Source organism: Numenius arquata, chromosome 9 (genome assembly GCF_964106895.1).
Source record: "Numenius arquata chromosome 9, bNumArq3.hap1.1, whole genome shotgun sequence".
NCBI classification, from domain to species: Eukaryota; Metazoa; Chordata; class Aves; order Charadriiformes; family Scolopacidae; genus Numenius; species Numenius arquata.
In genome coordinates this window covers 39,343,312-39,415,400 of record NC_133584.1, presented here as the reverse complement: position 1 = coordinate 39,415,400, position 72,089 = coordinate 39,343,312, and positions in this window count along the sequence as shown.

The following is a 72,089-nucleotide window of genomic DNA, read 5'->3' as shown; positions in this document are numbered from 1 at the left end:
TGTTCTTAATAAGAACATTTCATTCCTGTTTATATTTCATTGTCTGAACTTGATAATATAATTACTGCTGAGCTTTTCCCAGTTTAATATCTATGATCATTAAGGCAAAAATGAAAATGAGCATTAACGCTTATTCCTTTTTTAAAATGCTCCCTTTCCTGTAAAGCACACTGGTTCTCTTAGTAATTAATTGCCTGCGTGTCTGAACCTCACAGTACTTATTTTCCTATTTTCAGACATTTGAGGGGAGGCATGTTGTTTTCCTTTCCTGATAGTGAACATGGCATTTTTTATTCAACCTTTTTTTTTTTTTCTAAATAATAAAGTAATTTTAATTAAGAATTGCAGTGCAAGCAACCTAATTTTCTGTTGTTTGTTTTTTGCCTAACAACATTTTACCAGAGAAGGGACCTATACTTCATGCACAAAAACATCATTTTGTTCTCACTGTTTCTTTCTTTGTCTCTCTGTAGCTGTCAGTACTCTCACTCTAGAGAGTATTATTTCCATGGGACTTAAAGATCTCTTCCATTTCATACTACAGTTAGGGAATATGAATCACGTCCAAGCAGTTGCTACAGAAAAAGAATTTAAAAAAATAATAATAAAAAGAAAATTATCTTGTGGTTAAAAATTGCTAGAAATTAAGGAAAAACCAGTGTTTCCTTCACAGGTCTGCCCATTTATTCTGATCAAAACAGGTGAATGGGAAAATAGAAAATGATCTCATCTCCTGGGTCACTGAATGCTGTTTAATGCTAAAACAAGTTTACTTCCCAACAGTAAACCCCAAAGAGTAGATATAAGGGGGAGCAAGTGCCAAGCATGTTTGAAAGTCTCAGGTGGTTGTGAACAATTCCTTAGTTGTAGAGATCTGTACCCTTCTGTCCCAGCTGTCCAGAGCTGACATTGGGAATGGATATACAAAAAGTAGCAAACGTGGTTAGAGAAGGGAAAAAGTAAATTTAATACAAATAGAAGTCTTAGAAAAATAAATGTTAACAATCCTGCTTTTAAGTATAGTTTTCATACAGATTTATGACTTGGTAAAAAAAAAAAATCAATGTCAAATGGCACCCAAAGTAAAAGAAAATCTATGTGAGCTTATCCAAGAAAATTGCAGTAGATAGAAAACTGATGAAGTAACATTTAGACATAGGTTGAAAGAAAGGTTTCCAAGATCAAAAAATTGCTATTATCCTTTGAGGATTATATACAAAATATTTGATCTACTTGTCATGCATGGTATTGACATCTATCTTTTGACCCACAGCATAGGGTATGTCTAGCTACTTTCAACATCATGTTATTTAGAATCTTTGTACAATTTTATTTCATTTAAAAATAACAATATAAAATCTATTAATGAAAAAAAATTAGCATAAAATAACTTGCTTTGTGAAAGTTTTATTAAAAAAAAATCCAACAAACTGTCACTTTTACCACATGATCTCCCAAAAGGAAATATAATTAACTTGAAGATAAAAAAAAAAAAAAAAAAAAAAGAGATAACTCTGGGTAGTTCATAGCCTTTGCAAAAGAATCTGCTACCAGCACAGGTATATCTTACTGTATAAAATATACAAAAAGTATAACTGCTAAAATACATGACAAGTCATTTGTTAAACAGCATTTATGAACTGTACATGACCTTTGTCAAGAATTAATCTTTAAAAGGAGCAAACTAACTTACATCTGCGTGGATGACAAACACTGAATAAATATTACTGTGGATGACATTGAATATCAATGTGTACAAATATAACATATTAAGTGGGATGATTTCCCAAGTGAATAGCCTCTTTGTTTCGCTGTGTTTAACAGTGGCTGTCAACTCTTAAGATCCTTCTTTAGGATCTTTCCTTGTTTCACAACAGGAAAATATTCTCTATACACCTAACTGGTACAAACACTACCTTATTAATTTCTGTTGTTAACTCCTTAGTAGCTACAGAGAGACACAGTGTCAACCAAAGATAGGACGACAAGATGAAACATAAGAAGATGAAGATGAAAAGTAAAAATCTATTGTTCCTGTCCATTTCTTTTAGTAGAGAGCAAAAGAGATATTAGTAACATAGAAATTACCCAACAGATATGTGGATCAGGTCAATAAGACAATTCAAAGACAACATTGCTTTATTTCATTGTTACAGAATATATAAACATTTTTTAAAGTTAAAATCAACCAGTTGTTACCATAGATTTCTGACACCAGTATGAATTGTCAAAACTTATCTCTGGTTACAAGCTTTACTACTACCTGTAGGGTAGAACTAAAAGCCAGAGAAGCCAAGGAATAGATCGCCAGTGAAGTTTGACTTGGCTAGAGAAATACAGAACTCATCAGAAAGACCAAGAGGTAGATATGTTTCTTTCCAGAATTCATCTGTGAATTGTTTTTGAAAATGAAGCTATTAAACAGCTTATTAAGAATGTTGCCAGTGACAGCCTTCTTATTGAAGTCAATGAACTTATATGAAATGAAATGGAGTTCAACATTCTTGGCTGAAAACTAGTGGCTGCACACTTAAACAGCTGAAAGACTTTTTCAGTACATATCTACTTCAATACTATTGCATAGATAGCAACTTCACGAGTTATAAATATGACTAGTCAGTGTAACAGTGGGCAGAACAATTCAAACCAACAGAAAATAGAGTACAAACCACTCTATGAAAAATTAATTTTAGGTAGATAATATTATTTCCTGTAAAAGGAGAGCATATCTGAAATTCTTATGATATTATTATACTATAATGAAAATAAGAATATGCACTATTCCATACATATACATTCAATTAATATATATACTAATATATAGACAATATAAAATATTCTGTATAACATAAAAGGACTTTCTGATAATGTAAAAAATGCAAGTACCAGAATTACAGCAACTGAAGGTTTATTTCTTTAGTGAGGGAAGAAGCTCTCTATATTCTTAGTCTACTGCTTCCCTAATTCTGTGAGCTCTTATGAAATAATATGTAGCAAAAATGAAAGTTAAATCACATCTAAAATGGTGAATCTTACTGTATGGTCATGTCCTCTACAAGCACATACAAGTATAATTGGAACTCACTTAATGTTCTAACAATCTCATATTGCATATTTGCATCCTCACTAAAGGCTCTGCTATAAACTTGTCCTCGTTTAAATTTCTAAGAATCTGATATCTTCAGTGGGCCATAAACAATGCTTTGTGGCTCTGTTTTTTGTTGTTGCTTTGGGAGGTGTATGTGCATAGCTTTCATCCTTAAATATTTATGATAATGATGTTGTTATTGAGGACAAAATTCACAATGTCGACTGCAACAACAATTTTACACAGATTTTATGCAAGGCAATATAGTCAGAATTAGATAAAGCAGAAGGCAAGCCAGTCACATATTGACAAATCAAAAGATTACTTTAAAAAGATAAATTGATAAATTTGTCCAAGGAGGAAAGTCCCTAATAGTTTTCCTTTTCTTTTAATCTTATTTTTTCTTCAACAAACAAGTGAAGGGAAATTCAAATTACATATAGCACAGGAAAAAGGTCATGAAGGACTGCATCCCATGGGAGGGATCCCACACTGGAATAGGGGAACAGCATGAGGAAGAAAGAACAGCAGAGGTGAAGTGTTATGAATTTACTGCAACCCCTGCAACCCATTTCCCACTCCCCTGAGCCACTTGGCAGGAGTGAAATTGAGTTTGGGGAGAAGTAAGGAGCAGTGGGAAGATAATTTTAGTTTTGTCTTTGTTTCTTGCTATCCTTCTCTGTTATTAACTGGAAATAAATGAAATTAATCTTCCCCAAACTGAGTGACTTTTGCTCATGACAGTAATTGATGAGTGATCTCCCTGTCCTTATCTTAACTGATAAGATTTTCCACCTTATTTTTCCCCTCCATCTTGTTGAGAATGTAGAGTGAAAGAGTGGCTGTGCAGGGGTCTGTCAGCCAGCCAAGATTAACCCACCACAGCTCCCTTTGATCCCTCCAGTAGCCAACTCTCAAACCTCCTGGTCTCTCTGGTACCCAGCCCAGGTTTATGGCCTCCCCAGTACTTGGCTCCCAAAGTTCTTATTCTACTCACTGGTGAGCCTGACTTGCTCACAGTGATTGCCCATGCTGACCTACACAACTACGCAGTACGCACACTCTACTGAGTATATAAATAAACACTTTACTCAATTTTCAGTAGATTTATGCAGGGACTTCAGTTATCTAAGTGAATTCACACATCGAATTCAATTATATGAGATATTTTTCAGCTGACACAAATAACATTCTTAGTATTATGCATTTAGTGTGTTTTTAATCAATATTTGTCCTTTGCATTTCTACCAGCTAGTTTACCATGACTCCCTTTAGGCAGAATTATAATCCTCTTTTCTCTCTAAATAATAAATTTGCTGATACATTTGGAGAGATGTACAATATGTTACACTCTAATTCCCTGATGGTTAGTGAAAGAATAGAAATGTGGGTTTTTTTCCTCCATATTATCTATCTTTAAGTTTGAGTAAATTATATTATTTTAATATGCTAGTTGTAGTTACATGATTTTAAAAAATGTATTTTCATCAGCAGAGAAACATTGAATAAGAAATAAAATGCATAAATATGGTTGTTAAAATGTGAACTTCCTAACAAAAAGCGTCACAACTTTTCTTTTCCCTAAAGGATTCCACTGTTTTAGAGCTTATCTCTTAAAGTAACTTAAACACTTCTGATTTGGACTTATAAGAAGTCAGATAATGGTGATTGCAAGTCACAGTTACATAACATTCTATCCAGAAATCTTAAAGTATGCAACAATCTTACAAACTACTGTTTTTTAAGAAATCACTAATGTTTGCCTCTTAAAAAGTGTACAATGGGCTTTTATATATTTTATGTAACTTCCATATCAAATGCAATCAGTTTAAAAGTGAAAAGATTAAACTCCTTTATAGCCATTTTCAACTATTCTGAATTATCCACAAGGATTCTTGACGTTAACCCTTAAAAAGGAAAAAAACCTTCATGTTATCCACACTGCAGTAACACGGAAATAGTTGAATCAGAACTGAAAACTTTTATCTGTGATATACAGCACAAATACCTTAAAAATCAATATTATCCATAATTCATATAGTTATCTGAAGCTCAGCTGGTTTGACAATCTCATGTTGGTTTGTGCACATAAAATCATAATCTGGACTGACTGGTTTGCATTGAAATACAATAAATTTGGCAAATTACTCAATGACTAGAATTTGTTTAATAATCTTATGATGTTGTGCTGCCTTGAAGCAAATCCAAACTATTGATCTCATAGTTGAAAATACAAAGAAATAAAACAAAATAAACAGTTTCCTTTTCTCATTAACATAAGCACATACAATGGAAGAAGACCATGAAATTCAACCTTGCATAAAGAACACACAAAAAAGTTGTACATTGCTTAAACACATCTTCAAGTCTTACTTAAGCCTAGGTCTATAACATTTTCTCCAGATTCTCTAAACAGGGGTGATTTCATCTATGAGCAAGGTAATGAGAACAAATTAATGCAAAAATTAGTGAGTGTTCCCTTATTTCAGTCTAGGTCAAATATTTTGAACCATTCTGATTTTCTTAAAGAGTTTTTCCTTTGGGACTAACCATTATAATAATCAGTTAGATTCAGGTTAGTAGTGAAACTGATGATGTCAGAAGCATTGACACTTAACAAATCTGGAAAGAAGAAAAACATGGTAGACAAAATTTTCAGTAGAACATATAGCAAATTTGTAGATGCCTTTAAACATCTTTGGTCAGTCTATGAGTAGCTGTGTTTTCATCTTGGGTAGTACTGGCATGTCTAGAGCTACCAAAAAGGGAGCAGTTTGGCTGTACATGGGCTTTCAAACCTGTACATCAAGCTTAAAAAAGGCCCTCTCCAAAGTGTATGCTGTCAGATGTTAGAGAAGTCTTTTTAATGCCCTTTTCCTTGCATCGCTTACACATTTTTAAATTTTTATTTTATTCTACAGTACAGGTATATGAATGAAAGTCAAGATAAATAATTTATCCCTATCACATTAGCTTTAGTCTCCATAACATTGTTCACATTGATGGTGTCTTTTGTTGCCTCTATATGCCTTTTGAAAGATATTACCCTGATTCGGTATTGGATGGCACTTTGAGTAGCCATTTATACCTGTGCAACGTGAATGCAAACTGAATGTAATTTTATTAGTTTCTGATTAAAGCATTGTTTTCTTCAGGAGTAACTCCCTAGAGAAGGGGTATGACTCTGAATTATCATGACAATTATCTTTATGAGAAGAGTAGAAAAGGTAAATAAGTTTGTAATGGGATTATCATCATGTTCTGCATTTTATACATTTTTCTCAAAGTTTCAGTTTCAAATGGTTTTAGCCATCTGATTTCCATTACAGCCAGTTGGAGTCTTGTGGCTTAAATACCACATGGCACTATGCAATGCAGGGGAAATGATTATGGACAGTATAATTGCATAAGACTAAACTCATATTGCTTTCAGTAGATGTCCCAGCTGTGTTATCTGTGTAGATTTCTGTGTGTTTAAAATCTTATTTCTCCCTGGTATGAAACAAATTTAAACCAGCAAGTTTTGGAAACACTTTTATAACAAGTGTGGACACTTTTTGTGATGCTGGAAGGCTAGTAGTTACAGAAGAAGTCTAGCAAAGCTACAATGAACAGGTACACTAGAACGTCTGGTTTTCTAATTAAGTGATAATAGTACTATTGTGTTATTTTATGAGGTTATAATCCTGTTCCCAAACTATGAGGCTGAAGGATGAACACTTTATTCCAAGAATGGAACTACATTATTGCCTCATAAAACAGTGCAGTAGCACATTACGGGTCTGATGTGACTAGGATTAGTGCTACTGTAGCTTTTTGTACTTTTTAACTGTTTAGACAGTCTAGTGAAAATCTGATTAGAGTTATATGTCATTTATGAATACATAGGGTGAGATGATAATGAGCTTGGAACTGGATAAGCAGGTAAAAGCACAAAAGACTGCATGAAACTGAGCTCTGCCAATTACTGCTTTGCAAATGTATTCACATTGCTTTAAAGGAAAGTAAAAAACATGTAAGTAATAATGCTGTTTTTCTGTTTGCATACAACTGTGGGAATATTGACTTACACTGTGCCTTTAGTCACTCAGTGAAGTCAAATGCATAATGCAGAAAATGCTGCCTTAGGGTTGATCTGCAAGCATCTATATTTTGCATTACTCATGCGAATAGTCATAATGAAGTCAACGCAGCTACTCAGATATGTAAATTTACTCACATATATTAGAAGATTCAGGGTCAGAATCACAATTCCTTGTTGATCTTACTTTCAGCATTTTGATATTAGAAAATAAGAACAAACCCTTCTCATTACCAATATAAAGCAAAAAGAATACATGTGGAAGGCAGTCACTGGCTGCAGATTATCCACTGAAGTGGGGGAGAGTTACCTAGCTAACCAGTCAATGGACAAAGCAGGTCACATCCATTGAATGATGCGATTCACATTGCTTGTCAGCTGTAGGCTGACTTCATTCTTATTCCAAGCTTTTTCTATCTCCTTATTTAGAACATGACAGAAAGCTACTTTTTTTTTTCATCCCATGCGTGCTAGCACCTTCATTGTTACTCTTCTGATCAGATTTATTCAGTTGTCCAGCAGATTGTCTTTGGCAATTAAACATCCCAGAAATTTTCAGTTTCTTCTCTAGCTACTATTCAAAAAGTGGTGAATACTTAACTGGTTGAAGAGAAATGGTAAAAATCTATTCCCAGATACACTGAAATGTAAATAATAAGTCAACAGAGCACAAGGATGAGTAATACAATCCAGTAAAGGAAGCTGGAAATGAAACTAAGGAGACAGATGTTCTCTTTTCTGTTTGGTTGTGGCTTTGTTCAGTTATGACATGGTTCAACTAATTAATCAACCGATCAAATCATCTTACATTTTTGAATGTCTCATTCCTGGGATCCCAAGTATCCCTGAAGTATCCCAAGTATCCCTTTTAGAAGACTGTACACAATGATGAATGAGATGAATTTGGTGGATTTTTTCAACTGTTTAAATGCTTGTACACAGAGACACTATTAAAAAATTAATAAATTTAATCAGTTTTATTTCTTATTTTAGATGCTAGAAATATTAGTAATAATCTTCCTATAGTTTAAGTCAAGAGCACATTGGTTGCCTATTACAATGTTATTTTCCTCTTTTTAAGCAAATTTCCAACACCAATCTTAATGTTAAAACAATTTATTTTTCTTTCAAATTCCAAATTGTTTCTTCCAAAACACAGGAATAGCCAAATAGCACTGAAGGGAAAAATGAGAAAGAGAAAGGAAAATAAATTAAAAAATATAAAATTCAAAACGGCTAGAATGTCTATAAATTAAAATAATCCCTGCCTATTTAATTTATCAAGATTATATTGTATGATTTAAAATTTAAAATAAAAGAAGTTCTTGGAAGATGAGGATACAATCATCACATTATAATCATCACATGAAATGCAGAGCAAGACCTTTTTCCCACTGCTACATAGAAAAATGGAATGGAAGCTTGTCTATTGTACTCATCTGCTGGTAAAAGCATCTTGTTCAGCATCCCATTTTCTCATGGATATGGTTAGCTATATATTATTCAATTATCAGAGTATACACAAACCAATATAATCAGTGAATGTCTCTCCTTTTTGCAGAGTTTACCTCATTACTTCCATTTCCTTCTTCACAGATTTCTTTAGTACAAGAGGAATTATTATGATTTAATGCATCAATCAATTTAGAATTTGAAAATTTGATGCTTGTTGATGTCCAAAGGCACTACATGCTAACATACTTTGCATTGTATAATGCAGCAATATCATTTTGACTTTGGCAAAATGGCCAAAATAAAAACAATTACTTGGGAGAAGTAGCTTTGAAGAATGCATCATTTTCTGCAATAGTTCTAGGGTTAAATGATGTAGATTCAAAATATTATAGTCTTTTACAGGATAGGACTTCAGAAATTCTTTTATTACTGTGAGCATGGATACTAACTGTCAGTTCCTCATTTACCAGAAGAAAAACACGGTAAGTTTCTGGACCTAAATATGTATTTTGTACATTAGGGCATCTGTCCAGTTCTGGAAAGATTTCACTACAAAAAGATTTCAGGATAAAAATTATTGAAGGACAATCTGCATTTTAGGACTTTTTTCAATATTCAGATCATGTGAAGAAAAATTAGATCATGGTTCAACCAAATAATATATCCTCGTGTGTATGTCTGCCACAGAAATGTCTCTCTGAGAACAATGATGGATCTGTGAGTCTTCCAAATTGGTTTATTTATTTTTCTTCCGTATGACCTACACTGGACTGCCTAGCTACTATTTAACATTCTTCAGTCTTTTCCCATGACCAGCTTACTCAAACTCATAGGATATAAAATTTGCTCAGAAGTGGAGCTAAGTACTGCTGCGGAAACCTATTTTTTTTCTTCAGCAAACACAATATGCTGCAATTTTTCATGTGCGTTACTGCTGACACAATAGACACTGTCTCTTTCCACCTTCAACTAGATAAAACAAGCTGACAGTGTCATATTTCACTATTTGTGAAGGCAGTAGTATGCTTTGGCTTTTACATCACTGTGTAACTATTAAATAATTAATCCTATACCATCCCTGTGAGGTTGATAAGTATTATCCTTCTCTTATAGATGAGGCAGTAAACACTAAAGACTAAATTCTATTGACGTCAGCAGAGGGTTATTAAGGATTTTGTACAAGATCACACAGTTAAAGAGTCTCTAGCTCCTAATTCTGTGGGCAGTCCAATGGCCTAAACTATCTTATAATAAACACATTTTAGTGCTTCTCTTACAGAACCACAGATCATCCCCAAATATACTGGTTACAAAAGGGTATTGTTTATCCACTTCATCTGATGTTCTCTAGGAGGCTATAAAGAGATGAACTGCAAAATAGTCTCCTCTCTTACAGTTATATTTTCCAGTTCCTTCCTTTTGCCATTGAGAGAAAAAGCAACACAGCCTCAAGTCCATTTATTATTTAGGAAAAGTGAGAAGCTATTTTAATCTCCTTCTGATTAATCCATTTTAGGATTTATCATTCAATTACTTTTGTGCTATGCAGCATTTGCCTATGGTAAGATGTAATGCATGCAGTTGGGCACAGAGTAAATGCAGGAAGACAATAGAATTCTTAGTATTTTAGCATGTTCTTTGAAAATTGGTACTGCAAGCTGAATAACAGCTGCTAAACATACCATAAAAGCTGGTAAAACAATGGTATGTAGGAACAGGGTGTAAGAACCTGACAGAAAGACAAGATGCCTCAAAGCTCACTTGCTGCAAGACTTCTGCCACCAGCATACCAATAACAAAGAATGTTATGTCCTTAGTTCTCAAAACAACCATACCTTCCAAAAACTTGCCTGCCTTGCAAGGCCCAGCACTGCTTGTGCAGCAGACACAAGGGAGGCTCATGCAGCAACCTTGTCAGACAATGATTGGATGAGCACAGGTAACTTTCACATTGATTGGTCAAACTACGAGTCAACAGGAACTATAAATTACAGTTATACCCCACTGCAATTGGGGACCCCTCACCATCACCGACCCTCACTTCTTACAGTTCAGACACATGATTGATATTTGAGGCATTACCACATGTGAACACAGCCATAGTGACAAAGTGTGTGAACACACTTACCTCATGTCAAATGTAGGGCAAAATAAAGTACTTCAGTCTCAGTAAAATGTTTTAACCAGCTTGGTTTTTTTATGGGCTTTCTCAAGTTAGGAACATACACACATTTAAGTTAATGAAGCTCTATGGACACACATTAAATTTTTAAACCTCAGTAACTCCACTGTACATCTATGTACATTCAGACACTGAATTACAAAGAGGGATAAACTTTATTATTTGGTAAGCTGGGAGACGGCATCCTGAGTACAGGCTTCCAAAAAAGAATATATTACAGAATTTGATTAAAAAAAGTACTACATCCCTCCTCAAGGGAAAAAAAAAAAAAAAAAAGAAAAGAAAAATACGAAATACGAGTATTACTTAATTCATATGAGAAAGAGCTCTATGGCATAGACAGAACATATATTTAAATTCTACAAACTTGCCTATAAGTTTCATTGGTCTAGCTTATAACAGACATCAGTTTCCACTTTAAGAAATATCATACATGTGGTACTCCGGACACAAATAATTTTTGGTTGTTCCTGACCAAATCATGATGATAAATAATAAGAAGGAAATCAACATATAAGAATATTTTAGGGAAGAAGCTAGTATTATGAAGTTAAATTCAAGGCAAAAGTAACTTCGGCTGAAGAGGTGCTAAGTGAATAAGCACTAATAGATAGGAAGGAGGACACACCTTCAGATCTGGTACATTTTACAGAGATAATACAACAAACTTTGGTTGAATTACAGTAACTTGGGATTCAGTCTACAAATACTGAGGCTAAAAGGATGTAGTCTCATTCTGTTTAATGCCAATCCAGTCATTACAGTCAATGGAGCCCAGGGAAAGACAGAGCTTGCCTCAAAGTAGGTGGTCTTATACCTGGTGAACTCAATTGTGGTGCAGGCATCTATCTATTTATTTATCAGATTTTCATTAACTACTACAGTGGACGGACAGTGCCACGGTAAACATCCCAAAGAAGGTATCAGTCTCATGATGAATTCCACCGTGTCATGCTGGGCGGCGATATTTACATCAAGGTTGAAGGCACTAACTGATACTCATCCTGGCCCCATTCTTCCCTAAACTCCTGCCTTGCATTCATAGGATGTCAAGGTATGTTAAGGGATGGCACACACTCAACATACAGGACTCTGGGACTTTCCAGAAAAGACATCTGTCCCAAAGTTTGCCACAGCTGCAAGACGGAAAAGCTTCTGCTTCATCTAGAAAAAAGACAATGATGATAGTAGGATGTTCATCAATGGGACCAAGCTGCCACTGAATTTCTACAGATATACTTAATCTCTTACCTGGGAAAAAAGAATAATCTTGTTCCCTGTTTGTCTCAAGGTTGCTTGCTACTGAAACAGGCAGTGCTGCAAACACAGACAGACATTAAAATAGTAGTCCTGATGCAACCCTGAGCCCAGGAATTCACCACAAGAATGGGAAAAAATATAGAGTTGAAACACTGGTAGCTATAAATAAATTGTTGAATGGTTTAATTAAAATCTGTAGAGTTACTTCATGAGCTGAAAGTCTTCTAAAATGTTAGAGGAAGAAAATAGTCTCAGTAAGGACCAGATCAATGGCTACAAGGAATTTAAAGAGGAGCTTACTTAATAACTTTTTCTAAATAAAAGATTTTTTAAAAAGAAAGAGAAATTATTGGGAAAGTACTAAATTCAATATTTAAATAGAAGGAAATTAAAAATGGGTTTTCATACAACTTAGTAATACTACTTATTTTAAATATCTATTATCCTTTAACTTCTTTTTTTTTTTTCCAATTCCAGTAATTTCTTCTGAAAATGAGTTTTAATTCAGGAAAAGGTACAGATAAGCCATGCCTTTATCATTGCCTGTGCTACATTATTCAGTTTTCTGCTTACTGTTGTGTTTTAACCCCAGCCAGCAACTAAGCACCACGCAGCCACTCACTCACTCCCCCCAGGTGGGATGGGGGAGACAATCAGAAAAGTAAAAGTGAGAAAACTTTTGTGTTGAGATAAAAACAGTTTAATAATTGGGAAAAAATAACAAAACCAACAACAATAATAATAACAACAATAATTTTTAATTAAAAGGAAAATAACAGACAGAGAAATAACACCCAGGCAAGACAAGTGATACAAATGAAAACAATTGCTCACCAAAAACTGACCGATGCCCAGCCAGTCCCCGAACAGCAGCCCCCCTGCCTACCTCACCCCTAGTTTTATTGCTGACCATGATGTCATTTGGCATGGGGTATCCCTTTGGTCAGTTGGGGTCAGCTGTCACAGCTGTGTCCCCCCTCGACTTGTTATTCACCCCCAGCCTACTCTCTGGTAGGGTGAGGTGAGATGCAGAAAAGACCTTGGTACTCTGTAAGCAATAATGAAAACATCCCTGTATTATCAACACTGGTTTTAGCACAAATCCAAAACACAGCCCCATACCAGCTACTATGAAGAAAATTAACTCTATCCCGGACAAAACCAGCACAATAACTTAGGAGCTGGTGTTTGGAACAATAGGAAGAGGAGCAATATTAGGGACAAAAAGAGAAACTTCAGAATGCTTGGTTTGTGTTAAGTTCATGCCTGCTTAGAAAACAGAGGTAGTGTAAATATTACTTCCATCATAAAGTCTGTGAAACTGAGAAATAGAGTATTTCTTTTGGCCAGATAAGGACAACTCCCTCCTAGGTTTCAACTATTTCTATTTTAAAATTTCAAACTGATGAAAACTTGCACAGATATATTAATTTAACTCACAAAAAATACCAGCCAGATGGTTTAATCACAGGAAAAAACCCAATCCTTAGGTTCATTGCACCATCTGCCTAAATTTTTCACTTATTATAATTTTTTTAAGACTATTTAAAAGTAAGTAAAACTATCTGGCATGTTGAAGGGATTCTGCATAATTATTAGTAATCCATTTGTGGGTTTAATTGCTTTTTGATCAAATGCATGGTCTAGAGACTGGCCAGATGGTGTGAATGTAAAAACATTTTAAAGAGGAAGGAAATGGTCATTTGGCCAAACAGGGAACTGAGGTTATCAGAATTGAAAAAAATTAATATACGTGATAAACAGGACATCCTTAAAGTTTGTATGGTGTCCTTCTAAAATAAAGGAGAAAGGTAAGCTGAACAAAAGAAGGAATACCACACATATTATTTATAGCAAATATGACAGTTACCCCTTGAAGTACTAGCATATTTTTACTTAACATTTTAACTGATACATCCCTCATCTCACCAGTAGTTTTTTCCAGACAAGATAACTGTGGAGTTCTGGAGGAAAAGAGCAAAAGGACTCTTGTTGTTGGTGTTGCAAAAGAGTGAGAGTATAAAAGACACATAAATGGAAGAAATTTTATTTACCAATTAGAAATCAATTAAAAGCAGGAAATACGCATAGAAAAAAAATGTTAATTTGATTACAATGTTACACAATGTTATCACTTGTGAACCTGCTTTTCTGTTTTTCTGGTTCCACGTGTGGAGACAAATAATTTTAACATACCAAAATAGCCAATAAGCAAGAAGTCAACAAAATCAGTCAATAAAATATTACTATCAAGAGTCTGAATCCCTGGGAAGTTAATATTTTTAAACGTTTTGATGTGTGAGGAGAAGGAGTGTTTTCAGTCATGGAACATTAATGATAAAAAGATTATTACCCAGCAATTCATAGTTCCAATGTTAACATTCTTTAGCCCCGATCCACACATACAAACTCCTACTTAACAACGAATATACTTATACGTGATAATGAAGTACATTCATTCACAACCTTTTTGAAATGTGGAAATAAATTTACTGAACTCAGTGGTTGCCAGTGAGAGGACGAGGGGCAATGGGCACATGCTGGAACATAGGAGGTTCCACTCAAATATGAGAAGAAACTTTTTTACGGTGAGTGTGACAGAGCCCCAAAACAGGCTGCTCAGGGAGGTTGTGGAGTCCCCTTCTTTGGAGATTTTCGAGACCTGCCTGGATGCAGTCCTGAGTAACATGCTCTAACATGCTCTGGGCAATCCTGCTTTGGCAGGGGAGTTGGACTAGATGATCTTTATGGTCCCTTCCAACTCTAAAAATTCAGTGAAATTCAGTGAACTTGTGCTGGTGGGATAAGGGTCTTAATAGGAGGGATTCAGAGAAGGTAGTATTTTGTTACTGAAAAGGTTGGATGCTCTAGGAAATAGACAGAAATTCTGAATTTGGCTTCTCTAAAGAATAGAGATTACAGTATTTTTATTATAAAAAATATTTCTAGGTTTCTTAATATACATACTTTTTATTTTTACACATATTTATTTATTTATTACTTACATATATATAGCAAATACAAGTTACAATCTATGGAATGCATTCTTTTGTAGTCATAACATACTGTAAATGAGGATGTAAACTTATAAATTAACCACATTTTCACAAGATTTTAATTTTTATTTATTGTTTGTAGTGATATGAATGTGAAATGAATGTAATTAATAGTTGAATGTAACTAAATTTCAGACAAAACTAGATATAGTGCACAGTGACCAATTCTTTCTTTAAAGGTGCACCATAATGAACCATACTTTTTCATTCCCCACTAATTGCAATCGGAGTTCATAATTCCACTATGATTAGCCTTTGATTATCACAGTGCTTTGTGAATAACAAAGTAATGACTTCACTTAATTGGTGATACCAAACCATAGATAAAAGCATCACTTTTTTAAACAAGCAAAATATGTAGAATAAGAAATTAAAAAACAAATCATGCTTACCTTTATATGCCCTTTTACCTTCACTCAGTAAAGTTTGAATATGCTTTCATTTGCATCAAAATTCCATTCTGGAAGATGGTCTAGTTATATTTTGCCCTAATCGCTGTCACAAGCTTTAATTGGAACAGTATTGTATATACGTGGAAGGGTGCACAGGAAGGGCACTGAAGCTCTGCCAGCTTGACCGTGGAGCAATTGTATCCAACTGGCAGAAAGCCATGGCATCTCTAAGCTCTGCACCCACCACAAACGAAGCAGCTTCCCAGAGAGAGCTCTGGTGGGAACATGCAGCCACCTCAGTGTCAGGCTGCAGGCTGCGCCCTGCTCTTACACTGGTACGGGATGGCAGTAGTGAGTACATCTATGGAAGGTGAGCCTAGCTAGAGGAAATTCTCTGCTTAGTGGCAGCTCCAGGAGGAGGTGACCAAGTTGAGGAGTTTCGGGGTGTACAAGAGAGAGATAGACTACTGGAATCGTACCCTATCTTCCCTGACACAGGCCCAACAGGCAGACAGAACGCATGATATGGATTCCCTGTCCTCTCTATGCCTGGTTGAACACATTGAATTGAGGGGTGGAGGGCAATGGTGACAAGTTCCTGCCTGGTGCAGCAAGCATGTCTCCTCCATGGCTACCCCATCTTCCTGGGTGTCGTTGCATAATTAGTATGTGGCTCTGCAAGTGGAACTGAATGAAAACAAGGACAGTGGTTCGTCTAGCTTGGAAGCGTCACTGAATTAACTCAGGTTAGGTGAATTAAGGTTAAGTCAGCCTACACCCTGTATCAGAACTGCTTCCATAAAGAAAAAAAGACAGGTCAATGTCATAGGGGACTACCTTCTGAAGGGAACAGAAGGTCCAATATGCAAACCAGATCCACTTCTTAGGGAAGTCTGCTACCTCCCTGGGGCCCAGGTTAAAGATATGAAGAGAAAGCTTCCTGCACTGGTACGGCCCTCAGATTATTACCTCTGAGCTAGAAGACAGGGACAGGGAGCAGAATGAAGCCCCCACAATCCAAGAGGAAATGATTAGCAACCTGTTATACCACTTAGACACACACAAGTCTATGGGGCTTGATGGGATCCACCCAAGGGTACTGAGGGAGATGGTGGAAGTGCTCACCAAGCCACTCTCCATCATTTATCAGCAGTCCTGGCTAACTGGTGAAGCCCCAGTTGACTGGGGGTTAACAAATGTGACACCTATCTACAAGAAGGGCTGCAAGGAGGATCCAGGAACTACAGGCCTGTCAGTCTGACCTCACTGCCTGGGAAGGTTATGGAACAGATCATCTTGAGTGCCATCACATGCCACATACAGCACAACTAGGTGATCAGGCCCGGTCAGCATGGGTTTATGAAAAGCAGGTCCTGCTTGACAAACCTGTTCTCCTTCTATGATGAGATGACCCGCTTAGTGGATGAGGGAAAGGTAGTGGATGTTGGCTATCTAGACTTTAATAAAGTCTTTGACACTTCCCCACAGCATTCTTCTGGAGAAACTGGCTGCTCATGGCTTGGCTGGGTATGCTCTTCGCTGGCTAAAAAACTGGGTGGATGGCTGGGCCCAAAGAATTGTGGTGGAGTTAGACCCAGTTGGTGGCCAGTCACAAGTGGTGTTCCCCAGGGCTTAGTATTGGGGCCAGTTCTGTTTAATATCTTTATCAATTATCTGGACGACAGGATTGAGTGCACCCTTGGTAAGTTTGCAGGTGACACCAAGTTGGGCAGTTGTTGATCTGCTTGGGGGAAGGAAGGCTCTCCAGAGGGATCTGGACAGGCTGGATCAGTGGTCAGCTGAATAGTATCAGCTCCCAAAAGACCCCGCTTCTCAAAGGTGGATCCCTGATCATAGAAGCCAAAACGTGAAGTATGGCACCAGCCATGCAGCCAGGCGTTAACCTGCTCAATTCATCTCCTCCTTCCTGGGCCCCTTCTTCTGACTGGGAGGATAGGGGAGGACAAGGGAGGACACCACCTTTTCTTCGGGTCCTTTTAACATTGCTCCAAGGGACATATAGTCTCTTTTGATGGTTCTAAGTTGCCTCATCACTGTATCTCTAGACCCTGCATGGGATAGTAAGAGCAGATGCTAATCTGTAAGGTTCACCAGGCTTGGAAGCCTCTCAGAGATGTCACAAATCCAAGCTCCTGGTAGAGAGCAAACTGCTCTAGAGAAATTGTCTGGATGACAAATGGGTGCTTTGGTGTCTCTTGATTTAATGCACTGCCATTGATTAATGTAGAGAAATGTATCTATGTTGCACTTCATGTGGCCTGACAACTACTGAAAATAAAATGACACCTCTGGGAACAGATATTAAATGTCTGCCATGCTTTAGAAGTATTTCTGATTTCCATGTGTAAATATTCTGTATTCCAACAAAGTCATGAAACTCGCCTAATATTTTGATGTACCTTTTCCCAACAAGAAGGTACTGTAGTGCTGTCCACAGTGATGATGAGTTCCTGCCAAGAATCCTGCACACAATCTGGGCACAGACTCTCAAGAGGTTGTTTAACCTGTAACATTTAAAAAGAAGTTGATCAGTGCGTAAAAAGGTTCTCTTAAAAGATGACTAAAGTTTGTTTATCTCCCTTAATAAAATGAAAGGTACAAAGTGACAGGGTTACTTTCTGTAATTACCTTGGTGGAAGAGGGAGGAAAACTGCATAAGAAAATGAACAATATTGTCATAGGAAGAAATTATAGCCATTAATAAACCTGGGCTGATAATTAGAAGTTCATAAATACAAGACTAACAAATCCTAGAATAACATAACAATAGGTATGCTTTTTGTGTACATAGGAGGAGAACTCTAATTGCTTTAAGTAGGATCTAATATTTTAGGATTAGATCTGTTGACTCTTTCCATTCCATGTTAAAATCCTTTCTCCTTCAGTTGTTGTTTTGCACTTAGGCCCTTTATTGTTCCCTTACTCCTCCTCCTTCTCTGTCTACCTTGTGCATCTTTATTTAATCAGACCAACTAGTCTTTGTCTTTCCCCATATGCAGCTGTACTTATCATGTAACCAGTTGGAGGTCTTTTTTTACTCTATTTCTCTGACCTATTATTTCTCACAGACCTATTATAGCCTACTTTATTTTTTTCTTTGTTTCATCTCCTCTACTTTCTTATCCTCATTTTCTCCCTACATACTACAGGCTCATCCTGGAAACAGAGAGTGAAGGTTTGGATTGTGACTGTGTGTGTTAATGCTAGTTCTGCATTTTATGAGACAGAGAAGGTAGTCACTATCCTGATATTTCTCTATTCCTTAACTGATCTCTATGCTATAGTTCAATATTGTTTTCCTCACTTGCTAGGGAGATGAAAAAGAATTAGTTTTGCCAAAGATATTTACTGAAAGAAAAAAAGGGATTAACTGACATTGTGCAATACCATTAACAGATCCTTAATAGGCACCATCCTCAGTGCAAATACATGTCTTCATTCTGAAAAAGTCCATTGGCTAATTATATTTCGCTGCAAGTTATCTAAATTTTACATAGTGTATTGTTATTTAAAAAGGCATATATGTTAGAATCATCACCTTTATCAGCTGACCAAAATATTTTCTTACGATCTGAACTCAACCCCCAAATTCAGTTTATTTTAAATTTCAATTTAAAGTAATCTCTTACCTAAGATACCAGGACATAAATTAAATGAGTAGAGTCAGTTGTTCAGTCAATGAATTTAAATGTTTTTTATGAATGGTGTTTGCAATCAGTTCCCTAGCTGACTATAATTTTACCTCAGAGATCTCCTGAGATTACTTTGTGTGTGTTGGCATGTAAGAAACTTTGTTGAACTGTATTTGATTTCACAAAGGAAACAACAGATTTTTTTTTCTCTTCAAAGAGAAATGAATACAGTTTTCTAGTAGAGTCACAACCAGGTTGCAATATTTCCAGCTACTAACAGGTTAGAGCCAGGCTAGTAAATTCTTGTAAGCTCTAGTTTGGCAGGTGTGCTGTTTCAGTTTCAGGTGCAGCTTTCTTTGCCTGTTTATTTTTCAGTTTCTTCCACTAGCAGATACAGAAAGACAAAATATCAATCTCTAACGTGTTCTGTTTATCAGCCTTAGTCCCTTTATTAAAATAAAATATTCACAGAATTGCATACCCTGATGCAGTCAGTATGATTCTTCCAATTTACCTCTACTATTCTGTTTTGTGACGAAAGTTCTTTTGCTTCAGGATTATGAATTAAAATATCATTAAGGTGGAGGATGAAAGAAAAAGAAAAAAATCAGTGAAGACAATATTCTTGTAAAATCTTCATTCTTAAACAATATATAAATGGCAAAGATCTTGAATTTACTCAGTATTTCAGAGAAGAGTAAAAAGAGGTACATGTTCACAAGAGAAAAAAATACAGAAAACAAGTTGAACATGAGGAATGGATAGTTTGCAGTGCTGGATCTCAAAACATTATCCTTCCTCTGTTTCATACAAATATAGCTGTTGTGACACGCTGAGTTTGCAAGTTAGTAAATTCTATACTGATAAGAGGAAGTGTTTTTATGCAGCATGTTATTATACTGTAGAACTCAATGTCACAGAAAACCATTGAGGTTAAGGATATAGTCAGATTCAGATAGATATTTATAGTAATAAAAATGTTAGACTTTGAAATATTGAATAAAAATTAAAATTTTCACAAAATGAAAATTTTTGGAATAAGATTAAATCTCCTACTTGATGGTATTTTCTAATCACAGTAAATTAGGGAAAAAAAGGATGAGGAGAGAGCTCTCTCATGTCTGCCTGTTGAAGGATTTTTACTACGACTACTAAGATACTAGTCATTGTCAGGCATATTAATGGACTATTGCATTTCTGATCTAAAGCAATAGCACTAGCAATTCCTATGGTTTGAGTTTTATTTGATCATCAGTGGCTTAACTCTTGGAGTGTACATCAGTGTTTATTAGCATCAGTGGAGGATCGGTATTTTCAGTGTTTCTACAAGACCACTGTTGACTGAAGAACAGAAGTTCAAATAGCACATAACTGACTTGTGTAACTTGCATACACACAGCCACAAACATATAGAAATCAGTAATTTCAGATATGGTCCTTGTACACCGTATCTTAGTTTAGTCACAAGAATACTTGGAATAATGTATGTCTCACAAAACTACCTTGAAGTTTGTAAAGGGAACTAAAATATTTTGATGGAAATTCATAGAAGATTGAAACATATAAATATGTATCCAGAGAGAGATGTTAAGTATAAACTCATAAAGTTTTGTATTATCAAATTAATTAAGGTTAATTAAAAATATTTTTTTTCACCCATAAACTGTTGGAATTACATTTCTTACAGACTATACAGGATAGATTTTACTCAGTTCCAATAATTTTAAGCGTGCATGTCTACGCTAGAATAAATGCCCTGAAAGTATCTCAATTATGTACCTGTGTCAGAATTTTCCAATCTAACCTCAGAAAAAAATCACTCTTGATTACAAATTTTTCAAAGCTTATAATTCAAACATCATCTTACAAAATTCTTTAAACTTCATGACATCCTTTTTGTTATTTGCAGAAGCTATTGGTCTACCTGGAGTACGTTCATGTTCTGCAACAATTGAAAGAGTCAGCTGGTAATGTGATGTTGAGTTTCCCACTCGTGTTGTTCTTCACTGCTCCTATGTGAAATGTTTTCCTTTTGTTACTTTTTTGATGTTTAGGTTCAACATTTCAAACGTTATACAATAATATTAATCATTGGATAAGACCACAGAACTGGAGCAATTTAACATCAAATTCTCAGTGTTCTCTAACGGTTAGCACATGACCTTGTGGTCTGTTCATGCATAAGATAATGTAATCTAATCAAGCCTCCAAAAAAAAGCTTTTAGTAATCTCAAGGTATTGACTAAATGAACAAACTGTTGTACCCACTCAATTCCTCCATTTCTTGATGAGAGATGTACTAGGTGACTATGCTTTGGAACTTATTGGGCAATTTTCTTCTTCGATAAAAGGATGAATCCTGTCGTGAATTTTTCTCACAGTGACAAGGGTCTTTTTAACTTTCTGGGAAGAGACATGCTTTTTTGAGAAATGTCAGAAATAGTCATACCTCATGAAAATCCTCATTGCTTAAGATATCACTTTAATAAAACTGATGAGCTTTTTGTGACAATAAATCTATTTTTATCAGTATTTTCTTTAATAGTGGAAAAATCTTTATTTGTTTCCTATATTGTCCTACAATTCAATGTCTTTCATCCCAGCTCTGTATTTGAAAGACTCATAAAAATACTAGATATATACTTATACTACAAGGAAAACTCAGAGCCACCTGGACCATCAAAATAACACAACCTTGTTTTTCTGCAACTTTCAGAAATTGATTTTTAATTTCCTAAGTGACATATCAACCTTCTCTCAGTTGCCTGAATAACAACACACCAATAGTATGTTAGTTCAGAAAATCCAAAATGGTATCTCCTTTAAAAAAATCTGAGAAGCATCTGTGTTTAAGTAAGCAACTAGTCTAAGGAGCATCCATTTTTACAGAGCTCCATAAGATGTTTGTATACTGCAATAAAGTATTATTTTTTCTGATATGCATTACAAAATACATTACTGCCTGATTTTGTCAAAATGGATTGAGAATCAACTCATAATTTAGCTAGAGAAGCCCATAAAGGAATTATAATTAAAAAATAAATACATTGTGAGACATTTTACAAGAATGAAACCCAGTCTAACAAGATTCTAAATACATTATTGTGGAATTTGGGCAAACAGCTTTTATTTTCTTTTATTTGAACACAAATGTCCAATAACATGGAATCCTTGCAATGGATGTAAAATGTAGGATTAGAGTTGTCATCATTCCTCTAGTGACCCAGATATGTCATGTTCCAAGCACCTAAACACAGGGCTGAGCTGTGGAGCTTCCAAGAAACAATTTTCTTCAAAGCTTCAGAATGAAAATGGTAGTAAGCAGTTTTTAGAAGTCTGTCATGACAAAACTAGATACACTGGAAAGAATATATTAAAAAAGTGGAAACCGAAAAAATAAAATCTATAAGAAAGAAAACTTGGAAATAACTTCTCTTTTCTTTTGCTGAAGGAAAGTTGTTGTTCCAAAAAACAAGTTAAACTGTTTTATGCAACTGATAAAATAGAAAAATTATCAAAGCTAATCACTGTTCTTTGAGTAGCACATTGATCATGCTCCTTCTACTGAATTAAAACTTCTGCTCCTGTGTAGAATAGCCTGATAATCACTTTTACCTAACATACTTGCCCCAAGTCTGCTGCTGAGCCATGGAACATACATTGAGAGTATTGGATTTCATCATTTTTTCATAATTATTTGCTTAGGAGGAAGAGTGTATATTTTTAACCAGACCTTATACCATGTATACTGAATACAGAACGTTCAAAAAATGTCCCTAATTTAGCAGAGTTACAAGTTAGGTGGAGAGGATGGAATAGAAGCAGATGCTCAATATAGCACACACATTTCCATTAATTGCATCAGCCTTTACTCACCTATCCAAGTTCTGACCGTGCTCAAAGGATTATATCAATATTATCATCACCCATGTATATATTGACATTATATTTCAATTGCATAGCAATTTCCACAACCACTTAATCCCATAAAATATACCCATGTATTAAATATCTCTACGTAATCTTCCAGAGTGCCTTTCTGCTTGGTATACATGCATATAATTAAGGAGGAAAGCTGAAAAGACTGAACTTCCGGTCTCCCAAAACAAAAGATGAGTAAAAAGAAGTTAAAAAAATTCCTAATGTGGTTTTTTTTTTTTTTTTTAAATAAACTTAACTCCAATGCTTAATGAACCAAGTTCTGTGTTTTCTCTATCTTGTCTCATGATCATGGTATGTCATCTCAAGAAAAGACTGTGTCATATATGTTTCTCTTTCACCTCTGTGTAGACGTGGTGTTGCAATAAGGTAGAATCAATTTTCAGTTTGACAATATTGACTGTAAACTGACTAAGGATGTGCCTCAGCAATGCGATGAGACCAACAGCTGTCACTTTCTAGGAAAAAAAATCAGCTAAAGTCTCCCATATTCTCTATAGTGATGGTATAAGGCATAAGGCATCATTTAAATTATTGACAAGAGACTTAAAATAATGATCATTAAATCATTCCCTCCAGATATCACTAGAATTTCAGATTATCGCAAATCATTATTATTTTGGTCAGTCTCAATATGCGCTTTTTTAGTGAGGCAGCTGCAATTGTTTTTAAAACATTCACAGATTTTATTCAATTATCTGATGGAAAATGCTCTCAACAGAATCTTTGGTACTGCGAATTTCAGCACAACACAGAATAATCAAAATCCTTTCTCTTCATAACTGTATTGCTCAAGACCACATTTTTATTCTCATTGCATTTCAATGCGACTTGCACTGCAAATAACTAATGTTACCCAGAAGAGGTCAATGTCTTTCATACTAAATTATAATAAAGTTTAATAAAATATTAATACCCAAAGCTACATGAGAGAAAAACATTTATAGTTCATTTATTGCTTTCAAAAAATTAAGAATTTCTATATAAATTATGACTCTGTATTGGTCAAGAGTTCACTTTGATTACCAGGTAACAAGACCAGGAAAAAAGAGTTGAAGACTTTCAGCTAAAAGGTTAAACACACACATACACACACTTAGCAGTTTATACTTATAAAGAGACAAGAAAAAAGACACACACACCCCCCACCCCAAATCTTTAATTACTTTAGAGAAAATCTCAAACTCTTCTATGTTTCAGCTAGTATCCTTATCCTTAACATATTTTTATTAGTAGTGTGGTGGGTTGACCGCGGCTGGATGCCAGATACCCACCAAAGCCTCTCTATCACTCCTCCTCCTCAACTGGACAAGGGAAAGGAAATATAATTAAAGCCTCGTGGGTCAAGATAGGGACAAGGAGAGATGAGTTACCAATTACTGTCACAGGAAAAACAGACTTGACTTGGGGAATTTAGTTCAATTTGTTTCCAATGAAATCAGAGTAGGATAACAAGAAATAAAACCAAATCTCAAAACACCTTCCCCCCACCACTCCATTCTTCCTGGGCTTAACTCCCAATTTTCTCTACCTCCTCCCCCTGAGCAGCACAGGAGAGTGGGGAATGAGGGTTGAGGTCAGTTCATCACATGTTTTCTCTGCCACTCCTTCCTCCTCACACCCTTCCCCTACTCCAACATGGGTTCCCACCCACAGGAGGCAGTTCTCCATGAACTTCTCCAACGTGGGTCCTTCCCATGGGCTGTCTACTGTAATTTCAGCATTCAGGAGGCAGTTCTCCATGAACTTCTCCAACGTGGGTCCTTCCCATGGGCTGTCTACTGTAATTTCAGCATTGGAAGTCTTAGAAATTTTTCTTTATTTTGCCTAGACTTTTCTTTTGTATGATTTTCTTTTTGCTTTATTTTTATAATCTTAGGCAAATCACTTTAACATATTGCTTGAGCTTCCCTGTAAAAATCATAAGAATTGTGTTAAAAGTTGCAACCTAATAAAAGTTATGAAGGCTACTTAACACCTGAATTTGTTTAGAAGACAAAAAAGAAGCTGTGTAATTTCCTTTCTATGTATATTTTCATATACACACAAATGTTGGTTCCAATTAGTAAGAAGTATCTACCCTGTGAGGTAAAAACACATTAGGAGCGAGAGGACAAACAAGATTCCTATAAGCTAGTTCTGCCAGGCCTGTGTTAATTCTCCATATGGCTAACTCAGATGTCTGTGCAGTGTTCCTGGAGAACAGCTTTGGAGATCAGAGGTAAATACTTGAATATCCTGAGACAGAGGCAGGCAAGTCTAGCCTCGCTTGCTAGTACAGTATCAATGCCCATGGCAGAGCTGATAGAGATTAAGGAGACAATAGGATCTCTGATGAAAGGGGAGGAGTTATGCAGCCAGACTTCATGAAGCATGGGATATTGCCTTTAAAAATATCTCTGTGGGTGAGATTCAAATTAAAATGACAGCACAAATGGAACATAGCCAAACTTAAATTACAGTAAACTGCAATTTTAGCATAAGCTAATTGCATAACACTGGGGTTGCTTGAATGCAGACACATAGCATTTGTCTAGAAAGGGAAATGCACCCCCCAAATTGGCCAAAAAAATCGATCCATTTGTGTTTCCAAAACACAAGGCTGCCATTTATTTGGGGAGAAGAATAGTTTCTACTCTTTTTATTGAAGCTGTATACATGGATACAAGAATCTTCTGGCCAGGAGAGAGAGAGCAAGAAAGATGCAACAAGAAGAAAAATATGTTCCTGTGCAATAATGCATTATCCATTTTATATGAAAAATTCACCCGGGGGGTGGAGCTAGGGGTGGGGGGGAACCACAAAGATTCCTCAAGGACATAACCCATGTCTTTTCTCTTTCATTTGAATCTCTGTAGAACTCTGAAAGTATGTCCACATGAAGTGATAGAAAAGGGAAGTAAGATAAAATTATCTTGCTCATACAATTATTTCCAAACTAGTTTAATTCAATTTTAACTCAGATCTCTCTGCGTGGTACTCTGATGCACCTTATCGGTGAGAACTGGGGTCTCCTGTCTCTGGGTACCAGGACCTTCCTCCTCCAAGGCTGGGGACCTGGACTCTTATTCCAGTCTTTCTCAGCATTGATCTTTTAACAAGCCCTCTAAAGGGTGACATTCAGTGAAAAGTTTCTCTTTCACAAATTACATTTGCAGACAATATCTATGTCAATCAATGTTTATGAGAGGCCCTTGCTTTGTAAACATGGAAGAAGCTAAGCTTGCAGTCTCATTGGTGCTGCCAATGCTACCTTCCAGTGTAAGTATATTAGTATGCTCACCATTGTTACCGAATTAGGTCAACAGACCAACCTCATTGTATTTATATGACCAACTCGCTGATGTTTCATGATGTTCGTTTTAAGGGTTGGAATTAGATTTAGAATTCAATAAATCCACTTACTGTATTACTTAGTATTATTTCAACTCAGATTTTTCCATGAGCCCATAGCAATTGACCATATCTATATTTATCAATTTTCATTCTCTTTTAGGTTCTGAATAAAAAATAAACTAATATGATGCCAAAGTTAATACAAGAATTCATGGAGCATTTCAGTAAAGTTGGACTTCAGTTCCATTTTTTTTTCTCTGCTGATTATAGAAGTATTTCCCCCTAGTGGGTCTTTTTCCATGAGATGCTACAGCTGCATCATGTCTAACTAGAAATAATTACTGAGACAAGAAGATTGCACTGAAAAACTAGGTCATAAATGAGATGAGTGCAAATATGGTCACACTTGGATTTCTACATATTGATTATATAACTGAGATGATTTTTGGGAAGATTTGCAAAGAAACTGGAAGAAACTACTTCAGGCAGGGGCTAAAAACCTGGCTGTGGGAAGGATGAGAATGTCAGATATCTCCAGTTTAATCTTGCCTCTACCTACCAGAACCTTAACCTGGTGTTGGAAAGGGATATATCTAACCCCAAAATTTTGACTTAATAAATGATGCATGCAAATATCCTTCTAAGTGCATGCGCATGCAGACACACACAGAGCCATGTAGAGAAGATTTTCTGAGAAAGGGAGGTTTGGATGACTTACAAGAGTGCAGAAAGGAAAATTGCAGGGATTATTCTCACAGGGAGGGAAGAACTGGAAATTTTTCCAGAAAGTAAGGGGAGAAGGACAAAATGCTGCATCTCGTGAAGCCTTAACCTCTCATTTTGCTGTCCAGTATACAAGAGCACACGTATTATTTGAACCATATGCTCTGAAACAGATGCTCAGCTGGAGGACAAATAGGTTCCTACAACACAATTGTAGAAGACGGAACAAGGGCAATATTTAATGCCTTCAGGAATTAATTTTTCAAGTCATTTGCAGTATAAATGATTTCCTGGGATGTTGGTCCTTTGATCTTTCCCTATTCACTACAAATTAAGTCTCAACAAATTTCAGTTCTTAGGAGTATGTCTACCCTCTGTCATTCACCCTGGTTTCCTTCCACTTTCGTTCATGAGGAAAAAGTAAAGTGACTCTCCAGAGATACTCTTCAGGGGAGTTTTCACCCAATGTCTCTTACACCAAAAACATCAGACATTTTTCACTTAGGTACACAGATGGAGAGCTGAAAGCATATTTAAAATAAACCAGTTAGCACAGTAACCTAATGTTAGTCAGAAAGCATCTCAGCTTCAATTAGCAGAATTTTATACTGTATGGCACAGTGTGAGACATTTATTATATCACATCCAAAATGCACAAAAAGCCAACCTTTTGTAAATTTTAAACAAATTGCATGAGGTGCATACTGAGAATGTGGTTTGCACAATATTGGATAACAAAGAAAATCTGGCTATTAGTACATAACAACTTCACAGTAAGGATGAAAGTGTATCAGTGTTTAATGAGAAATTGCTATTATAACCTGTGTTTTTACTGATGCTCCTCACAGTTAAGCAACAGAGCATCAACTACATTGCTAAGTGATGTGCGAAGGGCCACAGCCTGATTGCACTGGCCTCAGTTAAAGACTGGGTAATCAATTTCAAATCCCAATGGTTCATGCAGACATCATAAGTCAGGAATTGCTGTGCTCCAGTATTATACTACAACCTTAAAGGCTAAAATCAAATGTAGTTTTGAAAACAGATAGCATACTTTGCAATATAAATAAAATAACACTCTTCTGATTTGACAGAAAAACACACTTGAACTAAACACACCAAGAATCAGACGCATAGTGTACCGGTTGAGCTTAGCATTTTTCTTTTTTATGGTAAATAATTCAGTGGTAAGAAAAAAATCAGAATTTTAGAGCTGCTGATAATTAGAAAATAATTTGGTCTCAATTTTGCAGTAAGACAAATCTTTGTGCTTAATTTTCCTAAGATTTTTTCATATATAAATTTATAATCACAGAAAATTAAACAATGCAGGTCCATCTCTGCTCCATTCTTGGCGTCACATTTATTGAGTATCTGATGCCCAGTAAACACAGTTTATTTAGGCATATGCCAGTAAATTGTGGAACATAATGCATTAATTAATCAGTTAATTTAACTAAGGGATCTGTAGCTGTAAAGAATTTAGTAATTCATATAAATACTTACACACTATAACACTGATGGAAGGCTTCTATAAATTGGAAGAAAAAGGGAAAACTAATATATTTCAGTATATATTTTGAATTAGAATTAACAGATAAAACTTACAGAAGCCATAAAAAACTTGTGCTCTATGCTTCATGCTCTAGGAATGGTGTGAGTTGTTTTCAACTTGGAAATGGGTTAACATCTGTCACTCACCCTTGTTTTATTTAGGGACTGGGCTTAAGCCAGTCCTAAAAATTTATGTCTTTCATAAGACCCATCAGTTTTAACTACCTCTTGCTGTGATTCATGTAATGCTTGTTTTCTGCTATTCTTTTAAAGAATAAAATGATTTTGACATACTGCTTGTTTACTCTGTGTTTTCCCTCAATGTAATTCCTGTATGAATTACAGATAGGTAAAGCCAGGAAAACACAGTGTTGGATTTAGTCCACTGTGTTGAATAAATGGACACATGTTACATTTGAGTAAGCAGAGTGGTTCTGATGTAAATTTCTATACTTGACACTGGGAATAAGACTGTACAGGCAAGAAGAGAATCACATATTCATCCTTCTCACTGAACAGCAGGAAAAAAGCATGTCACAGGAATAATACCAGCAGCTGCTTGAGACTTTTAAATTGTATGTGGAAAAATGAAAACATGCAGAATGCTAATTGCTTCAAAAATCTTGTTTAAAACAGTAAGAATATTGACTTTTTCAATCTAACCACTCCAGCTGAGCTACGATTGTTGTTAATAGGTCAGTTGTGAAAGTTTTAGGAACTAAATTTATAACAGAAAACAAAAAAGAAGAGTTTATAATCAAATATGAGTCTATTTGAAGGCATACTTTAATGTTTAATGCATCTTACATTAAGATTTACAGTGCAATGCCACTTAAAAAATTCCAGCAAAATGAATTTTTGCTGCCTGACCCCCTCCCTACCCTCTTGCTCCGCCCCCTGTGCCCAATTCAAAGTAACTTGACCTTGGATAAGTTTCTAAGATTTAGGAGATGCTGCATCAAATTCTGTTGAGACAAAAGACTAATTCAGTAAGCTATGCCTGTTTTTTTCATGTTTGGAAAAAGTTGGACACAAGACTTGAGAAAAAAACAATAGTTTGTTCATAATTTTCAGATCTGTATGTAGTACTATAACATAAGGAAAGCTTAAAGAAGTTATATCTACATAAGCAGTGTAATTAAATATGCTCTGATAAGTATTTCTGAAATGGCATCCTTGGAATTATAATGCTAATCACTGTAAAAGTTTACTTTAGAGCAATTTTGCAAAAGTACCAAATCCCATATTTACCTAATCTTCTATTTAAACTTTGCAGAAATAACTAGAATCTACTACTTAATTATCATTGTGCTATTCTCCATCTTAGCTGTCCTAATGTAAAGATTTAATATTTTCTTACAAAAATGAAGTTGACCCTTTTTAATAAGCTTCTTTTCAAAGATCAAATATATCTGTAATATTTCTCAGTTTCTCTGATTCTGCTACCTGTGCTTAAGTATGTATGAATATCTGTTTATTTTAAATTGATTTTGACACTGAAAGAGCCCCATCTTTCTTTATCTTAAAACATTTAGAAAGCTTTGCTTATTCATGTTTCTCCCAGTATGTACAGCCTTATTATTTCAATAATACAATGGCTGATCATGCCATTCAGTTTAGATATGTTCTATCATCTAATGTGTAAATCCTTCTCTTTAGTTTGCTTCAAGGCAGAGAAAAAACAATAAAACTGTGCTTCTTTATCAGTTTTCTTTTAACTCAGATGGCACAGAAAAATAGTGATAATCTTAAATTTTTAAAGGACTGTCTACTACTTTATTCTCATTCTACATAGAGGTCTTCAATTATCCATACTTAACATACTTTAATTTATTCCAAACTCTCTTTTGTAACAAACTAAATAATTCATTCAAAAAGGAAAGTGGGGCGTGGAAGAGGGGATAGTGTACATGATAGTGCTGCTGTCCCATCACACACTATCAACTTCACTTGCAAGCTACCAAACCTGTGGATCCTTTGTGGATGCTTTGGAGACAGCTTTCTAGGACATAGGCTTTAACAGACGTGGTAACAACACCATGAGGCCAACTGGATGCTGGGGAAAGCAAAGCAGAGGCTGAAGAGATATGCCATGTATGCCTCTTTTCTGGCATTAGCTGAAGTGTGGATAAGGCAGATAAGTCAGGGTGTTTGTAAAGAGCTGAAGTGCAAAGGGATAGCTCTGGTGTGATGTATCCCATGCTGTGATGTATCCCTGCTGATATGCAGGATGGATATGACTCATTTGCCCCAACAGACTCAAAGTTTTCCCAGAATAGAGATTGTCCTGTCTGGTCCCAGACATGCAGAGTACTTTCGGGCTACCTTCTGAACCATACAGAAATATAAGCTTAACGAACAAACAAACAAAATATCCCAAATCTTGCAGATTTCCTCCTATCCTTTCCCAAGGATGGATTTTTAACCTGCTTGATGTGCAGTAGTTGTGGAAGAGATATTGAGTGCCAGCTAGGAAATTTATTTCACAAAGCTTATTGATTTCTGCAGACAAATCTCTTGAAATATCTCAGTCTCTACAAATCATACTAGCTCTGGGAATTTCTGACTTTAGGTTATAGTCCCATGCAATCTAAAAATCCCAGCCCTATTTAGGGGAGGTTCTGCAGCAAAACACATTAATTCAATTTGGAGTTAACAGAGGTAATCTTAAATCCCTTAACTGAAGTGAAACCATTCCTGATTTATAAGAGTACAAATGAAATAAGAATCAAATTTTAAGTAACGGATAAATAATAAAATAATTTAATCATTATCCAGCAGAGAAGTAAGGAATATATTAAAAGGAAAAAAAGTCCAGTCATGCAAACTACATGGCAAGTGTGTGAAAAATAACCTGCCACTGAGTTTAAATGGCATAGCTGAAAAGACAAGCTTTCTTGTTTGCTTGGAAAGAGCTTATTCTGTCCTCTCAACCTTGCTCCGATCTCTCACTTTCAGAAGTTTTATGGCCTCACTCCTTCTGAAGGTGTATAATGTCACTGTATGGAAATCAGTGACAAGTGGTGCCCCTTAGGGTCCGTACTGGGACCAGTATTGTTTAATATCTTCATCAGTGACATAGACAGTAGGATTGAGTGCACCCTCAGGAATTTTGTGGATGACACCAAGCTGAGTGGTGCAGTTGACACATCTGAGGGATGGGATGCCATCCAGAGGGACCTGGACAAGCTCAAGAAATGGGCCTGTGTGAACCATGAGGTGCAACAAGGCCAAGTACAGGATCTTGCACCTGGTCTGGGGCAACCTCTGCTATCAATACAGGCTGGGGGATGAAGGGATTAAAAACAGCCCTGCCAAGGAGGACCTGGGGGTACTGATGGAGGAAAAACAGGATAAGAGCCAACAATTTGTGCTCACAGCCCAGAAGGCCAACTGTATCCTGGGCTGCATCAAAAGAAGAGTGGACAGCAGGCCAAGGCAGGTGATTCTGCCCCTCTACTCTGGTGAGACCCCACCTGGAGTACTGTGTCCATCTCTGGAGCCTTCAGTACAGGAAAGATATGGACCTGCTGGAGACAGTCCAGAGGAGGGCCACCAAAACAATCAGAGGGATGGAACACCTCTCCTATGAGAACAGGCTGAGAGAGTTGGGGTTGTTCAGCCTGGAGAAGAGAACATTAATATGTTATTTGCGTACTTAAATAGGGCTTATAAGAAAGATTGCAATAAACTTCTTTGCAGGGCCTGTTATGCTAGGACAAAGGGTAATGGTTTTAAACTAAAAGAAGGTAGATTTAGACTAGAGATAAGGAAGAAAAGTTTTACAATGAGAGTGGTGAAACACTGGAACAGGGTGCCCAAAGAGGTGGCAGATGTGCCACCCCTGGAAACTTTCAAGGTCAGGTTGGACAGGACTCTGAGCAACCTGATCTAGTTAAAGGTGTCCCTGCTCATTGTATGGCGGGGGAGGGGGACTAGGTGACCTTTCCAACCCAAACTCTTCTATTCTATGATCTGTTATACATAGGTCCACAAAAATCCAAACCATTATAAAGACATAATTTAAAAAAAAAAATCCATCAGTCTTTAGCTCTTAGACACAGGTCATCCATTTTCATGCTTTGTTATACATATTGCTATAATTTTACATTGAATGAAATCAATTACTGGTGGTAAAGTGAAAAATGATATAGTAACAGTAATGATAATATAGGGCCCTAACCTATAAGAAGCACTCTTAAAAGAGGGTGAAGACTTTTCCTTGTTTTACATATGACACAACTGTGGATTTCAGTTTCTGCGTCTAAACTCATCTGAATGGAACATGAGGGTTTGCAGCACCAAATACACCAGACATATGGATTTTCTGCAGTTTCCCACTATGCACTGACAAGATTTGACTGAGGGCAAAACTGGCAGATGGCAGGGGACACATAAAGATCTCTTTGTGAAATGCAAAGAATTGGGAAAACTGAGAATATTTATTTGCTTTTGCCATATTATTTATAAAATAAAGTTTTAACTTCATCAGAACATCTGTGAATTGGGAATATACAGTTACAAGGGACATCAAATGAGTTCCCCAAATACTGAATAAAATTATGTTTCTCTTTGTGAAATATTCCTCATTGAATATAAGAAGTACTTCAGGAACTCACTTCTGATCCACTAGCACAATACCTTTGAGGCTATATATTGACCTGCAGGAACACTGGAAACAGATTTATTTAAATACATGGGTAATGATTCATCATATAAAGAGGGTTTCAAACTAAATATTAGTGTACAAAACATGCCTCACAAACAAAGAGCTTTTCTTTTGATCAGTAGATGGCAAGCTTGCTACACCCAATTTTCTGAAAGCGTTCTGCCAGCATTTACAATGCAACTGGTACGTTGTATTATTATTTCTGATACATATAAATTCATAATATTTAATTTGTTGAATAAATTATTTGTGTATAAGATGCTCTATATAGATGATATATCTTTTTAAAATAGTCTAAAGAAATAAATTATAATTATTTACATGTGCTTACTTCCCTCAGCTAGTTTTTATCTTAAGTGACTACATGCTTTAAATCTTTAGGGTTTTTATTTTTATTTGCAAAAATACCTCTTTTATTAATGCTAAGGTATTCATCAGTGTTTGTATAGTTTCTGTATTTTAGCATTTGTCTTTCTATCAGAAGCTTTTCCCACAGCTCTTTATAGGGATTGCAACACACAGCTAATAATCAGGATTATCTTTAATACTTATGACTGTAAACCCCAGAATAGCAATAGGAATAGGTTTGGATTATTATATATCTGCAATTATTCCTTGATGTTCTGGGCATTTATCTAATCTAATAGCATACTGATCATATTTTTATAATCAGGGATTATTAGGTAGGTGTAATGTGGCTAAAGGGAGAAAAGTAAGTAAATAAAGTAGATAATATGAATATAAGAGCGTGCAAGGAGAATTAAATTCTTAAAGAAATGAATAAACAGGATTAACGGAGATGACAGACAGACTGAGAAGTCACTATTTTTAATTGTCTGGGGCCAAATTACACATTGAGTTAGCTCTTCCCATACTCTTCAGTAGGTAGTCTTGTTTGCTGTCTTGCATATTCCAGAATGAGTGTGAGGAATCTGTATTGACTGTAAGTGATGGAAATTGTTTTCTAATATTAGCAGGGGGTTGTTGCAAGATTGGCACTGAAGTTCATTTACACAGGTTTAGGAACAGAGACACACATTGCTACTACCTGACCTCGGGACTTCATGTAGCTCTGCAGGAGGAAACTAAACTCTGTTTTTTTGGATTTGAGGGTTTTCTGTTTCTTTTGTGTAGGTGTGTCTGTGCCTGTGTGTGTTTGGTTGTGTTTGTTTGTTTTTTTTTTTTTTTTAAAGGAGAAATGAAAAACAATTGCTTTAAGGTGATAAGACAATGCAGTAAAAATATTACTTTCAATAATAGTATAATCTAAGTCATAAAGACTTCTTTCAGGTGTGTGTTATGTACAAGAATGGAGAATGGAAAACAGTATAAAACTCAAGGGCTAAACACCTCAATTGCCATAGAAGGAAAGTGGGATTTCTGCTGTTGTTCATATTGGATCCTGCAAGTCAATGGAAGTCCTCCTTGTGGATTTGGTCCTAGGGATAACTGAGCCTAAAGGGGAGACAAATCATTCCGAAATTTCGTAAGGTCTGAACATAAAAGAGACTTAAAAATAAAAAAAAAACCTCCAATTTATAGCTTGTTAATATGCCTTTAAGAAGATCATAGTGGGTCTGAAAGTTTTTTGGGGTTTTTCTCCAAGTATGCACTTTTCTAGTGTAACATAAAAAAAACTTCCACGGTATTGCAGCTGCACTATAGCAGTAATCAGTATATCAGGGAAAAACTGTCACTTCTGCTTCAGATGGAAATAGAATAATAGCCTCAGTGACCTTTTGTAAGTCTTTCTTGTTACTTTCTAGTTACTTTTCTTCATCAAAACAGAATTATCTATTCTGGCTTTATTTTACGTAAAACAAATGCAAGCAGAAGTTTAAAGATTTTGGTTTCCTATCAATATATACTCCATAGTACGCAATGTGCAAAAATATTGTTTAACAACAATCTATTTCATATCCTTTTTCTCCTTATGAAATGCAAACACTTAAAAGTGAAATTCCATACCTGATATATAAACAATTTGAAAAAACCACAAATGTTTTCTGTCAAGCCTTCTGACAAACATAAACTAAATTTCATATGAAGGTCATAATGATCATTTTGAAAAATTAAAAAAAAAAACCAAACAACCAAACCAATAAACAACAGATCTTTAGGATTATATAAAATAAGCAAATTTGTTCACATACACACCAAACAGATACAGGTTCTAAGATGAAAATTTTAGATGTTTAATGTTATGTAGTTTTTTCCATGCCCTGGAATATGTAAGGTCCACTGGAGACAAATCGCTGATTAGTTTATATTTGTTTACCTCCAGTAATTTCTGTGTAGTTTCAGACTTCTTCTGACCCATGCTAATAAATGAAAGCTATTCCATATAACACAATTAGGCAAGACTGGGAAATGTTTCATAGGATAAATTTAGAAAAAAATAGTCATTTTCAGATATATTTTTGAATTTTAGTTGCTATAGTAACAACAGATTTCTTCTTTGCTGTACATTTCTTTACGGTATACTCAGAGCTCTACGTGACAAAACAACAATTTTACAGTCTACAATTTAGTCTCAAGAAAAAGATTTTCCCCCTCTGGGAGAACATGATTAGACTGGAGCTTACAGAGCTGCTAAAAGTTTGGGGTCTGTCAGCATTTCTGACTTAATTTCAGGGGTTTATGACCTACTTGTAAAACTTCTTTATGGAAGGAAGCTCAGCACAGTTGTCTGCTTCTGGAAACATTCTTCAGTGGTTTTAATCAAAATTTTTAAAATCCATTTCACAGCTTAATTTATAGGCGAATTAAAAAACAGTAGACTATAGTAGTGACTCTGATATCAGTTGTGCTAGCTCATGACTTCATTTTTTGTGTGTGTGAATGAGATAAAAAGCTGATGGAGTGAACAAGAAGCACAGCATCAATAAAATGAAGGAATTGATGGAACTGAGCTTGTAAAAACTGAATAACTTCCTCTGAGCCTTACAAATCTTTTCGAATCTTCATGTACATATTCTAGCACACCTGCCTATTCAGATAACAATGTCAGCAGTACATACTAGTATATCTAATATATATTGTATTAAGCTGTAAAAGTTTAAGATTTTGTTTTGAAAGCAAATCAGATATTTAATTATTTCACAACTAAGTAGGCTCTTGATTCACATTCAAATTATTAGTGGGTTAGTGCTAAAATACATGAACTGAAGATACATAAAAACACTTAACAATACACACAAAGGTTCACAATTTCCACTGACACCTATGATAATCTGTGATCTCATCTGGTTCAGTGCTTGTGAAATTTTAAACAGATGTCTATTTGCATCATTAAGGGTACAGATGTTTTCCGCATCTGGCCTAACAGCTCAACCACTAGTACTCAATTTTTTGTCTGAAAGTTTTTAGCAGGAATAAATTGTTTAAATCCAGGAAATCAAGCTAGATAAACCATGCTCTGGGAGCTTTCCAAAGCTAACATGACATTTGCAGATGTAAAAGCACAAGCTAAAAGCACAAGCATGGGTGCTGTTGTATGATCAGCGGCACTCTTTTGGGAGTGCAGCTCCCAAATGCCCAGCATTTTGGGCAGAGACGACCAACAGGCTCCTACAAATGGTGGTTTTCCTAAAGTAGTAAAAGTTATCTAAATAGAATGTGAGCATAGCTTAAGTTCTTAAATCAATACTAAGCCCTGGGAAATATACTTATTTATCTTTTCTTTGTAAAGAGAAAGAATATGCTTACCTAAACAGACTTAGTCCGGTGGTTAATTTTTCAATTTAAGAATGATCTCATTAAGAGATTAAGTGTTTCTGAAGAAAACCTTAGGGTCTACAAACAGTCAGCTCATATAACATCGATTTCTTACTACAGACTCTTCTTTACCAACAGTGGGAATTCAAAAGGGAGCAAGACTTCTTCTGTAGCCTGTTTTGCACAATATCTGGGTATTAGGGAAAATCTTTTTCTATACACAGCTAAATCCAAAGCAATTTCTGGCTGACAAGACTATACACAAACTAAACACGTTACCCTACTTCTATAAGCTGAAGTTAGAATATGATCTCAACAACTAAAATCTGGTCTACAGAGAGTCTTCTGTCCTGCATTTTTATCAGAAAACAAAAGCAAGAGTCCGAGTAATACAGCAGCTCAAGTGATTACCACTCTTGAGCAGTCACACCTATTGAGGGTTCATACCCCTCAAGAGTGGCAAATCCTAACAGAAAAAAAGTCCTTACATTAGTCTGAGATGGCAGCACAAGATCAGTGAGGAGCATGTATCTTCACAGCTGCACATTAGATAACTCGGTGAGTCCTTTACCTGGATCATGGCTCCTAGGCACAATAATAGCACAAATAGTAGCTTGTGCTCAGATGTGTTAAGCATATGCATATTAAAAAAAAAAAAAAAAAAAGCCAGCAAATTGAAAATTTTGTACTGGGAGTTATTCTGTGTGATATTCCTTTTTCTCTCACCAAAATGTTCTGTTTTCAGTGAGGTTTTTAGAGTTCACACTTCAGTGAAGTGAAAGGGACGTAGGAGATATGCGTTTCCTGCTTTGCTACTGTTGTTTGAATAGGAGGCTATTCATTAGTGCTTTACTAATGGTTGTGATGGCTGTGTCTTTGCAGCGGAAAAGGTCATCCTATTATAAAAACAGCAGGCACAGCATTTTCTGAACCGCATTGCACACAGCCAAATCTACGATCAGAGGACTCACCAATTTTTTCCACCTGCTGCTTGCTTTTTTTTTTTTCTGAAATCCTGATTTTTTTGCATTACTGTGTTAAAAATTTCAACCAGACATTTACAAACTCTACAACCTTGTTCCTGTTGAGACCCCCTGATCAGATCAGTAGAGGGAACATGCAGGAATTTCACAATAATAAACCTTTGATCTGAGCACTGATGGACACTATTGGCTGCTTATGATGACTTTTAATGGATGCAAGTGCTGCTTGGTTAGGACAGTTTCAAGAACCTTTATGCTGCTTTGATATGCCGAGGAAGAGACAGGGTCAAGTCACAGTAATTTGCCTCTAGCTTGATTAAAGGACTGCAGAGACATAACTTCAGCTGAGGAACCCTCTGAGACCCAAACACTCACAGGAGAGAGGAGGGCACGAAACTACTTCCTCCTCATGTTCATGAATAACACAGGTTGCATTCTTCCTAATCCTACTCCCGCATGAAGGCCATCACAAGCTAGTTCTTTGAAAGTGCTGTAATACATATGGAATAAGAGCAATTAAATGTCATTTAAGTTATGTGGAAACCTTCTTGATTCAATGTTTCTCTTTCTTAGAGGTTTTTTTGTTTTTTTTTTTTTTTTTTCTAGTTTGATAAAGAAATGGAATTTACAATAGAAAGAGAACTGTAGAAAAGAAACACCAGGCTAGTCACAGAAAACCAAAGGCAGGAACGAAAATATTTTTCCTCATTCCCGTAAGACAGCTTGGCTATTGACCACTGCCCTTAAGGCAGTGTTCTAGTCTGGAATGTGATGGTAAAACCAACATCTGGGGCTTCTCTGTCAGTGACTTCAGTCTTTCAGCATCACATTTGCTCAGCTTTCCTTTTTTTTTTTTCTTTTTAATGTTTCTCTTTTTTTTTTCCTCATGAATTCCAGTTACAGGAACTAAATTGCCCTTATGCTTCTAGAGACAATTTAAGGTTTTACCTGGTCACAGATTAACAGCAGTGGAAATTTTTCAGTCCAAAGGGTAGCCTTGATTACAGTAGGGCAGGCTCACCAGAGGTTGGTATCAATAGCTAGGCTGCATAAGTGCATGAGGTCACCATTTAGCCTGGAGGATCTCAAACCCTAGTGTAACAGTCCAATAGCATAAATCAGAAATCATCAAATAATATTACACTGTTAGAAAACTTCAGCAAGCAGCGATTCTGGTCTTATATGCCTGACAGGTGGTAAGAGAAGAAAAGAACCTGACCCCAGGCTATGTTTGCTGAAGTGACAGGAAAAAAAGAAGCATACTTTCATAGGAAAAGAAAAATCATAATAAATTGTAAATCCAACCAATGACATCCAGCATATTTTGAGTAAAACCATTAACCTTTGAAGTGACTCTCAGGGAATGTCTGTTTCACTCACTTCAGGCTAAGAGAATGACCTTCCTTCGCTCATCCAGTACCTTGCAGGCTACAACACAGCCATCCACATTATAATTTTGGTTGTTCAAGGAAAGACTCTTCCGTATCTATTAGAGGGGAACAGATAGTAGTAATGAGGTGTACAGGAAGAGAAATCAAGATTGTGGAATTGTGGACTTGTCCTGGACAGACTTCTTGCAAGTGAAGCTATCTGTAGCATAAAAAGTCCCCAAGTCCAGCAGAGAAGAAGAGCTATGAGGTGGGTAAAGTATTAGTCTAGGAAATTTGTGTTCAGCAGAACCGGGTTTTTGAAGAACTGTGGTAGCATCTTCTAAATGGCAAAAATCTAGTCCAATGCTGAAGGACTTTCTGTCCCTAAAAAAGCCCCTATAACTAATTTAAAACAAACTTGTAGAGAAAGCAAAGCCTCCAGAATTGTGCAGATCCACCATTGTGAACATTTCCTCATGTTATCATTTCCTTTATTAGGAGCACTTTGCTGAGAGCTCTAAATGTGTAGGTTTGACTCAGTTCGCACCCTGAGGAATTTTTAGTACTGAAAAATAGTACTGAAGATCTTGACAAAACTGATCTTATGTTAAATGTATCAAACATGTCTAAACTTGTGTGGTCTAATGGTACGTGCATTGTGCAAGCACTTGGAGGAAAAGGTTCTGCAGTTAGCTCTGATATCAATTCATGACAACGCAGTGACTTTTTCTTTCTGTGCTTCACAATCAAATTTTCATGCTGTTGAGACCACAACATGGTGACAGACCTCTTGTGATCTGATTAATTTTCTTATCAAAGGATCATATGTAATGAGGAAAATGATGAATTCTGGAGTCTGTCACAGTTTGCAGACGGTGAAGACTGACCTATCAGATGATGACCCAGGTAGCTGCAGAAAATGATTCTCCATCACTATGGAGGAAGAAATTATACAGAAATATTTTTTGTCAGTAGCACAAAATTTATATGTACAGGACTCACTCTGAAGGTGTAACTTTATCCCAGATGTTTCATCTTTCACCATTATTCTGTCCTCCTCCCAAGTGATTTGGTTTCCTGCGGTACTTCATTGATCTGTTTAAATAAAAATTCTAGTCTCTACAAGAGCTGGAAAAGAGTTTGCTTTCCTCCAATAGAAACAGACCTTTTGTGGCAGAAAGAAACCCTAGTTTACTTCTTACAAAGGCTACAGAACTTGAATTTAAAAATCCCATTGGCCTCATGCTCCCACCTTTGTGAAGGTCAAACTTTATCTCTAACCTTGGGCTGTATTTGCTTCCCTACATTGTGGCGTTACACAATAGTTTGTTGGTGAGTTCTTGCCTAGCAAGCCAGAGGTTTGATCTAGGTCTTCTGATCTCCCAGTGCTGCCCTGTATGTTGTCCAGTACTTCTTAAGTGGGCAACATATAGGCAGTCCTTTGAATATAGGACTTCTCTTACCACTTGATTGCAAAATGAGATATCTTTTATTTCTTTTTTTTGTTATATCATAAGTTTTCATTCTTGCCTATACTGTAGCCCCTCTAAAACAAAGGATTGTAAAGAAGCCATACATCTTAAACTTTTTAATCTTCAACGTAGAGACTTCTTGTAAATTAGGAGCAGAAGGTATGTAGCACCTCACACTAACCTGGTCACGTTATTCACTGTTCTGTTTTCAAAGCATTTGCCAAATAACTGTCTGCTATTTTAAAGCTCGGTTCCAACTTCCCAAGTAACATTTTCATTAATTAATTGTTTTATTCTTAATGAAAGGGAACATGGTGATGATGTTGTTACTGAATATATTCTGTTTGAGACTGAACATATTTAATGGACCAATTTCTCCACAGAATTTAGACAGAAGCTAGGTCTTCCAATTTTGAACCATCATAGAGCACTGGTACAATCTAGACAATGAGCTGATCAGACCACCTTGCATTTAAGGTTCCTCGTAACTATCATTTACAGTGCAGGGAATTTATGATCTAAAATAAAAATATCAAATTATTTTTGTTTTGGTTTGTTTGTTTGTTTGTTTTGATGTCTCAAAGGTAGAACATATATTCTCCTTGATTACCTAAACAGATATGTTTCCTCCCAGCTAAATGTAAACTGATACAGAATCTAGGCAATCCATCTTATTCTATTCATTTAAAATGTTATGCTCATCTAAAAAGTAAGCATACTGTAATGACTTGAATTAGCAAACTTCTGAAGGCTAAATTCCACATCTTACCACTATTTAGTGCATAGTTATAATAATCTATATTATTCTGTAATGAAATTTGTACACCTGAAATAAACCTTTGAAGAAACTGATATTAATCCTACTAGAATAGGTCTAACTGAGTATAAAACATTTAAAGCGTGCTGAAAGAATTCACCTTAAAGAGTGACATTTCTAAATAGGTAAACAAGCAAATGTCTAAATTGAAAATTTTTGGGTTTTTTTCCAAGTAGAGAAAGGCTGCAGGAAATGAGAAAAAGCAGCAAAGAAAATGCTTATAAATATCAGGAGGAAACAATTCGTCATTCTGTATAACAGTGATTTCTTACTCTTTCTGAAGAGATTATGTATAGCAACAGGATACCTGTTTTAGTCACGCTTACTACTATTTAGCAAAGAATGGCCCTTAACAAAATGAAAATAATATATAAAATATGAGAGCAATTTTCTGTTATTTGTTAGTGGGAGGGAAGAGAGAATAATGTGGTGGTACATAAACCATGTTTCATAGTGCAGTTCAAATATTAAGGAAAAGGTTGTTTACAACAAAGAAAAGTTCACCTGACTATTGCATATATTGAAGAGCTAGTATGTCACTAAATGTGGAACTAGACACTCAGCTAAAACCATGGCATTTAATATGACGTCAGAAGCTAAGGCTCAGATCTTTAGGGAAAAGTTCTCTTATTCCTCTAAACATGAACTGATGTCCTATTTTTGCTGCTCTTTTCATAGCACTTCATCCTAATCCACATTAACCCAGTACATATCTGTGATGTGAGAGTAATGTAGCAGTACTGTAATTAGCTACAGTAATTAAAATTCAGCATTTCATGGAAATGGTTGACCGTGTTTTGCATACTGTACATTTTATTCTCTACTTGTTATTTCAGCCAGCTATTTGACACACACTAAATTTCCCTGCAAAGTATTTTCTCTTTGCAGATTGAAAGATAGAAGGTTTTATAAAAGGCTGTCAGTGTTGAAAGCTCAGTAGACGTAGGGAACTGCTAATTGCATAATATGGTGCTGCAAAGCTAGTTAATTTTCTTAATGAATGCCATAAAGTAGTTTTCAAAAAAGATCAAAACAGGAAATCATGCTGAGTGACCCTTATTTGGAAATCACTTCTGAAGCAAACAGGAAATACATGTACAGACCTTGTATCTGATTCTTCAAATGCTGACGTACACTCCCAGCTTTCTGCAAGTCAGAATTTCCACTGGGAAACAACGGGAAGTTCCACTGATGAGAGGAGTTATGGCTGGGTTATTCCATGTGAAGTGTAGTTACAGCAGAGGGATTCACCCTCCCCACGTTAGTCTTGAGGCGCCTGTGGAAGGATGAATATTTGGACCCCAATACTTCCATTACTTACGGCCCTGGGGGCCTGAAATGCAGTCCTGGGCTCTGCATCGTTTGCGTGAGACCCTGAAGGGGATGGATGGGGACAGTCATGGCCATTACTGTTCTCAGGGACCTGACAGTGTACGTCCCGAGACCTCCACCTCTTTCATTATCTCTCTTCAAATAAAAGACCAAGTCTGCCATTTTCACCAGAACTTTAATTTAAAAAACAAATAACGAGGGAGTTTCAGATGTTGAGTTCCTGTTTAACACAATTAAGTGCCTAAGTTTCCTTGTTCAATGCATAGGGAACTTGACTGCCTAACTCTGTATATAAACCCTGGAGCCAGAAAGGAAACTTTGCAAAAAGTTTGCAAAAGACATTTGCAATTCAAATATAACAATGTTGCTTTTGAACCTGGTCATTTTGGCAAAAGGACATAAATCTTTTAATTATTATAGAAATGCTTCTGCAGTCTGTATACATAATTACTGGCTTCAGGATCTGATATACAGGCATACATTTTTGGGGGGGGTAGGAAAGTGGTTATTAGAAATCTAATCTAATACAAAGGAACCATTTATTCAATGGCATATCTGTTATTTTTATTCTCAGGACAATAATTTCTTTTTTAGTTGTACCATACATGTACCCTTTCATAACAGTTACTCGCAGGATATGTTCATGAAATACAAGATATCTCTATTGTATTGGTATTGAAAATCATCTACAAGTAAGCAGAGCTGAAAATACTTTAACAGAGTGTTATTATGTGTATTATGTCAAAATACTGGGATTTCCTGTTTAAGTTAATATTTAACTTATAAATTAGTGAGTGCAACAAATAAAGTAAAGCAAAATTATAAGTTGAAAGTGCTTTTGATTGCCTCCTGATTACCCCCACATGTGCCTTTCTCCGCCCCAGCATAATTAATGTGTAGGCTTTTACTCCACTTCTCTGTCTTGCTCTTCTTCTATCCTCATTGGGTCCTAAAATTCATCAGAACCATGACTAGAAGCGGAAGGAAGCTGGTGCCTATAGTCAAAGCTCATCAGTGAGTCATAGAACTTCACTGAGCTGTTGAAATGCCTACAAAGGTAAATGAAGCTGTATATCAAATACAAACTTTGCCTTTTTTGTATATTCAAATAATGAAGGAAAAAATCTTAAGCCAAATTGTAAGGTTTCCCTTTTGAGACAACTCAAATGTGATTAGTCATCTAGAAAACAAAAAATGCTGTACAAATTACATTTTGAGGGTAAATCATTGAAATCACTGAACATAAGGATTTGGTTCTTTTCTTATGAAAATCATTGTTAATATTAGAGCAAAAGAATAACTATTTTGTATGGATTATATATAAACTCTAGAAAAATCACACCCACACTGTAAACGTTCCTGAGTCTTTTTGCACTTGGTAGCCTTATATGTTTTCTTTCATAACCTAACAGCACACTGACAGTAACCTTCTAAGAAGGTTCAAAGGTAAGGTTAAATATCATTCAATGTATTTTTTCCAACGTGCCAGAATTAAACAAATATTTTAGCCTAATAACAGTTTAGTGTCATTGTAAAATCTATGATTTATGATAACACATATTTCACACTCCCTTTCTGTCATGAAAAAATGGAACGAATATAACTCTCTAGTTGTCAGTAGATTTGCTGAAAACCCATTTAGAAAAAGCAATTCAAGTGGTCTCACTAGGGTGTTTCATTAAATACCATCTAATTACCCAAGTGTTTTCTTTTCTTTTGAATATTGGTTATTTCATTTTCTAATATAATTAAAGGTGATTCAGAATGTAGTAAAGGATAAGGGCATTTTGTGAGGTAAAATAAAATCTGGCGAAACTCAACTGAATTCAAGATTTATGTCAGGTGTGTATTTGGATTAACAGAATGATTGGATAAAGCAACTGAAGCAAAAATTCTCCCAAAGTATAAATATGCCATAGAGAAGAGGAGGTAGATAGTGCTTCTGCTCCTGAAACCCCACCAATAATAGACAAAGAAACATTGCAGCAGACACGAGGAATCGTCTTCCCCATTAACTTCTCTCTCATTGTCCCTCATTAGTAAGAAGTCTCTACGTTTATTTTACATCACAAAACATAATGTTTAATATGTCTTTTAGATGGTTATTTGTAGTGACTGTAATCCCTAAAAGTAGCCACCCATCTTAGATGCTTACTATGTTAAATACTGTGGATTTTAAGTGCTAACATACCCTCTGTCAATAATGGTTTAAGCCTTGTCTTATAAAGACAAATGCATCGCGTTCCTGAAACTGTTCTTTAGTCTCTTATATACAATCCTTCCATGTCTACATCTGTTCTTGGTTACCTCTTAGGTTACCTCTCAGTAACCTCTTGGTTACTGCCATTTTCAAATAAAAAACCTTGACCATAAGCTCTCTACTTCTTTCAGACACAGCTTTTTTCAGGGCTTTTTTCACCACTGACCTCACCATTTGCTCATACTATTTCAGCATCAGAATTGTGACACATGAGTGTTTCATAGTCTTATGCCATTAGCACTGCAGATATGCTTTTTCATATCCTTCAGTACTTAAGTATGGCAACCTGAGTTATTCCTTAAGTTTTTGGAACTCCTGTTTATGAGTGTTAGCTGTTAATATAACTAAGTGTAAATAATAAGAAAAGGTATGGGCATGAAATACTCCAGCTAATGGATAATATGGAAATTGCAAAGCCATGTGTGCTGGAATGGGTAGCACTGTTTTTTTGCAAGTGAGCGGTGTGCAGCAGCTGCGGTATTAGCAAACTGGGAGGAGGGTTATATAATCAATTAAGTTTCATTTGACTATACCTCAAGGAGTTCACAATTAAATGCCACAAAAGCTACAGAAGTCAGCTGTTGGGAATTTGATGAAATTATATCAGACTTCAAGCGGGTTCTGAAGACCCTCTTTCACTTGCAATCTGCTTGAATATTTGAGGATGTGACCCAGTATAGAAAAAAAAGGACCTGGAAATCAAACTGTGATAGGTAAAGCTCCCTCAGTTGTGTAAGAGTTCTTGAGAGGTTCTAACAGTTGACATCCCCAGAAGGACTTATTCTACAGTAAGGTTTCACAACTTCAGTCATGAAACTAATATCTGAACAAAGTATTTTTAAAAATACCCTCTACAGAGAACAAAACTTTTCCTCTGAGATTTGATTAAATGCCCAAAATCTCAGCTGTTTTCACACACAAAACTACTATAGTCTTGTATGAGTTCTGAATTTATTAAGAAAAGCTCACAAACCTTTGAAAGTAAGTCATTCTTCGCTAACTAAGAGTTCTATAGAGGGGAACCAAAATATATGTGTTTAGTATCTCAGAAACAATGTTTTACAAGTACTGGGGGGAGGGCTTGAGGGCAGAAAATGGAGTAGCAAGGCAAAAAAAGAATCACTTTGTTCTTTCTTATACTTTACTCACTCCATATAAAACCTGTAACTGTTAGGTTAGGTCCTTGTTTCCAAATGTCTTGATTCAAGCATTCATCTCTGGCTGAAAATGTCTTTGTAGATTTTTAAAAATAGAATTTGTAAAATAAATCAGTTGTTTAATTATAGTGCTTGTATCTTGAATTATTTTCTGTCCAGATTGCTTCATTTACCTGATAAGTTTTACCCTCCCTTCCTACCCCTTGTTGCGTCTGATGTAGTTTGGCACTTGGAATACTCTGTAGATAGCCCACAGAAACAACATTTCCTCCCATCACCCAGCTGGGTTAGTCAGTAAGTACAGCACAAGTGATCTTGTGACTCCCATATTTTCAAATGCTCTTTTCAGCTGAGTACTAATCAAAAGAATCTCTATTCTTCCAAATATAATAAAGATAACTTTATCTTAGATTCTGAGTACAACTCAGACAATAAGAGAACCGAATTTTGATTATTTATTCCAGAATCCAATTTCAGAATTTGAACTAGTGCCTAAGACCAACACGTTTCAGTGAATAAGATTTAACAATATTTCAGTACAAGAACTTCCATCTAGTAGTAACAAGTGATTATGTCTCTTAAATAAATTCTCTTAACAGAAAAATAGAGGAAAAAAAAATCATAAATTTTTAGTGAAGTTTGAACCAATTTTTATCCTAGAAAAATGGAAAATTTTAAACTGGTAAATTATGTACTTCAAAGTAAACACAAGAGAGCCATTAAGCAAACCAAATGCTTTTTCTAAGGGAGTTTAAATATATATATATATATCATATGTATAAGGTATTACTGATACATTTTATTTGTATTAGACTAGCATTCCAAGGAGGCTGAAGTGTAAAAATGTCATTGTACTAGATGCTCAACAAACATATAGTAGAAGATGACCCCCAGATTTTGTTTCTTTTCTTCTTGTGTATGCATAAGATCCTTTCAATGGTTTTATTTGAAAAACTTAGATGGCATACTCCAGAGAATGTAATAATCTGACTAAAGGTACACATCTATATCCGAGCAATCTGTATAGACTCCCTTTACACTCTGCAGAGAAAAGTTGTTTTCTACTATGTGATTTATCTCAGTCTGCAGTTAACACCTAAAATAGGTTTGTTCGAATCTGCCCTGAATATGTCTGTTTCTCTCCATTGACTATAAAACAAACCCAGGCTCAGTAATTCAAAAGCATATGCATACCTTTTAGGCAATTAAGTGAAATTAATCCCATACCTTGAAACACATTTAAGGTAACTAGGCAGACGTTGTTTCTGGTGCATCAATTGTGCTTAATCTTGCTGTGGTAATCTAAAATGCAGCCCCTCCTCTCTGTTTCAGGAATTTGCCTTTACGATGTAAACTGCAGAAGGGAATGTCTCCTCACCCCCAGCTGCTCTGTTAATGGTGCAGGAATAGTTTTCCTTTTGCCAATTCCAAAAGTTCAAAACCGCCCCAGCCACTTGACTTGCAAGTGTGCAAATAAAGGATACCTTGTCTGCTGAGGATTAATAATTAAGAGGTTTTCTTTATTGTTTTTAATACTGGAAATCAGCATTCTCTGTGTGATCTGGCAGATCTGTTGTTACCACTGATTACATTACATTTTTACATTTGTTGTTACCAGATTACATTTGAAATTTCTAGAACCCAGAGGCTATAAGGAGTTATTTATAAATAAGGATATAATGGTAGTGCAGCTCAGGCCTCTCTGCTTCCTGGTCAGTAATATTTTACTATGCTGTGTAGCATTTTTCCCTGAGTATTTTCTGAAGAAATAAGAGCTAAGAGAAATTTAGTGATATGTTTCCAGCATTTACATTAATATTTTAAGGTTACATTATGTTTTATGCTTTGGAGTAGTTTAGGTTTAAAACCAATGGAACTGCACTGATAAGGCAGATATGCCGTCACTACGAGGGCAGGCCAGGTTCATTTGGGACTTACTAAAGCAATTTCACTAGCTGATAAACAAATATGTGCATTTAATGAATTGGGATGGCGTTACTCACTTTTTTATGTTAAGGAATATTTTTAAGTACATCTGATCAGAAATTGAAATGGGTCCCTAACCAGTGACATAGTGTCAGAATTTCAATAGCTCTTATTGGACTGCTTGGAGTTGTACAAATTATTTATCCTTTACTTACTGAAGACTATCTTTTCCCTTTTTTGATATCTTTTAAATTGTCCGATACAGCCTATAAGGATGCATCTTTCTCAGCTTAAGTACAGATGTTCCATTTTGTTCTCTGAAGTGTTTGGCAGTTTATTTTATGAAAGTCTTTCATCCTTTCTTCCCTTGTATTATTTTATAAAAGTCTTTCATCCCTTCTTCCCTTATATATTGGTTGTAATTCACTTTTATTGCAAACTTTGGCAGTAAATTGTACCTCTCAGGTCTGCCATTCTTTCTTAGGACTCCCTGCAATAGTAACTTCATGGGTTTTTTATATTGTTTATTAACATTAATTCAGTACTGACCAGTTGGGCCCCTCCAGAAGCACTTGGCTGTTGTTGTTCTAGAAATAGGTTATTAATTCAAGAATCCATGTGTCTCAGTCTTGTCTGTGAAGCTATTTCTGCATAAGTAGGTAAATATGGACATGTTTAGATATGCATTGTCTATTTCAATGAGCTCTCTCCAGACAAGGACTGGTGTGGTTCAGCAGGATGATAGATGTCACAGCCTTCTTTGAGCCAGTAAAATAGACAAAACTCTTCTCTGGGACAAAAGTGTTTAACAACGTGGATAAGGAGTCATGCTATGCCAGAGAAGGAGCTTAAGTTTTCATGGCATTGATAAATTAACCTGATACTCTGTTATGAATATGGAGACAGTGGTTTCCACAGGATGATGCTATGGGACTACTGGATGTGAACTGAATCACTGGGGGACCTGCAGAACTGCTCTGGGAATACATTATGAAGAGATGAGTTAGTGCGAAGACAAGCAAGATCTGTTAAAGATTATTTTTCTGGGACTTTGTACTACCTTAAAGCAGCATTCGAAGTCATGCTCCACTCACTGCTTTGTATTGAGTCATACTTCAGCTTGGACCCAAGTTGTCTGTCCTCTCTGGCTTGGCTAATTTGTTCAAAGATAATTTACAGTAGGCTATACTTTGTAGTAATATATCTGGTTTTAATATTTGAAAAAAACCCTCTCCTTTTGCATCTAGCACTACAAGAACCGGGTGTTTAATAACAAATCAGTGCACATGTGAGTTTGTGTGATTCACCAGACATACATTTATAACATCCCTACTAATTGAATGCGCTACATTGTCACCTATTTACAATATATTGACATGCAGTAAAGCAGAGGATGGTAACTTACCAACTGCTTGTTTCTATCCAATAGCCTTGGCACAAACAGATACATTTAAAAAATAATCCCCCTAAAAGGGCATATTTTTCCTGCTGCATTCTGTATTACACTATAATTTCAGGAAGGCATGTGTCAGTTTACAGGGCTGTACACTGAGTACTTTTTTACTTTTATTTTTTTTTACTTTTTTAGTGTTTATTTACCATATTATAAATAGAGAAGTACTAGAGAAAACACATTCAACCTACAAAACACATATTTCACATACCTCTGAGAAAACTATGGTAAAATAAGAATTGTAGGAGAGGATTCCTCTGACCAAATGTGCATATATGTTATCCAGATCTACTCTATGTAAATTGCACTAGGCCTGTTTTGTAGTCAATGGAGAAAGTCAGGCATTTCTAATGTGTTATTTATCAGACCTATACAAGAAATGTCCTTTGAAGTGCGATGAAACTTACACTAGTGCTTTGTTCTAGCTACAGAGTGCGGAAGCAGTTTAGATAACAACCTCAAATATAAACAATCAGATTAGAGACCTTTAGAAATCAACTGATGAAACCTGCACATTACCTTGTATTCAGTTCTGTGCACTGACTTCCTTTTAGCTGGGCACAAAACTAAAATCTTTAAGTTTTTTAATTCTCCTCAAAACAATTAAGATATTGATGTTAAAATATGAATAAAAAGTGAAGAATGTCATGTAATGAAAGCACATCGGGTGGTCACACAAGGCAGGACAGCAGGGTCTAGACTGGCAGTAGAAGGGGAGGGAAAGGGAAGCATGAAAGAATGTGGTATTTAAGGATGAGTTACTCTACATTGTGTTCCACCAAATATGTTTATACCTGAAAGGAAAAGCATTGCGTCCCAGCTGTAATTTTTAATGCATGTTTGTGTGTGATGCTATATAGTATTGAAAACAATTCATTATGAAAACATGAACTACTGCTGTAGTTTGATCATTTTGACAAGAAGAAAATAATTTTAGTAGTCTAAGCTTTTCTTTAGGAATTACAAAAGCATAATCAGAGCTGTAAAACACATTAGAAAAGAGACAACTTACCTGCAAAAAGACATGCAATGACATTTATAGACAGGGAGGTATTGGAAACAAGAAAGGCCAAATGACACTTGGGTGATGGTTTAGGTGTGCAGGCAGAGTGCAAAACCAGATAATCTTTAATTCATCTGCAATGATTCTCAACAGTATAGTTAAGTGAACTCCTATTTGGTATTGATTTTAAGACATGCATGATTTCTCTAAGGAGAAAGAAACTTTGTAACGTGATCTAAAGTTTGTAAGGAAAAGTCAAACTCCTAATTCTAAATGTGTCTGAGTGTATCTAAATGAGGCATTACATTCATATTCCAAAAACTTTATTTGACACATATTTATTGCACATATCACTAATTGATCCAAGGAGCCTTGCAACTCTAAAAGATGCACAGGCTAAAGGATAGATCCAATACATAGTTTAAGCTGTTGGGTGCCCATGTTCCAAGCAATATGTGTGATGAGTTACATTCTTCAGAATGAGATCCACAATAAACAGTAATTGACAAGTGTAGAGGGAACTAGACTTTATAAAGAGTTGCTGAGTACAAATATCTTGGTTCTCATCCTCTAACTAGTTCTTGCATATCTAGCTAAGTGCCAGGAGGCGCTCCTTCCTTCCGTTGATGTAGTTAAAAACAGGGAGTGGTGGTTAAATTATTTCCTTAAAATGAGGGCATTAAGGGCAATTCTTGTGTTTTTAAATTTGTCTTTTGTAGGATTTTTTTTTACCTCCCACCTTCTCAAACCTTACCTCACCACATGGATTTTTATTTTTTTTTTGCACTGAAGTTCACGTTTCTCAGAAGGTTGTCCAAATCACAAATCTGTAGACTTTGAGGGTAAAAGCAGGCTGAGATGGTAGAATAAAAGCAGATTGTGACTTGTAGTTTTCTCCTTTTTATGCAATTGCATACCAAAGAAAACAATTAATAATTTACTGGGCCAACGACAAAGAAGAGAAATCATTAACCTTGTGATTAGGACCTAATGTAGGATTCCAGACTTAATATTTTCTTTAATAATTTTTGGTACATTTTACATTTAACAACTGCTGCATCAAGTGCTCCAGCTGGCCTCCAAAAAAGGTAACTATCCAAACCAAAAATCCTAGTGTAACTCAGATTTCCTTATGCAAAATAGAACACTTTTCACAGGAGAGTTGAACAAACCAGTAATAAATTAATCACGTTTTCTTTTATCACAGATTAACTTTTCCTGTAATTATGTGAGAAGCAGCAGATATATCTCAACTTTAATAAGACTGGAAAATTTCAGTTTTCGTAAGCAAGCTAGGAAAACATTATCTAGATGAAATAACTGTATAGTGGGTGTAATATGCGTAAGTATGGAGTGAAGCCACAAGCCAGGATGAACCTGGATTATCTTCCTATCCTCTAAAAAAATTCTTATCAAAACTATGCCTTTCCTGATGTCTCTGTGTGTTTCACTCATACTCTACAAGTTCTTCAGGAATTCTAGCACTACCATGGAAGGAACAGACGAGAACAGCCTGGTATGTGTAAGCTTCATGAAAAACAGGGTTTTTCCCAGTGTAACACCTGGGAATGATACAGCAGTTAAATAAATTTTATGAGTGTAATGTAAAATTTCAGTGTTGGTATTATGATCTTAGTAATGTAAACATTGTACAAGGTGAAGTATTAATTTGTTGAAATAAATCTAAATAGTATATACATTGCTTACAGTGTGCTATTAACTCCAAGAGTCATCTGCCCTTTCATAAGGGCACTAACAAAGACATTTGTATAACTGAACAAGAATGTAAATTTTTTTCTAACTTAATTATTGATTACTCTCAATGCTTGTCGTGGTTTTGGCCAGATTGACCAATCAGAATGACAGATGGCCCCCCCCTCCCCCCTCGGAGAGAGAGGAGAGGAGAGGAGAGGAGAGGAGAGGAGAGGAGAGGAGAGGAGAGGAGAGGAGAGGAGAGGAGAGGAGAGGAGAGGAGAGGAGAGGAGAGGAAGAAATAAAGAGATTTATGAGTTCAGCAAAAACTAAACTACTTTAATGAAAATATTAATAAATAATGAAATAATACATAATAAGAAGAAATAAAAAAAAGGGAAAAAAGTATACAGTATATACAAAACCGTACCAAGCTCCCAGAATGATGATCACGTCACCAGCAGGCATAGGAAAATGTCCTACACTGGACTTGGCAATGGACAGGAGTTGGATTCTAGAGCTGGAGCCAGGAACGCACAGATCGGAATCAAAGGCAGATGAACAGACAGGGTCCTCCTCGGATGTCAGCCATTGAAGAAAAAGAGTTGACCCTTTGATCCCTCAGCTTTTATACTGAGCATGATGCAGATGGGATGGAATACTCTGTTGGTCAGTTTTGGGTCACCTGTCTGGTCCACTCCTCCCTACAGGTGTGACCCCTCTACGCTTTTCCACTTCCAAGCCTCCAACAGGGGAAATAACGAAGTTACCTGACCTTGTTATAGCAATAAGTATAAGCAAGGGCCTCTCTGCATACCATTCCTTGGTATAATCAGGTGTTATCACTGTGAGAGTGAACGGTTTCGGAACAATATGCTGTTAATTTCAGTGCAGTTAGTTAGAAGAGGCCCAGCTAAAAAGTAAAATTACTGAACATAAAATTGTTTCTGTTTTACCTCAAACCAGGACAATGCTATAGGATTTAAGGCTTCCTAGTCTTGCAGTAGGCCATAAGGCTAACATCTGTGTCATATTTAGACTCTCAGTCTCACACGCATAGGTCATTTTTTACAACTTTTTTGTTATTGTTGGCTATTTTTATATATGTTTCTATTACTTAAGTTAGACAAAGCTGATTAAATATGTCTTGTACTTGGAGAAGCAGAGAAGTATCTTGAAGAAATGCAGTTTTTAATTGTGGACAGATCCTGCAAGTAGTCTGTCTTCTAGATTTTTTACTATTTTATTTGAAAACTTCTGTCATGTCAGAGGATGACAATATCAGCCTCAGTCTTTACTTCAAAACCATACAAAGTCTTTGATTAAATGATGATACCCAAACAGAGAAGTCAATGAAGATGAAATTAAGACAAAGAAGTTGACTAAAAATTCTGGTCCGTAACATGATCTGACAGCAGGTTTCAGGAATCTGTTGTCTTCTGTATTGTTGAAGAAATGCTCTGCTACATTCCAACCCAACTAGAGTTTTTCAAAGCATTGTGCACAGTAAACAACATTAAATACAATTGAGAGTTTGCTATATAAGAACTACTCTGCAAAACATTGACAGGACAAAAACAATCATAAGTGCTGCTGAGTCGGTTTTAGTATTTTGTCCCAGTGCAAATCTAGATTGCATCATACCTGGAATATTAACTTTAATTACATAGATATGTAATGTTAACTCTAGCTTAATATTTCATATGCTTTTAAGAAACTAAAACTTGCCTCTGGGAGGTAGTTGCCTACAGCAAAAATATCCAAAGCAGATGTCTTCTCTTTCATCCGGACTGCTGAGTACTTAAAAGAAAATTGTATCCTGTTCTGGGCAGGAGTGATCCTAGTTATTCATGACCCTCTTCTAATAACCAGAAGATCTTTGAGTCAGACTTGCATCTTTTAGGCTGTGAATCTTGCAAGTGTTCAATATATCTTGATTAATGAATGTTCTGAGCTCTGGAAATGCAGGTGAGTTGTTGCTTACTGGATATAAATAGAATGGATCCATGATGTTTGAGAAGATAATAATTCCCTTTGCATTCAGCCTTCAGTTCTGTTGCAGACCGTAGGCAGTCAGGATTGATGAAGCAATATACACCTCTCGTAGTTCTCTGGAGTTCGATTTGGCTGCTGTAATGGAAGGGATGAGGAAAGTTCTCTTAGTCTGCAGAACAGTTTCAGTGTGAACTTCGACAAATTCATTATAATCCATATTGTCCTTATTCGCTTTTGGGATTTTTCTAGCAGTACTTGAGCTTTCACCTCTCCCACTTTATCCTGCCTACAGTGTCATAATAGTGCATGCTACCGTGTACGTTATCAACAAAATGGGGTTGATGGAGGCAAAACATGTAAATGGAGGAGGCTAGTGCACAATTATAATGATTGATTAGATTGTCAGCTCTTCATTCAGTGAGTGAAATGTCTGAATCTGAGACCAAATTTTGATGGGATTGGACTACTGGCTTGTTAAGAGTCCTTCAGATGTCATTTGACTAAATTAGTAGAAACTGATGGAGCCATGACTGTGGAACTGACTCAGATTAATTGTTCTTTCTTGAGAGCTTGGGGTTTTGTTATTGGCTTAACAACAGACCATCCAAAAATGCCTATGGCTTTAATGTCCTTGATTTTGAAGTCTGGATTCAAACTTGGCCCACTGGCTTAACCATAAATGATGTCCAGAAATCCTAATGAGGTAAAGGAAGAGATGGCTTTAGTGTCTTTCTTCTCATGTCCTTGCCACTTCTAGATTCTCTTTAGAAAAAAAGGGAAAAAAATCTGTAGTATTTCCACAGAAGCTTATGACCATCAAGCTGTATGTCTGGTTATACTGAATGCAGAATAATGAAAGATACACAATTTAAATTTAGATAACTTTTGTGTTTGTTACTATATTGTAACAGATAAAATGTCATTAACAGTAGAAAACAAAAAATATAAAACAGCTATCACAAAGATTTTGCCCGACGAAAAGCCATTCAGACATGTTAACTGTAAGCCATTCTATGTTAAGTTCACTTTTTTCATTTAGAGATAATGTTGCCAATCCTGTTTTGCATTTAAAGCCATTTCCTAGTTATTAAAAAAAAAATACATACGCAAATTATTCTTCCCAGTTGGCAGGATACAATGCATAATGCATTATCAGCTTAACATTCAATTAATGCCATCATTTACAACCCATTGGAAACAGATAGTGCTAACAAGTTATTATGTGTTGAAGTAACAATAAATTGCCTGAGGTGTAGCTGAAAATGAAATGTGTTAAAAAATACTAACTAGCATTCCGTAAATAGGCACTGTGCAGAAAACAATTCCTTTGAAATGGAAAGTAGTCAACTAGTCCAAACATTGGCAAACACAACTGTTCCGGAATATACTGCAAGTTGGTGTTCAAGACCAGATCCTTCTTCCAGTATAGCATTATGTCAACTTTACCGAAGACTTGCTAAAGCAGGGTCAATCTCTAACTGGAACAATCTTGGTATGGCTCAATGATAGACTATGCAAGACAGTCTATGGCTTGATATTTGAAGTCTGGGATCAGGCTCAGCCCACTGGCTTAACCATAAATAATGTCTAGAAATCCAAATGAGGCAAAGAAGAGGTGGCCTTGGTGTTTTTCTTCTTATGACCTTTCCACTAGTAGTGTTTCTTTACAATTTATTAGGGTGTTACCAGAATTAGCCATTATTATAAATCAAAATCTGAAATAATCTTACTAATTTTGTAGTGGCATTATAGACTGGAATATGTTTAGAGGTTTGTAAGGATATATTGGAAATTTCTTGATCAGATTGTGAACATGATTACATCATGGCGTTCATATACCTTTTTAAAAGTTGCACTTTCAAACAAATCATATGTTAATAATACAGCAGAATCCAGGCACCTCTAATCCATTAATTAGTAAGCTTGGAAGAAAGAGGAAAGCAGTGGATAAGCAGCCAAGAAAGTACAAGTAATTGTTCAAAAGAACAAACAAACTTAAGGTGCTGGCTCAGCTTCAATCTTGATCGCACAAGATAGAACATACTGAGCAGCCTCCAGCCTCAGTTTAGCTATGTAACTATATAAGAGATGAGCTATGAAACTGTTTAAGTCAAGTCAGGAACATAAATAGTTGTAATCAAAGCTCCTACAAATCACTACAGAGAAGGATAAAGAGAAAACATAGATCCATTGCTAACAAGAGAGGTGAACTAATGATTCACGATATGAGGAAGACTGAACCAATTGTGACTGTTAGCTAGCACAATTGGGCATGAAAGAACAACAAAATAATAGAAACACAGGTCCAAATAGGAAACTAATAAATTAAATAATGCTTACCTAATTTAAACATTCTAAGTCAGCATGACCAGTTCAAATTCCCCTTAAAGATTTGAAAGAATTACCCAAAAGTATTTGATCTATTAAGGATTTAAAAAAATGCAGGGAGGATGTACAAGATCATACAATGTAGGAAAATTTTAAGGAAAAAATAGCATACTAAGAAAGTATAAATTAGTAGGTTATTTTCAGTATGAGGAAAGGTACTGGAATATATTCTTAAATAATGAATTTATAAGAATTACATAAGAAAAATCCAAAATGGATACATAGAAAATAAATTATATCATACCAATCCAATTCCTCTAGTTGACCGAGTTGTCAGCCTTGTATATGAGAAGGAAACATTAGATGTGATGTGTTTTGATGCAGCATTTGAGATAAACTATTCTCTTATTCTCAAGAGCAAACTAAGAAGCCATGGTCCAGATAGAATTAGAAATAAACTTAAAACTTTACTAAAGACTACTTACCAATAACTCAATGTCAAACTTGGAGGATATTTTAAACAAAGTCCTACTGGGACTCTTCCTGAGTACTCTTCAATAATTTCATTAATGACTTGGATGATGGAATGCACAGTGCACTGCTATAGTCTTGCTACACAACATCTCCTTGTGAAGCAAAGCAGCATGAGAATTCAGAATGACTTTGGGAAAGTGTTTGTATCAATACAAATAAGTTCTGTAAAGACAAGTTTATGTTCTGCACTCAGAGAAGTTCCAAAGTATAAATGCAAAATAGTGCTTAAATGGCTAAGCAGTTGTACTATGGTAAAAAAATGTTCTGAAATTATAGCGGGCCACAAATTGAAGAGGTATCAGCAATTCGAGGCTAATAAAAAGGTTAGACAAAATTCTGAAATGTATTAGCAAGAATGTCATAAATAAGGCATCAGATAATTATTCTACTCATTTTGATACTGAAAAAGCCTTAAGGAAAGTATGATAACCACTTTGGGGCAAAATACTTTAAGAACGGTGTAAAACAAATTGGAAAGCCCAGGGAGAGTGACAAAAGTACTTTATCATTTTAATTTTCAACAAGAGTGATTCAGGTGTCATGAAAAATGTTTTAATTCCAAAGACAGTAATGCACTGGAATATTTTACTTACATAGAAGTTGTAAAATACCTTTTGCTGAAGATTTGCAGAGCCATATCTGTGAAAGAAGTCAGGGGTATATTGAACATAGTTTGAAAAGGTGACAATGAACAAGAAAACCTCGAGGGATCTATATTTCCAGGAATCTATGATATTTTTACTTACTGTCATCTTCTCCCTACTTCGGAAATGTCCATGCTTCAGTGGACTTCTCTAGTGTTTAAAAATTCTGTAGAGAAATTTTTTATTACATCTGCTTCCAGCCTTCTGAGCTACTTTGTCTCCTATTTATATGATGAAGTACAAGATAATGCTACATCATAGATTAGTCTAAAACCTTAGACAGAGAACAAGTTTCAAACTAGTGACAGGTTCAAAATATCATCTTGACCAGTTCTGAAAGAAGAACATTACCTTTAAAAATGTTTCTCAGCTTTGTAGTGTGAACCTAAGTTTGCTCTGTTTGCTTTCCATCTCTGCTGTGTTCCTTAAGGAACCTGGACCAGGGGGAACTGTCTGTAGGAGGAAAAGCAATCTAATTGACTGAGGAAAAAATCAAGATACTACAGGGTGAGGCAGAAGGATCTACAAGCTATGTTACAAGAGGATTTAGTTTAAGCAAAGTTTGAGTTTTTGGTAAGAATTGGGCAGAGTTCGTTGCAAATCAAAAAGTTGCCAACTTGACTGAAACAAATGTTGGATGACAGAACTCACCAGAAAGAGAAAGGAAAAAAAATAATATAAAAGAGTAAAAGAGGACAGTTGTTTATGATCCTTTTGGACTGATCCTTGCCCAATCATTTTGAGTTTTCAATCAAAAGATACCTAGGAAAAAGAATGGGAATACATGACACATTTTATCCACTGAAACCCCATATTCTCCCAACCGTTTTTAGGCCAGGCAATTTCCTGAACTATTATCATTTGTGTATTTAGTAACAACCATAGGATCTCTCTTCCATGTTCTTACTAAGTCACTCTCTGGATCTTTATTTTAAAATATTAATGAAAAAACTATTTAAATTATTCTAGTTTATATTCTAAGAAAATCTAGTTTTTATGAGCTCAAAGGCCTTTTAGTTTTCTTTTTCGTTGCATAAATTTCACCGTCACAAATGATGCTGATATTTTCATGGTCCTGTGCACCAAGCAAAGGAAATATGAGCAGAGACAGCTAAATATCAAGTAAGAAAAGTAGACACTCATAATGGTGACAACTGGAAATTCATAGCTATTACAGATTAAGATGGGGTAATCTAAACTATCTTTTCACTAGTGAAAAATTGTTCCTGACGTTACATTTTCTATTGTTATGTGTGGGTTTATTCTAGAGAACATAGTATTTCATTTTTCTACCACAACCTCTGTCTTTTTCCTTATTAGAATGGACTGCCTAAGATGTTGTTGATTCCTGGTCCAAATCTGTATCATTTTAATCATTGGTATATTTCTTTCTTACTTCTCTAAATCCCTGAGAACCCTAAATCTATGAAACAATTAATCTGGAGTATAGCACTTTTCTATTTACTTTCCCATAGGCTAAAACTGGAGAGAAAGAGAAAAAAAAAATTAAACTTACCAACTTCTTTACATTGTGGTTTATTTTCATTTACATTGTTTTTTGCATAGAAGGAAATAAAAGCTACATGAAATAGGATGGTTAAGAGAATGTGGTTATGTGGTGGGAAACTGAACACAATCTTCTGAATTTGCTTCATTTTTGTGACAAATTATTACTGAATGCTAACATTTGTTCTTTAGCTATAAATATAATAAAGGTAATCTTGCTCAATACTGGTAAAAGAAAATTATATCAAGATGAATTAAAATCAGGTGTGTGCTTTTTGAAGGACATTTTGAAAGCTGACTGTTTTGTTGAACTTTTTTTTTTTTTCTCATTGGCTGAGCTCAGAGAGTAACAGTAACTTTGTCTTGGACAGAATGACATGCAATTAAGCCCTGTCATCCACTATTGTGAACATAACACTGCTAGAGGAGGAAACTTGGTTTTTTCCTCAGATCATCTTTTGCTGACATACAGCAAGTAGATAATGGTCTTTCTCCTGCCTGATGGAGTTCGGGATTAAGAAGACAATTAGCTTATTGTAGCTTGGTCGTGATGAAACAGACGTGGTTCTAATTGGGTTTGAAGAAGCCATTCATAATAAACTGAAATCGGTAGCAAAATTTTTCTCTTAAAAATAGGTAGGGCCATAGGGGGCTCCGGAACCATTAGCTGGATGACATGAAGAGTATGCAATCCTAGCATAGTATATGCACTAGAATGTGTATACAAATATGACAAAATAAATATGCTGATTGCATTAGCATCATAAAGCCTTTTATTTTAGCCACTGCACTAGGATAGAGGCCAGGAAAAAAACACAGTGAGAAAAACACACTTTTGGAAAACATGATTTACAGGGAAAGAGAGAAACCTTGTTTATTCTGCTGAAAGGAAGACTGGCTGGGGCACAGCCACAGAAAAGGTTGCTACAAAGAGGAAGGAACTATCCTGTTTTCATGTCCACTGTTAACAGAATGAAAAGGAAGAAGACCAAAAATGTAAAATGTTTCCATTATTTGAGGCTTTTAAATACAGATTAGACAAGTATCTGTCCAGATTCATGTAAGCATGGTCAATCCTACTGAAAAACTAAAGGATGGGCTAGATGACTTTTTGAAGTATTCTGTTCCTTCCAGACATATTTGTTCATGATTTTCAAGGATATATCTGCCTCTTAAATCACGTTTACCAGCTTTTGTTTCCAACATTGGTTATCTAGGCCTCCTGTTGTACACCTGACAGCAGAAGAGACAGTTTCATCTGCTGTAGTACCTGAATCTGTGAGAACAAAATGATCTTTCTATATATATCCCTGAAAACTCAATAAAGGAATGACAATGTATTTGTACATGCATTGTACTCTAAAATCTTCATGAATTCTCATGGCTTAAGGTGTAAGTTTCACATCTAGGATTTTTTCACCTGAGAAAGTTTTATTGAAACTGACTTCCATAGTTCTTCACTTATTTATTATCACATATGTGATATAAATAATGACTTTTTTTCCTCAAGTTTCCTTATAGCAATAAATATTTTGCTGAAATTGGAGAATATGTTTCACTAACTGGAGATGGATTCTTCAAAATAAAACTCAGTATGCATTGCTGAGGAGACAGCCCTATGAGAACCTAGTTTCAGTACCCTTAATCTAAAAGGGAGACTTATTTCTCTGTACTTTTGAGGTACGTTCCATTTGATAAAGATGTTAGGAGTAATATTTCTATGCAGTCCACTACTGACTTTTGAAGCCAGAGTTCTGCATGTTATGAACACATCATAAGTTCCCTTTATCTTTTTTTATCATCAATAATTCTAGGCCATTTTTACGCTAATTTGATACGATGTGAGACACTTCCATTGAAATTATATTCATACACCATTGAAAAGAGCAGGTGGTCTTCTAATCATCTCTTTATTCCCCTAAAGGAAGGGTCTTTCTTGAAAAACTACGCACATATACAGGCAATGTGACAAAATCCATTCTACAGGATGCTTTATTTGTATATTTTAAGTAGCCAGTCTATGATTCCATTTGTTTTAAAAATATTCTTTCCATTGAAAAATTTGATCCTTTGACCACAGTCATTTATACATTCTTTATACTCTGAATGGAATTCCATTTTGTCTCAATCTTATCATTGCTTGGGAATGATGGGTTTGCTGACACCATCTGTTCAATCTTTTGCTAAAATTATTATAATTTCACTGGCAGTATCTCTGAATGACAGTGCCTAATATGAATGTGTAGTGGACTGAACAACAAAAAATTATACAAATGATGTAGTTTTGATTTTTAATCTGATTTTAACACCTTATCCTTTGGGTTATTATCCTAAATTTCACAAAAGGTAAGCATATTGTTTTAAAATTAACTTCAAAAAACTCAATCTTGTTCATGAAAAATTGTTGACAGAAAAGTTAAACCATTTCTTAAAGGTAACATAGAAGCAGAACTGTTCAATTTTTTTCAGTCATCCTCCATGACATGTAGTGAACTTGCATGCACTTATACAAACAAATTTCTATGCCATCTTTTCAAGAAAGAAGATGGTTTGGTGCACTGCTAACCTTTCATTTTTGAAAGTTTGGGTAAAAAAATTCTTTTTGACCAATGTCTTACTCTTGTTTTACAGCCAATATGGCCACTCCTTATTGTAATGCCAAGTGTATTTTTAAATTTGAAGTGAAATTCTAACTCAAGCTAGTGTAGATGTTTCAGAATTCCTCAGCAATGAAACAGAGGAGCAGGTTATACGACTTCCCTTTGAGGATGGCTAACTCTAGGCTGAAGGAGAGTGGGACAGAACAACATAAGAAGAGAACAGCAAGCTGTTTCTGATCCACAGATAAAAGACAGAAACTAGTCTGAATGCAAGGAACAGTATCATTACAGACACCATAACACATATTCAGCTGTTTTGCTGCTGTGAGAGGTATTAGCATAATTAACATGGTTAAAACACAACATCCATAAATCCATATATGGTACAGTTCTCTTCTTGTCCTTCTTTATCAATTTTTGGTTACATTATTTAATTATAGATTTAACTTTTTTTTTCTTTTAAGGCTTTTTCAAAGCAGAAACCATAATGTAAGTATTTTCCTAGTGTCATGCAGATACACACTTAATGCAGGATTTTTTCTGCAGAGACAGTTTCTTCTCAAATTCTGGAAGTTTTGTCTCTGCAGCCTCCTTATAATGAAAGAGTAATGAGTATCATCACTCAAAATAATGCAAACTTTATATAAAGTGATGACTATAATTTTCATCAGAACTACGAAAGCAAAACAGAGTTCTTGTATTCAAGAAATGATAAATAAACACATTATTTTTGCTTTTTAAAAAAGAAAGAAAAAAAGGAAGAAATACAGAGTAAGACTGAGAACCATTAGAGGGTGGGAGGAAGGAATGAGGGAAGAGACTGTATTCAGCTTTCTTTCATCTTAATGGATAATTTATTTTTTCACATCATATTGTAAATTTTTTTAGTATTAATATCTAAAATAAGAGGAAAACAGATTTGTTTATTCCATATAACAGATACCAGAATGATGTTTAACAATATATTCATTACACAATCATCAGAATTCATCACAGATTTTTAAAAAGCTAAGCATTTCATTAAATTTTCATTATAGTTAACAAGGCACAAACTTTGAGAACTTAATGTAATATGTGGTATTCTAATTACTAGTGCAATAGCAATGAATTATACATAGAATCATAGAATGGTTAGAGTTGGAAGGGGCCTTAAAGATCATCGAGTTCCAACCCCCCTGCCATGGGCAGGGACACCTCCACTAGAGCAGGTTGCTCAAAGCCCCATCCAGCCTGGCCTTGAACACTTCCAGGGATGGGGCATCCACATCTTCCCTTGGCAACCTGTTCCAGTGCTTCACTACCCTTACAGTAAAGAATTTCCTCCTAATATCTAATCTAAATCTCCCCTCTTGCAACTGTATTCCAGGTGGCTGCTTCCTACAGCTGTTACTTATAATCCAGGTAGGAGCATTTGTATTACATAAGAAGTACTTGTACTGTTAACCTGTTGTGTTTCATATAAGAGAAAGATATTACTGAGTGGTAAAAGCATAGTACTGACCACTGAGAAAGCCTAACATACATCATGTACCTTACCCTAGGAAAATTAGGCTCAATAGGTGCCTCTTTCTTGAGATAACACATAAGAATATAAAAAACTTTCGGGACCAGAAAAAGACCATCTGAAGTAACTTTACTGCTTTTATGTATATATTTTGTTTAGTGCTAGTTGCATTTTTTATTGTAAAAATTTTTTTTAGAACATGTATTCTGCTTTCTTGTCCACAAAGTGATCTCAATCTTTACAAATATGTACATTGTATAATAGAATCATAGAATGGTTAGAGTTGGAAGGGACCTTAAAGACCATCAAGTTCCAACCCCCCCTGCCATGGGCAGGGACACCTCCACTAGAGCAGGTTGCTTAAAGCCCCATCCAGCCTGGCCTTGAACACTTCCAGGGACGGGACACCTACAACTTCTCTGGACAACCTGGTCCAATGTCTCACCACTCTCACAGTAAATAATTTCTTCCTAATATCTAATATAAATCTACTCTCTTTCAGTTAAAACCTTTACCTCTTGTCCTATCGCTACACTCCCTGATAAAGAGACCCTCCCCATCTTTCCTGTAGGCCCCCTCTAAGTAGTGGAAGGCAGCTATAAGGTTATGTGGGGATGTTTAATGATGTATTTTAATTTACAGGTTAGTCACAACCTATCTGTTAGGAAAAAAAAAAAAATGAAACAGCTTCTAAAAATATGTATCTGGAGAAAAGCCACATCAGAAGAGGGCGTCTTTTCCTCATGAGAACATCACCTTAGCCAGATTCCATCACAGTGCCTAATTTGCCAAGACCTGAAACAGGTCCATCTGGTTGTGACTCTCAGAAGCCCTGTCAGAGATGAAAATTCAATGGTATAATCTCTGCAAAAGACAACAAATATGATTTTGACTACTATTAACAATGTGAGAATCAGGTAGAAGAGATAAACAGGCAGACAAGTAAATGGTTGGTGCCTTGAAGATACAAGTACAGAGTGCAGCTACTGCTTCATAGCAGTGCTGGTTCACGTGGGACAGTAGGAAGTGGAATTGCAGCTTCTTGTAATCAATGCAATGCAGCTTCTTGTATGTATATTCCAATGAGAGCTGTGAAAAATTTAGTTTTAAAGTAGAACTTCAAAATATATAACAAAAGGATAATTCTCAAAATAAATAAGAACAATCCTTACAACATGAATAAAAAAACAGTTGTAAAGTGCACAAGAAAGTAATTCTACTCTGTTTGGACAGAAGAGGGGGTGCACTTTCACACAGTTTGAGATACACCAAGTGCTGGAAAGGTACCAACCCCTCCGCACTTTCACAGACCTGAAGCAGTGATGAATCAGTGTTGGCCTTAGCTCAGCTACCCACCCTCTAACAGACACCAATCCTCTAGCCTTTCCTGATATGAAACAGATTGCAGAAGAACCACAAATGGCACCAAAGCAATGATTGCAGACAAATTCCAAGGCTTCTTACTTGTTAAATGTCAATACTAGGACAGGTGCTGTCCTTCGGTGATATGAACAAGTGGTAGTACTGCAGTTCTGTGAGCATGTTCTGACCACAAGATTTCCATTAAATGTTATTTGAACAAAAAAAAAGCAAGCAAAAACTCCCAACTTTTAACAGTTAAATATTTTATTAAATTAAACAGATTAAATACCTTTCATAGTTGTCACTTTTGTCCCTCGTACAAAGTCCCAATGATTTTGGTTAAAACTTAGCTCATTATTTCTAATCTTAACTAGTTCAGCTTCCTTTTCTGACCTTTTTTCCATAGATTAAACTGTGCCTAAGATAGATGTGGAAGAACAGATCTGGCAAAAATCCAGTCCTTGGTAATTGGGCAGATTTCCTGGATTCGGATACACTGGAGGTTAAGACAGCTCAGAAACTGTCGTATGCATTGACATAGGAGAAACAGCAAGACTCACCTCAGTTGCAAATTCTCAGCATATAATGAGTACCCACCTTTAGTGTTTCATAAAGGATGTATCCAGCTAGAGCAGGACTGAAGCCACATGCCAGACTGTGCTGTAAGTGCTGTACAACAAGAGCACACGCACTGCGGGCAGCATGAGAAGCTGGCAACTACACTGTTTAAAGGAGGAACCATGTCGTCTTTACAGTCACGTTAGCCTTTCTCCACCATTTTAAGTTCTTCAAGCTCACATGGGCTACAGTTTATTCCTTTTCACTTGTTCCGGTTTGAGGTAAAACAGAACCAATTTTCTTTTCAGTGATTTTGCTTTGCAGCTAAAGCTCTTTAACTAACCGAACTTGCTGAAAGTAATGGTGTATTTTTCAGATGATGGTCCACTTCCAGAGTGATAAAGATTTGTTTAGAATTAATACCAAGGAACGGTACGCAGGGAGGCTCCTGCTTATACTTATTGCTATAACAACCAAGGTCAGCTAACTTTGTTATTTGACCCATTGGAGGGTCAGAAGCAGAAAACCATAGAGGGGTTGCACCTGGAGGGAGAAGTGGACAGGACAGGTGGCCCAAAACTGACGAACACGGGTATTCCATCCCTCCTGCCCATGCTCAGTAAAAAAGCTGAGGGATCAAAGGCGTCACTCTCTTCAGTGGCTGGCATCCGAGGAGGACCCTGTCTGCTCATTTGCCTTTGATCCAAATCCATGTGTTCCTGAATCCAGTTCCTGAGTTCAGCTCCCATCCATCACTGAGTCCAGCCTGTGGCTTTCCCAGTGCCTGTTGGTGACATGATCGTTATCCTGGGAGCTCAATACAGTTTTGCATGTATTGTATATATTCCATTATTTTCTTATTAATATTATTGTCTTTTCTTTTTATTAATTTAATATTAATATTTCATTAAAGTGGTCTCGTTTTTTTTAAACTCTTAAGTCTGTCTTTCTCTCATTCTTCTCTCGCAGGAGAGGGCATCTGTCATTCATTTTAGTGGCCAGCCCAGCCCAAACCATGACAGCACTATACACAACCAATTAGTTTTGTATGTAGACTGAGGTTGAATCTGACTGAAAATGTTGTCTTATTGATTAAAAACCATTAGTTGTCCAAGATAGGATGGAAAGTTTGTTTTTATTTGAACCAAATATGTTTTGACCTATTTTTCCAGTGTTCCTTGCAACGCATTCCTCTGAGTAGCATATTTTTGGTCCTACATCACATTTCTCCTTAGATAAACTTTTTAGAAGAAAACCAAAATTCCTCTCTTCAAAAGAATTTAGTTTGCTACCTAGTAAAACATAAATGACTGGCAGAGTAATGATAGTATAGTCCTGCCATCATTTACAAAGTAACTGAGCTTGCTAGTCCATGGTGTATCTTTGCTACTCTTGTATGTTTTTTTAAACTGTCTGTGAGAGTAATTGGTAGGCAGAACACTATAGAATGATAACCTCTACATACACTTGAAAACCCTGTTAGAAACAGTATGATAGATGACAGAGTCCTCGAATTCTGTTTCTACCTACTAGTCTATACTATTGACCCTTTCCTAGTTAGTTCTTTTCATACTTCAGGGAGAAAAATCAATATTTATCATGTTCCACATGAAACCTAATGTAAAGAAGACCTTGGAAATGATAGCTCCTTGTGCCTTATACATTTCTTAATACGTGAATACTGCAGCTAGGGAAAAATTTTCTCCAGAGATTTAAACTTACTCACATAAGTAACTTTGAGGTAGTATGCTCTAACCTGTGAGTTTATTACCATTAGAGCTATGTGAAGCTTACTTAGTTATCTTTGCAGATGCTCACACAGATGTTTTCTTTGATTTAGAGTTAAGTTGATTATACACATCAAATTCCAGTTGAGCTTAAAGTCTGTTTGAAATTCATTTCTCCAAGGGCTAATGAGAACAAGTTGTTTTCAGATTTAGTTTCATGAGTGTCTGGAAAGGACTACGTGCTAGAATAATCCAGTTCTTCAGGACAGAATTGTTGCAGTATATGATACCTTGGTTTCTCTAAAGAATTTGCTTTTGTATTTTATCGGTGTGTGTTTAAAACGTATTCCATTCTAAGTGCTTCCATTAACCACCAAGTGGCTAGGGAAAAAGAAAAATCTGTCTTGAACAATTACTTGGTTCCGATTTTTGTCCATGTTTGTTAATTTTTCACACTTTTTCTGACAGAATGGAAATTACAGCTACAGTAAGTTATCAAGCTGTAAAACTGTGCGCTTCTCTACAGAGTTGTCTTGCTTTGGGTTAAGTAGATCACCGCCATATCTATGGTTAGTAAGAAATTCCTACGTCAAAATGGCAGTTGTTTTGCTTTTGTCTTGTTTGATGGTCTTTTCCCTATGGGCTGAGAACTCATTCACTTTCATTTCCTATTTGGAAATGTCACATCACTAAATCTCGTTTACTATAGGGACCTCGTGAGAACAATTGTAACTTTGATGTCTTCGATCCCCTTTGTTCAGAAATCTGGTAATGGCAATGCACACCACACCAATGTCTATAATTGAATCCTACCTCAGATGTTTCTTAATAAAAGTCAATAGAATTTAGTCTTCTGCATTTTTTTTTTTTAAATAGGAATTTAATTTTTTTAGTTTCCAAATACACATTAAATTTTTACCTGTCACAGATTGCCTACCTAATGTTGTACTTTGTAATCCCATCCTCTTATTTGAAGCTTCTTTCATTATGCATGAATTGAAATGATTCCCCTTTATTTTTGATGTTTAAAAGATAATATTGTACATAATTTTATGAATACACATTAATTAATCTGGGTTTTAAACAAAGTAGTAGTTAAGAAAAAAATATGACTAGAGAAAAGTTTTTTGTTTACAGTAGAGATTATACCTATTCTGAAAAACGACACTTACAAATGCCCCAGAGGCAGAGGCAGGTAGCTCAGGAAGACCACAAAATGAGATGGGAAATAGTGACAGTTTGAGAATATCAGTTGCCATAAATTTAAAAATTTCCGGTTCCACAAAGTGTATAGAAGACATCTGTCATTGCTAGGTGATAGACAGTAAGGTTCTTGTTTTAAAGTCCAAATGATATTTTATAGAAACAAAGGCTCAGAAAAAAAAAAAATCAATTCCAGATAAATACAGGAATTCCTCAAAAGAATATTTAAGAAAAAGGAATGCTAATAGGTAAGTCCCTTATCTAAATATTAAAGCTTACTGTATGAAAGATTTTAGAACTGTATTTAGAAGATCTGCTAAAGGGATTCCACATACATCCTGGACAGTGTATTTCATAAATTGTCCTTACTTGTTCTTCAGTTCCAAATGTTTTGGCTGATAGTATCTGCATTGATATTTCGGACAACGATAAGAGGATGTACACAACAATTAGATTGTGGTCTTTTACCACAATCAATTAGTTGTGGTAATCAATTTGTCAAGGGTTAGACTTTTTAACACCTACTGCATTACATAACCATCCATCTATATAGCTTGTCAGCTGGCTTTCCACTACTTAAACAGTTTTAACAGTCAAGTCAATGACTTGTTTGTGCTATTTATTGCATTACTTTATAAAATAAGCAAATATTATGCATTATTGTAGATAAGGAAACATCTGAGGCTTTAAAAATTATTATTTTCTGGTTTAACAAACCTAACATCATAATTCAGGGTTTGAACAAGTGTTATGCAATATTTTATGCAAGGACTTCTTGGGATCCATCACAGTCATCATCCCCACTCGGGAGTGTTAAAAAAAGCCATAATCTTTTTCTTTTTCCATGGTAATGCATCATTTAAAGCAATTTCTGGTTTGCTGTAAAACACATTATATTTGTGTTTGTGACAGGTCAAAATGGATTCCATCAATTTTCTGATATGACAAATAAATCCTCTTGATGCTTCTCTATATTTTGTTTTGAAATTTCCAACACAGGGAACCTGCCCTTTTTTTATTTATTTTTAACTTCTCCTCTTACTGTCACTGTTCTATTGCCCTGAACTGACTAATGTGATCAATGGCATGTAGTTTTTACATGACTGTAAATTAAGACAAAAATTGTCAATGTGGTACTTCACTTAAAAGAAACTTTATTTTAAAAATTCAGCTGTCAGAACAGTTATTCCTATCAGAATAGCTGGCTCTTAATATGTATTATTTATTGATATTTAAACTTAGATTGATTAGGTTGAAAGGGTGTTGTCCTCATGGTATTATTTTGAGATTAAATGGAATAAGACATTTGACTTTTGCATCAATTTCGTTATGAATTCTCTCTATCCTTCAACTAATTCTGTTTCTTTACACAAAGTATTTTACTTCTTTTTGCATCAGCATTGAAGAAACTTTACTATTACTTTCTCACTCCCACAGATTGTATCAGGATGATATCACATTTTATTAGAGGTGTAAAATTAAATGTAAAAAAAACCTTAATATTTCTAAATTTCTTGTCATAAGTGTAGTACTTCATTTTCACCTAATATTTCACAAAAAAAAGACCACAAGGACTTTCTGACAGCATCTTATTCTTTCATTTCGATAATAACATTTTTTTAAAGTTAGCTTAGTCTTTCAAGAAGCTATTAAATCATTATGCTAAGCAATTCATTTAAGCAGTCCCTATCTGTTCAATACTAATTGTGCAAATCTATTGTCAAAACCTTCCTATAACTTTTTACGGCATTTGACTGATAATATTTACGTGTGTCCTCAGTTTGTGTGAATAAGCAAAGCAAAACGGCTCCCCTCTGGAAGCAGGGAGGAGAATGTACTCAGTCTCGGGCAGCTATTGGGCTGCTTAAGGAGGAGAGCATGCCAGAGGCTGTAGAGGAGCAGAGAGTAGGCAGCCGCAGCAAACGTATGTTAGCAATATACACATCCTGACCTCCGCAAGAGATTATGCAAAGTCCATCACGTATCAGAAAGTCATTGAGCTGAATGGAAGAAAAGTACAGCAGGCAGGAGAATATTTGTTTATAAATAATTTTCATTTCCATCCATGACCCTTTGAACTTTGTCTATTTTCAAATTTAACATTTCTAATTCATAATCAAAATTGAGAGAGGGGAAGTTTAGATTAGATACTAGAAAGAAATTCTTTACTGTGAGGGTGGTGAGGCACTGGAACAGGTTGCCAAGGGAAGTTGTGGATGCTCCATTCCTGGAAGTGTTCAAGGCCAGGCTGGATGGGGCTTTGAGCAACCTGCTCTAGTGGAGGTGTCCCTGCCCATGGCAGGGGGGTTGGAACTCGATGATCTTTAAGGTCCCTTCCAACTTTAACCATTCTATGATTCTATGAAGGCCAAGGCAGATCCATCATAGATACTTCCTGTCATAAAGCTGTTTTACTCTTTTTCATTCAAGACATTGTGACCTAAAGATCTATTTTAATTGTATTATAATCTTTATTTTCTTAGAGGATTTCTTGAAAGGAAATTAAATTTGATTGAGACAGCAGTAGAGTTCTCATATCTGACATACGTGACTACTGAGGAAATAAGCATAGCACTAACTGAAGATTAACCTCCTATGGCTCAAGGCTGACTGTACTGTTTGTGGTAAACGAAACTTCATCTTTTTGATTCATATCTGTCACAGATTTCGATTGTTTATTCAGACATCGTATAATGTATCTGTGACAGACAGGAACAATAGTGTTGCAGTCATCACAGCAGTTTGACAACTCATCATTCTGAAAAACAAGAAAAGGAAAGAAAATCTTTGCTTTTCACGATTAAAAGGAAGGAGGATTGATTTCCCCTGAAAAGAATCAAGTTACAGGAAGCATCAAGTAATATGCTTGGTTCCTATTGTTTTTTCTTATTTAGTGGATTTCAATCCTTGTGAGGGATTCAAAATTTCAAATAGTTCTAGTATTGTTGATACAGCTGGTTTCTTCCAACTTTTTTCTCCATAATATTTAAATGATAGTTCTGTTCTTTCCTAGGTGACTGCGGTACCAAATTAATTAACACAGATTTTAAATTATTTATGTTTAAAGAGTGAATGCTTTCACAAGATTGACAACCAGAGTTGCAGCTCCTTATTTTTTATTGTCTACTGCACTATCATGATATTTTTCTTGACTTCTTAAATAATTTTTACATTTCAACTGTATTTGACATATTGTATCCATTGACTGTAGTTATTAAAATCCTCCATTCAAACTACAAATCAATACACAGACTTGCTACCTGAAGTAATTTCTGTTCTGTCCCTTAAAGGCCCTTAAAGTCATCGAGTCCAACTGTAAACCTAACATTGTCAAGTCCACGAAATCTCTAATAATACTTTCTGCATAATGTGGATCAGAGTGAAAAGCAAACATCATATTAACAGGCTTTTGAGGTTTCTGATCATTTTTCATCTTTCAAAGTCTTTACTGAATTTAGCTAACTTCTTTCTAGTCTCAGGTATTGTTTATCTTCATTTCTGCCACAGTATGATTGTTCTGATTGTTATCCATAGCAACATTCATCATAACAGCCACTA